The sequence below is a fragment of the Procambarus clarkii genome, chromosome 87 (genome assembly GCF_040958095.1).
Source record: "Procambarus clarkii isolate CNS0578487 chromosome 87, FALCON_Pclarkii_2.0, whole genome shotgun sequence".
Classification (NCBI taxonomy): Eukaryota; Metazoa; Arthropoda; class Malacostraca; order Decapoda; family Cambaridae; genus Procambarus; species Procambarus clarkii.
Genome location: NC_091236.1, coordinates 11,646,606 through 11,713,460, shown reverse-complemented (window position 1 = coordinate 11,713,460; position 66,855 = coordinate 11,646,606). Strand labels below are relative to the sequence as shown.

The 66,855-nt window shown below is 44.1% G+C and overlaps 1 protein-coding gene across 1 annotated transcript; it reads right to left on the bottom strand.

The window, feature by feature from the left end:
* Positions 1 to 10,230: 10,230 nt before the first annotated feature.
* On the bottom strand, positions 10,231 to 55,708 carry LOC138358901 (uncharacterized protein PF3D7_1120000-like). Its single transcript, XM_069317257.1, has 6 exons — positions 55,560 to 55,708; positions 48,726 to 48,735; positions 13,683 to 13,850; positions 13,515 to 13,577; positions 13,221 to 13,283; positions 10,231 to 10,272 (listed from the first exon to the last, which is right to left on the bottom strand). The coding sequence occupies exons 1-6, from the start codon at positions 55,706 to 55,708 to the stop codon at positions 10,231 to 10,233; spliced, it is 495 nt and encodes a 164-aa protein (XP_069173358.1).
* Between the last annotated feature and the right edge of the window lie 11,147 nt (positions 55,709 to 66,855).

The following is a 66,855-nucleotide window of genomic DNA, read 5'->3' as shown; positions in this document are numbered from 1 at the left end:
TCCATTTGTCAACCACTCTGACACTAAAAAAGTTCTTTCTAATATCTCTGTGGCTCATTTGGGCACTCAATTTCCACCTGTGTCCCCTAGTGCGCGTGCCCCTTGTGTTAAATAGCCTGTCTTTATCTACCCTATCAATTCCCTTGAGAATCTTGAATGTGGTGATCATGTCTCCCCCTAACTCTTCTGCCTTCCAGCGAAGTGAGGTTTAATTCCCGTAGTCTCTCCTCGTAGCTCATACCTCTCAGCCCGGGTACTAGTCTGGTGGCAAACCTTTGAACCTTTTCCAATTTGGTCTTATCCTTGACTAGATATGGACTCCATGCTGGGGCTGCATACTCCAGGATTGGCCTGACATATGTGGAATACAAAGTTCTGAATGATTCCTTACACAAGTTTCTGAATGCCGTTCTTATGTTGGGCAGCCTGGCATATGCCGCAAGCACAATTAAATGAGAAATTAAGTAATTAAGCACACATACACACACACACACACGCACACACGCACACACACACACACACACACACACACACACACACACACACACACACACACACACACACACACACACACACACACACACACAATCATGATTCTGTACACCGGTTGATGGACAGTTAAGAGGCGGGACCAAAGAGCCAAACCTCTTTGATCCTGTCCCACACAACACACACTCCCATTCACTCATAGACATACATACTTTCATACACACATACACACATAAATTCTGATGTACTCCCTTGAAATGAGGTAATTCTTTCAAGGCAGAGTTTTCGTTGCTGTGTTCTTAAGACAAACTTCTTGAGCATTTATTTATTTTATAAATTTATTTATATACAATATGCATTGGGTTGTGAGGTACCATAATACTTGTATTTATACATTCTTGCTTTAAGATGTATTCCCGTTTATCTTAATACAGTCATCATGCCTAAAGCAGGATTCTCAAGGATACGGATTCGCTAAGTTGAATTTCAGAAAAAGAAGTTTTGGATGTGCTGGTTTGGGAATAAGATTTGTGGAACAAATTACTGTGTAAGACAATTTATATGGATTGTTTCAAGCGTAGGTGAGACATATTTATGAACTGTTTTGGGTGGATGTAAATCAGAGCAGCGCCATATAGGGCAATATGTTCCAATGCAGTCTAAATTTTGCCCCGAGGGGCGAGTTTATTGGGCAGCGTCACTCATCCTGTGAGTGGACACACCGCCATATTGACAGTATTGGGCAGCGCCACTCATCCTGTGAGTGGACACACCGCCATATTGACAGTATTGGGCAGCGCCACTCATCCTGTGAGTGGACACACCGCCATAGTGACAGTATTGGGCAGCGCCACTCATCCTGTGAGTGGACACACCGCCATAGTGACAGTATTGGGCAGCGCCACTCATCCTGTGAGTGAACACACCACCATAGTGACAGTATTGGGCAGCTCCACTCATCCTGTGAGTGAACACACCACCATAGTGACAGTATTGGGCAGCGCCACTCATCCTGTGAGTGAACACACCGCCATAGTGACAGTATTGGGCAGCGCCACTCCCCTTGTGAGTGAACACACCGCCATAGTGACAGTATTGAGCAGCGCCACTCACCTTGTGAGTGGACACACCACCATAGTGACAGTATTGGGCAGCGCCACTCATCCTGTGAGTGAACACACCGCCATAGTGACAGTATTGAGCAGCACCACTCACCTTGTGAGTGGACACACCGCCATAGCAGCATGTACAACACTCCCCAATAGGAAGAAAACCCGCTGGGTTGTTCATCCTGTCGTATCCTCTGTCGTGTTCCACGAGACATTGTTCTCGGAGGGAAAGTTCTCCGTCTAACGGTCTGGAGACAGCTCAGACGATTAATAACTCTCGTCTGTGCTAAGCGAACTCGTAATTAACATCAGATGTTAATGCTTCTTTGTCTCTAAGGCAAGTTAAGTGCATTCCAGATAGAGAGGTACAGATGCATGCAATCCCTTTGATCACAATGCATATCCAATTCTCCATTGCATTAGAAGCCTTCTTTTGGCCGGATCGAGTCTGTGTTTTATTTCTCATTTTCATATTGTCATTTTTGGTAATATCGCTAACGGCGTGTGGTCGGCCCCTGTGGTCATTAACGAGAAGACATTGCAGCGTTTTATGCTAAGCTCACGAAGTCGTTATGAAGAATAATGCTCGTCTTGAAGATGCTATAGTCTTCTGCAGCTGAGGCAAGATGAACCACTATATCCTACACACACACACACACACACACACACACACACACACACACACACACACACACACACACACACACACACACACACACACACACACACACACAAACACACACACACACACAAACACACACACAAACACACACACACACACACACACGCACACACACACACACACGCACACACACACACACACACACACACACACACACACACACACACACACACACACACACACACACACACACACAGGAAAATGGAATTCACTTCAGGAACAGGTTGTGGAAGCAAATACTATTCATAACTTTAAAACCAGGTATGATAGGGAAATGGGACAGGAGTCATTGCTGTAAACAACCGATGCTCGAAAGGCGGGATCCAAGAGTCAATGCTCGATCCTGCAGACACAACTAGGTGAGTACACACACACACACACACACACACACACACACACACACACACACACACACACACACACACACACACACACACACACACAAGTTCACAGATGTTTCTGCAAAATATTGAACATGTTCAGCATTGTGGCAGTGGTGTTCAAGAGCAGTGGCTGGGTAAGACTTCTCGGCTTCCCTATTAAAGGGTGAATGGAAGTATATAATGGGGAGGGGGGTGGAATAATGGGTTAATGGGGTGGAAGTATATGGGGGGCGACTGGTGTATGTGTGGGTTAAAATCTAGCTCAATCTCCAGCTTTTAAACAAAATTATTTAGCATTTTGTTTTATAATTTAAATATATATATAAACTCCCCAGATTTTTCTTGTTGTTCCACGGAATGTTTTTCAGTATTAATAGTTCAGTATTTGGGGCTGAGTCCTTTGGAGATCTCCGTTTTTGTCTGTTTTTTGGGGGGACGATCACAGACGTCCTAAAGATAGATCAAAGATGGTGCCGTATAGACCAGAGACGTCCCAAAGAAGTCTCTATAGACCACAGACGTCCCAAAGAAGTCTCTATAGACCACAGACGTCCCAAAGAAGTCTCTATATACCACAGACGTCCCAAAGAAGTCTCTATAGACCACAGACGTCCCAAAGAAGTCTCTATAGACCTCAGACGTCCCAAAGAAGTCTCTATAGACCACAGACGTCCCAAAGAAGTCTCTATAGACCTCAGACGTCCCAAAGAAGTCTCTATAGACCTCAGACGTCCCAAAGAAGTCTCTATAGACCACAGACGTCCCAAAGAAGTCTCTATAAACCACCGCCGTCACTTAAGAAGTCTCCAGTCTCCATGGGCCACAGCCGTCACTTAAGAAGTCTCCATGGGCCACAGCCGTCACTTAAGAAGTCTCCATGGGCCACAGCCGTCACTTAAGAAGTCTCCATGGGCCACAGCCGTCACTTAAGAAGTCTCCATGGGCCACAGCCGTCACTTAAGAAGTCTCCATGGGCCACAGCCGTCACTTAAGAAGTCTCTATGAGCCAAAGTAGTTGGATAACATTAATGGAGGAACTAGAGTAATTAGACACCGTAACAGCGTGATCACCATCTTCAAGGCGGGACGAAATAGGTTATAATGAGGTCATTAGGAGTTTCTTCACATTTCGCGGATATATATCAAGCGCTGCGCAGTTTTATAGTTCGCGGGGATGCTTCATATATCATTATATTTTTTATCGCTAGGATATTTTACTTAGTCTTACTCGGGGAAAAAGAGTCGTATATGGGGGTCGTATATGGGGGTCGTATATGAAGTGGAGGAACATGGGGGGATGGGATAGTTAGAGGCTCGTTAATGGGTGATGGGAGGAAGTCTTGTACGGAGATGGTTTTATTACGGCCATTAAGATAGAGATTTGAGATGCTGAGAGGTGGTTTCAAGGAGCTGAAACTCGACCCTGCAAGCCCAATTAGGTGAGCACAATTTTTTGTAAATATTTAGGGATAGTGATTGATCATTTCTGATGAGTATAATATACTAGTTATGCCTACAGAATAAATAGGTAGAATTGTTATATTTTCAGGTATAAGTACCTCTACCCAGTACCACTGCCCAGTACCACTACCCAGTACCACTACCCAGTACCACTGCCCAGTACCACTGCCCAGTACCACTACTCAGTACCTCTGCCCAGTACCACTACCCAGTACCACTGCCCAGTACCACTACCCAGTACCACTACTCAGTACCACTGCCCAGTACCACTACCCAGTACCACTGCCCAGTACCACTGCCCAGTACCACTGCCCAGTACCACTGCCCAGTACCACTGCCCAGTACCACTACTCAGTACCACTGCCCAGTACCACTGCCCAGTACCACTACCCAGTACCACTGCCCAGTACCACTACCCAGTACCACTGCCCAGTACCACTGCCCAGTACCACTGCCCAGTACCACTACCCAGTACCACTGCCCAGTACCACTGCCCAGTACCACTGCCCAGTACCACTACTCAGTACCTCTGCCCAGTACCACTGCCCAGTACCACTGCCCAGTACCACTACCCAGTACCACTGCCCAGTACCACTGCCCAGTACCACTGCCCAGTATCACTACCCAGTATCCTACCATTACTCAGAGGAAAGTTATACAAGGCACAGAAGTGTCTGAAGGAATGCTGAGTATGATAGTATGTCTAGATAGAAAGTTCTCCTTTTGTGTCGCTTGCTCTCTCTCCCTCTCTCTCTCTCTCTTTCTCTCTCTCTCTCTCTAACACAGGTGGGTAAAAAATCAAACGATTTACACTGCAGGCTGAGAGTTTTCCCTTCCTATAGTTCAAGGTAAACCTTACCCTACTAAGTCCCACCCCTAGATCACGATCCGCCAAATGGTTTACAACCAATTCCACAATTACAGCTGGATGAGCAGAGGCGAACAGTTAAAGATTAGCGATCAGTTAATCCTTATATATATATATATATATATATATATATATATATATATATATATATACGTAAAAGTATCTAGTGGTTAGTATCTATTCAGAAGCGTCTTAATCTAACGGACCCCATGTCCAAGAAGGTATTCCATAGTTAGATAAAACGTTGATATTAAAACGCTTTTAAATTCATGAAAGCACTGGGATTTTGACGATGTAGATAACGTTAAAATTATCAGGGTAATCGTCATGCCATTTTGAACTCCTGTTTATTGTAATATTTTGTTTGTTTTTTTGTTAATTGTTAATACAATTGTTCAATTGTTATCGTTGTAAGGGGCGATACGAGTGCGTTTCATTAGCATTCACTTACATACGAGGAACAAGGGACAATCTCCGTTCAATGTGCTGTTGTAACAAGCGTGCAAACCAGAGTCTGCACCGTGACTGCAACCCGTCACAGTTGAGTGGATCCAACCCGCCAAGGTTGGCGTGACTTGGGCGTGGATTCTAATCCACCCAACCTTATGAACTTATGACCTTTTTTTGGGTGTGACCTTATTTGTGTTGTTTTGTGTTTATTGATTGCTTATTGTGACCTATTTTGTGTTTTATGACCTAATGACCTTTTTTTTTGGTTTTTGACTGTTTTTTAAGCCTAACCTGCTGTTATTGCTGCTTCGTTGGTTTGTTTGTTTGTTAGTGGGTCGCAGCTAACGAGGGAGGGCGTTATTATGGATTAATCACTTTGGGATTAGTTTTTGGATTATTTCAGATTAATCAATGCACACACGAACATGCATTCACACTTACATAAATCCCCATTAAAGACACACATACACACACACACACACACACACACACACACACACACACACACACACACACACACACACACACACACACACACACATAGGGGCCTCGTAGCCTGGTGGATAGCGCGCAGGATTCGTAATTCTGTGGCGCGGGTTCGATTCCCGCACGAGGCAGAAACAAATGGGCAAAGTTTCTTTCACCCTGAATGCCCCTGTTACCTAGCAGTAAATAGGTACCTGGGAGTTAGTCAGCTGTCACGGGCTGCTTCCTGGGGTGTGTGTGTGTGTGTGGTGTGGAAAAAAAAAAAAAAAAAGTAGTTAGTAAACAGTTGATTGACAGTTGAGAGGCGGGCCGAAAGAGCAAAGCTCAACCCCCGCAAAAACACAAATAGTAAACACACACACACACACACACACACACACACACACACACACACACACACACACACACACACACACACACACACACACACACACACAGGGGCCTGACAGCTGAGTGAACAGCGCTCCGGGCTCGTAATCCTGGGGTCTGGGGTTTCGATTTCCAGCGATGGCGGAAACAAATGGGCAGTTTCATTCACCCTAATGCCCCTGTTATCTAGCAGTAAACAGGTACCTGGGAGTTAGACAGCTGCTACAGCCTGCTTCCTATGTGGGTGTGTGTGGCGTATGTGCGAAAACAAAATTCAGTTGATTCAGTGACAGTTGAGAGATGGGCCGAAAGAGCCGGAGATCAATCCCCACAAGCACAACTAGGTGAATACACACACAAGCTAAGTGAGGTGGTGGTGGAGACTAAAACAAATTCAAATTCAAATTCAAATGTTTATTCAGGTAAAGTACATACATAGAAGGGGTTATTCAACTAAGTGAGTACAAAAATTGATAGATTTATAGATAGAGCTAGTACAAAACCGTCAGTAATTTCAAAGCGTTTTATACGACCAAAGAGTATTGGGAAGACGGGACACCACGAGCACATACCTCTTATCCTGTAACTACACTTAGGTAATTACTCTACCGCATGCGCCCACACCGTTATCTTGAGGTTATCTTGAGATGATTTCGGGGATTTTTAGTGTCCCCGCGGCCCGGTCCTCGACCAGGCCTCCACCCCCAGGAAGCAGCCCGTGACAGCTGACTAACACCCAGGTACCTATTTTACTGCTAGGTAACAGGGGCACAGGGTGAAAGAAACACTGCCCATTGTTTCTCGCCGGCGCCTGGGATCGAACCCAGGACCACAGGATCACAAGTCCAGCGTGCTGTCCGCTCGGCCGACCGGCTCCCTTTGTATGTACCGTGTATAGAGTTTCACAACGACGGACGAATGTGAAGGCAAAAAATTCTTAGCAAACCCACCCAAGTTCTTACAAGATGAAAGCGATTGGACAAGAAGGAGAAGGATGGGTGACTCCATCTTCCTAAACTGCCAGAAATCCTGGGGCCAGATTCACGAAGCAGTTACGTAAGCACTTACGAACGTGTACATCTTTCCTCAGTCATTGACGGCTTTGGTTACATTGATTAAACTGTTTACAAGGATGAAAACTTGGTAATCAACTGTTGTTATTGTTATAAACAGCCTCCTGGTGCTTCGGAGCTCATTATAACTGTTTAATAATTGTAAACAAAGCCGCTAAACATTGAGAAAAGATGTTCAGGTTCGTAAGTGTTTGCGTAACTTCTTCGTGAATCTAGCCTCTGGGATTCTACTCCCATCAGAGAGACTCCAATGCAAATGTATAAAGCAAGCTGTAAATGAACACAATAGAACATTGTTCTGCGTGAAAGAACATCTATCCATCAGAAGCAGGAGGAAGTCAAAAGGAAGAATGAAGAAATCAAAATAAACCAGTAATAGAAGTAATAGATACGCCTGTTTTCGATATGCAGGCGATGAGTCACAATAACGTGGCTGAAATAGTTTCGGTCCAGGACGGACCGAAACGTCGTCGTCCCTTCAACTTCTAGTGTGTGGTCTGGTCATCATCATTCTGTTGTATATGTTGGTGAGTTCACCGGTAACTTAGAATCACACACATATAATTTAGAATCATAGCGTCTAGGTCTGCAAGGGAGCCGGTCGGCCGAGCGGACAGCACGCTGGACTTGTGATCCTGTGGTCCTGGGTTCTATCCCAGGCGCCAGCGAGAAACAATGGGCAGAGTTTCTTTCATCCTATGCCCCCTGTTACCTAGCAGTAAAATAGGTACCTGGGTGTTAGTCAGCTGTCACGGGCTGCTTCCTGGGGGTGGAGGCCTGGCCGAGGACCAGGCCGCGGGGAAAAAAAAAACTGGTCAAGCTACAACAATGGAGTAAATGATGGCTACTTGAGTGCAATTCAAGAAAATGCAAGGTAATGAAAATAGGGAAAGGGACGAGACACCAAAATAGGTAAATAACAGAGAGAAGATAACTCGTTTCACACCAAAAATAAACGATTGAGGAACAGTGTATCGATCAGCCTTAAAACAAATTTCAGAAGCTTATATATATATATATATATATATATATATATAATGCGCATCTCTCTCTCTTTCTCACACTATTTATATGCAGTTATCTCACTATTTCTTCCTCTCTCATCCTATCTTATCTCATCCAATCTTTGTCTCAAGTCACAAGAAAATCTAAAGTCCCGAAATTAATGCCGACCACAACTGATTTATAGCATCATGCAAATTTGTGTTAATTATTTTTTAATCGGTACATCTTGCCGTTGGGTTATGGCAGCTGTCAAGATGCTTTCACGCCAAAACAGATCTTGGCGCTGTCAACAGCAAGGCCCGCGGAACCGGTTTGACGGATCAGCTCTGATCGTTATCTACCGCGTCCCCGCGTTATAAAAATTGAAATGTCGATAGTTGCGTTGTTATGGACAACCTGTCCTCTTAAAAAGAACGTCGCTTTTGGCCGTTTGCCAGTATGGCCGAATTTGGACGTAATTTGAAATTGAAAAAAATATGAAAATAAATTTGGGATTTTTTTTTTCAACAACAGTAAGTTAAGGGTCCTCTGATAGGTTAGGTGGGCAGGAAATTCTCATAAAGTTTCAAAACGTTATGAAAAACGTTAATTTAAAGTGTCCTCTTATAACCTCTGCGCGTACGCCGGACGACTCAAACAGAAAACGGAACAGAACGTCACTTTTGTGAGTGGATTTCATTTCAAATTACGTCCAAATTTGGCCATAGTGCGCATACGAGCCAAAAGTGACGTTATTTTTAAGAGGACGGGTTAATCCATATACGCCTTTGTTGGAGTATTTAATATCGTGTCACTTCCCTCTCTGTCGTCCAACTACTTGGGCTGGACGGTAGAGCGACGGTCTCGCTTCATGCAGGTCGGTGTTCAATCCCCGACCGTCCAAGTGGTTGGACACAATTCCTTTCTCTCGTCCCATGAAAAATCCTTATCCTAACCCTTTCCAAGTACTATATTGTCGTAATGGTATGGCGCCTTCCGCTGATAATTCTCTCTCTGTCCGTTCGAATTCGTAGTCCTGAGGTTCCGGGTTCGATCCCCGGCGGAGGCGGAAACAAATGGGCAGAGTCTCTTTCACCCTGATCCCCCTGTTACCTATACATGTCAATGAATACTATATGTATTATTTGTGTCTGCAGAATCGAGTTATCAGCTCTTGGACCCCGCCTTTCTAACCGATCTGGGGGGGGAGTCCCCCTCTATTATGTCTACTACATGTATTTCTAATACACACACAAACACATATTCCCAGGAAGCAGCGCCTAGCAGATGTCTAACTCCCAGGTGGCTATTTACTGCTAGGTGAAAAGAGCCATCAGGTGAAAAAAATTCTACCCATTTGTTTCTGCCTCGGCCGGGAATCGAAGCCATGGGTACTGCTTTCTAGCTTTGGCATTTTAAGATTTTGAAAGTTCTTGACATTTTAGTTCACTGTAGCTATATAGACATACAGGCTTAGTACTTTCTCCTCGTAATTACCTTACCTTAGTTCATTGTAGCACAAGGTACTGTGAACAGATGATGTAGCTTGCACGGCTAACTACTTCAGTGCATTCAACTAGCTCATTACTTCCTCTGTATAAGAGCATATCCTTGCAACCCGTTCTCGCACTTGCTTATAGTCAATATTGGCTTATTTAATAAGTGCATATGTGACATACTAATTGATTGTGAATATTTTAGTTTACATTTAAAAGCGTCATAGAAAACACTGACCTCACCTAACCTTCTTAGTATGTTAAGATAAACGTCTTATTGCTTCTTAATTATAATTATTACTTAACCTATACCGTTGATAGGTTAAGTAATAATTGTAAATAAGAAGCAATAAGATGCTTATCTTAACAAACTAAGAAGATTAGGTGAGGTCGGGGTTTTCTATGAAGCTTTTAAATGTAAACTAAAATATTCACAATCAATTAGTATGTCACATATGCACTTATTAAATAAGCCAATATTGACTATAAGCAAGTGCGAGAACGGGTTGTTCCTTGCATATCTTCAACTTGTGTTTGCAGCCGTGTCCTCTGGTCCTACTGCTACTCATGTGTTAAATCTTTTATCACCCTACTTGGTCTATTGGTCTGAAAGTTTTGCACAGTTTTAATCCTGGATTCTCTCTGACCTTGCCGGATTCTTAAGTTGATCATTGCTATCTTGAGATCTTGAGATGATTTCGGGGCTTTTTAGTGTCCCCGCGGCCCGGTCCTCGACCAGGCCTCCACCCCCAGGAAGCAGTCCGTGACAGCTGACTAACACCCAGGTACCTATTTTACTGCTAGGTAACAGGCTCAGTTCTCTCGCTTTGCGAACCAGCCGTGTTGCACATCTCTGGAATTGATCAACCGTCTCGGGTTTAACTGGAAGGGGAATTCATTTTTTTTCTGCATATTTTACAAAAAAATTCTCTGGTTTGGGTTTTATGTCTTTTCTTCAAGGTGTCCTTGTTCGAGTTCTTTTTTTTTCGTGAAAGCCCAATCGTTTTCTTTGTGTGCAATTCGATACTCGTGCAATATGTCCAGCTAAATCACTCTTCTGTCCTGCCAAATCACTCTTCTGTAGCTGGGGTTTTTCCACCTTTTTTCTCGCGCTCCTTCGTGTTTCTTTTTGTCCCTCTTCTGTGTAGCATTACACTTCTGGAATTGAATACCATCAGCCATGTGTCTTCTCGTTCTAACACCTTCTTTAGGTCTTGTAAGTAGGCGAAGTTCTTCTTCGGGACTTAAGTGTTACACAGAGAATTTTCAGCGTGTACATTTTCCACTATTGACCTCGGAATCGTGTGTAGCTGCTCGCTGTTTTTGAGTAGTTTTAATCCAACCTGTTCTCTTAACTTAACCTATACCTATAATAGGTTAAGTAATAATTGTAATTATGAACCAATAAGATGCTTATCTTAACATACTAAGAAGGTTAGGTAAGGTCGGTGTTTTCTGTGAAGCTTTTCAAGGTAAACTAAAATATTCACAATAAATTAGTATGTTACATATGCACGTATTTAATAAGTCAATATTGACTATAAGAAAGTGCCAGAACGGGTTGCTTAATCTGAGTGACAGCTACTTCGACGGGTAGACTGAAGTTTTGCTGGATAATTTAACGGATACCAGAGGAGTAGCACCACCCACACCCACACACACACACACACACACACACACACACACACACACACACACACACACACACACACACACACACACACACACACACACCATAGATGCCTATCTTCGTCTCTCAGCCTTATCTGTCCTCAGTCGATTGTCCTTTACATAACACCGACGTGGCATCATTTCCTACAAACCGAAATTCTCCTTATATAACGAAGCCATAGAGCTCAATTTCCCTCTTCTGTGGCCCTATTATTTTTTTTCATTCCATAGGTGCTGGTGGGTGAGAATCGAAGAAAACCAGCCCTAACTAACAGGTGCAGTAGAGTTTAGATTTCCATGCAGTGTTTGTTATTCCCGCCATAAAAGTGGTGACCCCTAGTGTCCAGTTTTTGTACCACAAGGCCAGACTCGCTAAAATCGGCAGAATCCATCCTAATGGTTCGAGCGAATGAGTTTGCATAATATTACTATTTATTTGTGCATTCCCTTATTGATATTGTAATATTAATGTTTGGTTCATATATATATATATATATATATATATATATATATATATATATATATATATATGAGCCAAACATCTCTCTCTCTCTCTCTCTCTCTCTCTTTCTCTCTCTCTCTCTCTCTCTCTCTCTCTCTCTCTCTCTCTCTCTCTCTCTCTCTCTCTCTCTCTCTCTCTCTCTCTCTCTCTCTCTCTCTCATCCATTGGGTGGTAGTGGACCCCATACCCATCCTGTGGGCGGTAGTGGACCCCATACCCCTCCTGTGGGTGGTAGTGGACCCCATACCCCTCCTGTGGGTGGTAGTGGATCCCATATCCATCCTGTGGGTGGTAGTGGACCCCATACCCATCCTGTGGGCGGTAGTGGACCCCATACCCATCCTGTGGGCGGTAGTGGACCCCATACCCATCCTGTGGGTGGTAGTGGACCCCATACCCATCCTGTGGGCGGTAGTGGACCCCATACCCATCCTGTGGGCGGTAGTGGACCCCATACCCATCCTGTGGGTGGTAGTGGACCCCATACCCCTCCTGTGGGCGGTAGTGGACCCCATACCCATCCTGTGGGTGGTAGTGGACCCCATACCCATCCTGTGGGCGGTAGTGGACCCCATACCCATCCCGTGGACTGTAGTTTTTTTTTTTTTTGCTTTTTAATTTTATTTTTGTTTCCTGTTTGGTTGTTTATTTTCGTTGTTTGTTGTTGTTTGTTGTTGTTGGCAGTGGTGGTGTTGGAGGCACCAACAGTCTTGTTGTTTACGAGTTTCTTATCTCTTTTGGGAGGTCTTCTTCACTATTCTTATCTCTTTCTCACTCATTCAGGCTAAGGATATATCTTTAGTGTTCTCCTGTCTCTTCTACTCTCTCTCTCTCTCTCTCTCTCTCTCTCTCTCTCTCTCTCTCTCTCTCTCTCTCTCTCTCTCTCTCTCTCTCTCTTCTTCCCTCGTTTGCTGCTGTTCCTCTTTATTATTTTCCCCTTTTCTCTCTTATTATCCTCCATCTCTTCTCCTTTCTCTAAACTGTATTCTATATGACATTATCATATAATCATCTAATCGGCTTATTTTTCTCTCCTGATTCTCTTTTTACCTGTATTATATCCTAATATACCTGTATTATATCCTCATATACCTGTATTATATCCTAATATACCTGTGTTATATCCTCATATACCTGTATTATATCCTCATATACCTGTATTATATCCTAATATACCTGTATTATATCCTAATATACCTGTATTATATCCTCATATACCTGTATTATATCCTCATATACCTGTGTTATATCCTCATATACCTGTATTATATCCTAATATACCTGTATTATATCCTCATATACCTGTACTATATCCTCATATACCTGTGTTATATCCTCATGTACCTGTATTATATCCTAATATACCTGTATTATATCCTCATATACATGTATTATATCCTCATATACCTGTATTATATCCTCATATACCTGTATTATATCCTCATATACCTGTATTATATCCTAATATACCTGTATTATATCCTAATATACCTGTATTATATCCTCATATACCTGTATTATATCCTCATATACCTGTGTTATATCCTCATATACCTGTATTATATCCTAATATACCTGTATTATATCCTCATATACCTGTACTATATCCTCATATACCTGTGTTATATCCTCATGTACCTGTATTATATCCTAATATACCTGTATTATATCCTCATATACATGTATTATATCCTCATATACCTGTATTATATCCTCATATACCTGTATTATATCCTCATATACCTGTATTATATCCTCATATACCTGTATTATATCCTCATATACCTGTATTATATCCTCATATACCTGTATTATATCCTCATATACCTGTATTATATCCTCATATACCTGTATTATATCCTAATATACCTGTATTATATCCTCATATACCTATATTATATCGTTATACACCTCAATAACTCTCACTCCTCCCCCAGTGTCAGTGGCTCTATCAGCCTATCAATAGCCCAAAGGATCTATTGGATTCGACCGCAGGTTCGAATCCTCGTCACGGCCCTTGTGGATTTGTTCATTTTAGCCCAAAGGATTTTTTTTCTAGGCCCTAGCGATAACACAACGAGGGGGGGGGGTGAGGGGGGGTGAGGGGGGAAGGGGTGTTTCGTTCGCTAAACGGTCGCTAAACGGTCGCTAAACGGTCGCTAAACGGCCGTTCAGTTCGCTAACAGCAAAATAAATAAGAGAGGCAGCTCCTCCGTCACCACTCAATTCATTGGTAAAAACGTGTTTTCTCGTGTGTGTGTGTGTGTGTGTGTGTGTGTGTGTGTGTGTGTGTGTGTGTGTGTGTGTGTGTGTGTGTGTGTGTGTGTGTGTGTGGTGGGGATGAAGTGGGGGGGGGGGAAGGTGGGGGGTTGGTGTATGGTTTTTCTGGTGTGGGGTTATAAGGAATAATGGGGTGGGAATGGGGAGTTTTGGAGTCTGAGGGAGGGTTTTTTTTAATATTGGTTCGTTTTGGTATATGTGTCTTATGATCTATCCTGTGGGAGGTGGTGGACCCCACTCCCATCCTGTGGGTAATAGTGGTAAAAAGGTGACAGAAGCACATTAATTAACTCAAAACTGATCCTCAAAATAAAATTTTGCTAAGAAAGTTTGTTTATATATATATATATATATATATATATATATATATATATATATATATATATATATATATATATATATATATATATATATATATATAACAGTTTGATACCGTTTGATAACAGTTTGATATCGCTTGATAACAGTTTGATATCGTTTGATAACAATTTGGTATTATAATACAGTTTAAACAATATTATTGTATAAATTCCCTCCATCTTAAACAGGGATGCATTGAAGTCACTAAGGATCATATTTGTCACTGGGTTTTCTAGATCCTCGGAGCAATTCTCTATATTTTGGTTATCTGTTCTGTCAGTTCCTTAAGCGTTGCATCTAGGTAGTATTTCTAGTTATTCTCGTGGAGGGATTACTCTACTGTCACATGAAACTTTTTTTTAATATCAGTTCTGACCAGCCATTGTTGGGCACGTACCCAACAGCAATAACTGGACAAAAATATTATGTGTGTAGCCACCACACACGTCTGACCTCGACCCTCGACCAGACATGGAGACATTTCCATTTATAGATATACATGTGTGTGTGTAATTCAACTTATGGTGAAAAGTTTGTAAGTTAACTTTATTTTCTTTATGACTTGCTATTAAAGTTCACCAAAATAGCCACAGTTTCCAGGACTTGAACTGGGAAGTGTTATCTTGAGGTTATCTTGAGATGATTTCGGGGCTTAGCGTTCCCGCGGCCCGGTCCTCGACCAGGCCTCCTTTTTGTTACACACACCCCCAGGAAGCAGCAGCCCGTAGCAGCTGTCTAACTCCCAGGTATACCTATTTACTGCAAGGGTGAACAGATGCATCAGGGTGAAAGAAACTCTGCCCATTCGTTCCTGAACCCGGAACTTCAGGACTACTACTTCAGGACTTCAGGAGCCCTGAAACTGTGTATGGAGTCTGCCTGTGTGTGTGCGCGTGTGTGTGTGTATGTGTGAAAGAGAGAGAGAGCGTTTATCAGGCCGTTAATTTATAAGTTGCGTTGTGGGAACAGACTTGGGAATTTCCTTGAGAAAAGAGGCATATTTTCTTAATTACATGGAAGCGTGCACAGGTATTTCCTCGAGGGTTATGGAGGGAGGAGAGAAGCGTGTTTTATGAGCGTGGGACTCTAGGGAAGATGCTGGAGATGACCTATTTCGTCTGGCAGGTAGACGGTAGATTTAAACGGTAGATTTAGTATGGTTTTAGGCGTCTAGAATTGCGAGGGACCATTTTGTGAATTTTTTCTTGAGTTCATATACATACATGCATTTGTACCTATGTAAACTAGCATGCATATTTCCGTTTACTACCCCCCCCCCCCTTTCTTCCCTATTCATATTTCCTCCCTTCTTCTATCCCCTCGTTCCCCCGTTCCATCTTTTCCCTGATTCCCTCTCCCTTTTCCTCAATTCCTATCCCACTCCTCTTCTTTCATATATCCTTTCCTCTCGATATTTTTAGAGAAAAGTTTATAAACTGTTGAATCCATTATTAATGTCGGTTTTATACAGGACCAACAGTGCATGAATGTAGTAGAATTTTACTCGTGATTTAAGCAAAGAGAGAGAGAGAGAGAGAGAGAGAGAGAGAGAGAGAGAGAGAGAGAGAGAGAGAGAGAGAGAGAGAGAGAGAGAGAGAGAGAGAGATTTTTAATTGACCAACAGTGCATGAATGTAGTAGAATTTTACTCGTGATTTAAGCAAAGAGAGAGAGAGAGAGAGAGAGAGAGAGAGAGAGAGAGAGAGAGAGAGAGAGAGAGAGAGAGAGAGAGAGATTTTTAATTGACCAACAGTGCATGAATGTAGTAGAATTTTACTCGTGATTTAAGCAAAGAGAGAGAGAGAGAGAGAGAGAGAGAGAGAGAGAGAGAGAGAGAGAGAGAGAGAGAGAGAGAGAGAGAGAGAGAGAGAAAGAGAGAGAAAGTGAGAGAAAGAGAGAAATACAAAGCATATACAATACAGGCAATTTTGTAGTCCAAGTTAATCTCCCCATGTCCAAAGTATTAAGACTTTCTGAGGTTAATTTCTGACTCCTTAAGCTCAGTATTACAGTTGATATTCCTTAGTCACTTTAACTTTATTGACTGTAATAAAGTTGGGCCAAATTCTTCAGGCAGACGTTATGGCTGAGCTGGGATGGAGATGGGAGGGGGGATGGGGACGGTAGCCAGGATAGGATATTGCCTGGGACAGGGGATAGGGAGAGTGCATCATGGTTTGGTGGGTTAGGGTAGGTTGTTTGAGGGGGGGGAGGGTTCAGGGGGGGGGGTTTGGAGGGTTAAAGGAGGTTTCTGGGGGTTGGGGGTGGGGATTTGAGGGTTATATAGGCTTAATAGTGATTTGTGGGAGTTATAGTTAATTGATGTGGTAGATTGGTAGATGAGAATTGATGTAGTAGATGAGTAGATGAGATGTGGTAGATGGATACAGATGATGAGTGTGTGCTATAGGTGAGTATATAGGGAAATGGGTGTAGGAAATAGAGTGGATGAGTTAGGACATATGGGTGAGGTGGGGCAGATGGGGGAGTGGGCTGGCCTAAGGAGGGGTGTGGGTCGTGGGTCGGGTGGGGGGGTTAACTGGGTGTCGACCAGAGTCATAACCTACCAGGGAAACAAGCTGTTAGTGGGCTCGCCCATAGAGCTTGCGGTCATTAGGTTTGAGCCTTAATGGCCAGACCCAGTCATTTTTAATTGACACATTTCCCTTCTGCCGACCTTAGCCTAAATACGTTCCCAGGGTCATTCAGTTACAGCCCCCGCTCCTGTGCCAGGTAAGTCCACTACGGGCTCACCATAGCCCGTGCTACTTGGAACATTTAATTCCCAGTAGCTGAATCTTAAACAACAACAACAACAACGTTCCCAGGGAGCCTTCTCACCTGCCATCCATCCATCCATCATTGCTACCCAATCATCCATAAATTCTGGCATATTATCCATGTAATATCCATACATAGTTTCCTAAATACATAAGCCAAACGAACTAGTCATTTCCTCACATAACCTACAGATAGAAAGCCGGGACACGGGAGCTGGAACTCGTCTCCACAAAAGTCTATAGTTAGGTAAAAGGTCAGTTATACACACATACACCATAGCTATAAAAACTTAAGGAAAGGTCACAGGAGAATATAAACATAAAAGGCACGACCAAGAACCGTAAATAACAAGGTGTTCACTTGACCGTTTGTTCGTTAGGGTCCAGTGTCACCACAATCCGTAACGAGAGAGAGAGAGAGAGGATTGGTATGACGAACGAGGATTGGAGGCTTTGGGAAAATGCCTGGCCCATATACGTCTGTTCTCATGTTCTATAATACTGTATCAGTTTAAGTTTTGCCCCGAGGGGCGAGTTTATTGGGCAGGGCCACTCATCCTGTGAGTGGACACACCGCCATAGTGACAGTATTGGGCAGCACCACTCATCTTGTGAGTGGACACACCGCCATAGTGACAGTATTGGGCAGCGCCACTCATCCTGTGAGTGGACACACCGCCATAGTGACAGTATTGGGCAGCATCACTCATCCTGTGAGTGGACACACCGCCATAGTGACAGTATTGGGCAGCGTCTCTCATCCTGTGAGTGGACACACCGCCATAGTGACAGTATTGGGCAACATCACTCATCCTGTGAGTGGACACACCGCCATAGTGACAGTATTGGGCAGCATCACTCATCCTGTGAGTGGACACACCGACATAGTGACAGTATTGGGCAGCATCACTCATCCTGTGAGTGGACACACCGCCATAGTGACAGTATTGGGCAGCGCCACTCATCCTGTGAGTGGACACACCGCCATAGTGACAGTATTGGGCAGCGCCACTCATCCTGTGAGTGGACACACCGCCATAGTGACAGTATTGGACAGCGTCACTCATCCTGTGAGTGGACACACCACCATAGTGACAGTATTGGGTAGCACCACTCATCTTGTGAGTGGATACACCGCCATAGTGACAGTATTGGGCAGGGCCACTCATCCTGTGAGTGGACACACCGCCATAGTGACAGTATTGGGCAGCGTCACTCATCCTGTGAGTGGACACACCACCATAGTGACAGTATTGGGTAGCACCACTCATCTTGTGAGTGGACACACCGCCATAGGGACAGTATTGGGCAGGGCCACTCATCCTGTGAGTGGACACACCGCCATAGTGACAGTATTGGGCAGCACCACTCATCCTGTGAGTGGACACACCGCCATAGTGACAGTATTGGGCAGCACCACTCATCTTGTGAGTGGACACTCCGCCATAGTGACAGTATTGGGCAGGGCCACTCATCCTGTGAGTGGACACACCGCCATAGTGACAGTATTGGGCAGCGTCACTCACCCTGTGAGTGGACACACCGCCATAGTGACAGTATTGGGCAGCGCCACTCATCCTGTGAGTGGACACACCGCCATAGTGACAGTATTGGGCAGCGTCACTCATCCTGTGAGTGGACACACCGCCATAGTGACAGTATTGGGCAGCGTCACTCATCCTGTGAGTGGACACACCGCCATAGTGACAGTATTGGGCAGCACCACTCATCCTGTGAGTGGACACACCGCCATAGTGACAGTATTGGACAGCGTCACTCATCCTGTGAGTGGACACACCACCATAGTGACAGTATTGGGCAGCACCACTCATCCTGTGAGTGGACACACCGCCATAGTGACAGTATTGGGCAGCGTCACTCATCCTGTGAGTGGACACACCGCCATAGTGACAGTATTGGGCAGCGTCACTCATCCTGTGAGTGGACACACCGCCATAGTGACAGTACTGGGCAGCGTCTCTCATCCTGTGAGTGGACACACTGCCATAGTGACAGTATTGGGCAGCATCACTCATCCTGTGAGTGGACACACCACCATAGTGACAGTATTGGGCAGCACCACTCATCCTGTGAGTGGACACACCGCCATAGTGACAGTATTGGGCAGCGTCACTCATCCTGTGAGTGGACACACCGCCATAGTGACAGTATTGGGCAGCGTCTCTCATCCTGTGAGTGGACACACCGCCATAGTGACAGTATTGGGCAGCATCACTCATCCTGTGAGTGGACACACCACCATAGTGCCAGTATTGGGCAGCACCACTCGTCCTGTGAGTGGACACACCGCCATAGTGACAGTATTGGACAGCGTCACTCATCCTGTGAGTGGACACACCACCATAGTGACAGTATTGGGCAGCACCACTCATCCTGTGAGTGGACACACCGCCATAGTGACAGTATTGGGCAGCGTCACTCATCCTGTGAGTGGACACACCGCCATAGTGACAGTATTGGGCAGCGTCACTCATCCTGTGAGTGGACACACCGCCATAGTGACAGTACTGGGCAGCGTCTCTCATCCTGTGAGTGGACACACTGCCATAGTGACAGTATTGGGCAGCATCACTCATCCTGTGAGTGGACACACCACCATAGTGACAGTATTGGGCAGCACCACTCATCCTGTGAGTGGACACACCGCCATAGTGACAGTATTGGGCAGCGTCACTCATCCTGTGAGTGGACACACCGCCATAGTGACAGTATTGGGCAGCGTCTCTCATCCTGTGAGTGGACACACCGCCATAGTGACAGTATTGGGCAGCATCACTCATCCTGTGAGTGGACACACCACCATAGTGCCAGTATTGGGCAGCACCACTCGTCCTGTGAGTGGACACACCGCCATAGTGACAGTATTGGGCAGCGTCACTCATCCTGTGAGTGGACACACCGCCATAGTGACAGTATTGGGCAGCCCCACTCATCCTGTGAGTGGACACACCGCCATAGTGACAGTATTGGGTAGCACCACTCATCTTGTGAGTGAACACACCACCATAGTGACAGTATTGGGCAGCGCCACTCATCCTGTGAGTGGACACACCGCCATAGTGACAGTATTGGGCAGCACCACTCATTCTGTGAGTGAACACACCGCCATAGTGACAGTATTGGGCAGCACCACTCATCCTGTGAGTGAACACACCACCATAGCAGCATGTACAAATCGTCGACCAGACTGTGCGACACAGTGGTTGCCAGGATCAGGTTGGGTTACCGTTACCTGTGGCAGGTGGCTACAGGTGACGGATCTCCCAAACCTGAGCACTCCAGTTGCAAACTCTGTGAGCGGGAACTGCGGCACGATCTCCCACACTGCATCTCTGAATGCCCAGTTATTAGACCTTACAGAACCCGTTGGCATGAGGTACCTGGAACTTTGCAATTACTTTATTCACTCTCGTCTTCTTGAAGCTATCCTAATAGTGTACTCAAAATTTGCCAGTACTGATCACATGCCTCTGTATGACTAACCATCCTGTGTGATGGCGATTTTCTAGCATCACCTAGCTAGCTTTTTGACACACTGTACTCCCTTTCATATAGTCTAGGGCAGCTGCGCGAATGCAGTTGTACCTAATGTATTAATACATACAATTTCACAGTCTCTTGAGACTGATAGATGACTACTACTTGTACCAGATGTTAACACTCACACACGCTTCCTGGGGTGTTGTCCTCCGTCTCTCCATATATATCCAACCTAACTAAGTTACCATGATCCCTGATATAACACTGTAGAGGCAGGGTCACCACGGAAGATTATTAATTAACTCTATTCTTGTAGAGATAAGATATATCTATAGCTTGTATAGATTTCTTTTCTATAAGAAGTAAAATGCGTCTCCGCAACGGGACCGTCTATGGGGAACTGTTGGAAGATACTAAACCTGGAAGGGCAGAGAGGTGCTTTGATGTAGAATATGTGGAGAATACGGAGGGGAATAACCACCGCTCGAGGCTGAAAACAATGGTAATGACGACATTTAGAGTGCTGCTTCAACTACTGAAGTGCCTGATTGTCCTCAGCATTGTATGTGGCATACTATACGTGTGTCATGAAAAGCGGGAGTTGTGGCAAGATAAGATATGCTAATATGATTGTAGGGACAGGGAACTGACCCTCTAGGAGGTAAATAATGTGCAAAATTCTTACTTCGTGAGGACAATGGGATGGATAACAGGCTCCCAAACTCCTCAGATTCCACCATGTGTAAGGAAGATATTTGGACGATGGGAAAGTTAACTTTGCGAAGCCCAGCAGGAGGAGTCGGAGACGACGTGAAGGGGTTGGGTGTGACCTACTTCAGGGGTTGGGTGTGGCCCACCTCAGGGGCTGGGTGTGACCCACTTCAGGGGCTGGGTGTGACCCACTTCAGGGGCTGGGCGTGACCCACTTCAGGGGCTGGGCGTGGCCCACTTCAGGGGCTGGGCGTGGCCCACCTCAGGGGCTGGGCGTGGCCCACCTCAGGGGCTGGGCGTGGCCCACCTCAGGGGCTGGGCGTGGCCCACCTCAGGGGCTGGGCGTGGCCCACCTCAGGGGCTGGGCGTGGCCCACCTCAGGGGCTGGGCGTGGCCCACCTCAGGGGCTGGGCGTGGCCCACCTCAGGGGCTGGGCGTGGCCCACCTCAGGGGCTGGGCGTGACCCACCTCAGGGGCTGGGCGTGGCCCACCTCAGGGGCTGGGCGTGGCCCACCTCAGGGACTGGGCGTGGCCCACCTCAGGGGCTGGGCGTGGCCCACCTCAGGGGCTGGGCGTGGCCCACCTCAGGGGCTGGGCGTGGGCCACCTCAGGGGCTGGGCGTGGCCCACCTCAGGGGCTGGGCGTGGCCCACCTCAGGGGCTGGGCGTGGCCCACCTCAGGGGCTGGGCGTGGCCCACCTCAGGGGCTGGGCGTGGCCCACCTCAGGGGCTGGGCGTGGCCCACCTCAGGGGCTGGGCGTGGCCCACCTCAGGAGCTGGGCGTGGCCCACCTCAGGGGCTGGGCGTGGCCCACCTCAGGGGCTGGGCGTGGCCCACCTCAGGGGCTGGGCGTGGCCCACCTCAGGGGCTGGGCGTGGCCCACCTCAGGGGCTGGGCGTGGCCCACCTCAGGGGCTGGGCGTGGCCCACCTCAGGGGCTGGGCGTGGCCCACCTCAGGGGCTGGGCGTGGCCCACCTCAGGGGCTGGGCGTGGCCCACCTCAGGGGCTGGGCGTGGCCCACCTCAGGGGCTGGGCGTGGCCCACCTCAGGGGCTGGGCGTGGCCCACCTCAGGGGCTGGGCGTGGCCCACCTCAGGGGCTGGGCGTGGCCCAAAAAGTGTGTGTGTGTGTACTCACCTAGTGGTGCTTGGAGGGGTTGAGCTCTGGCTCTTTGGTCCCGCCTCTCAACCGTCAATCAACAGGTGTACAGGTTCCTGAGCCTACTGGGCTCTATCATATCTACACTTGAAACTGTGTATGGAGTCAGCCTCCACCACATCACTTCCTTGTGCATGTTGGTATCTCAAAACATGACACTGTTGATATGCTTGCAAAGACAACCTGTAGAAAACCAGAAGAAGATATTGATATGCGAGTTTCATTAGCAGTAACAAAGAGAATACTTAAACAAATATCTAATGAAAATCTCACTGACCAAACAAATTCACAAAGACCTGAAAGTTGTAGCATTAAATATTATGATAAATATTGTGAAGAGACATGATAGTGTGATGCTCATGTGTGTTACAGGTGTTGTTACAGGTGTTGTTACAGGTGTTGTTACAGGTGTTGAGTGTGTTACAGGTGTTGACGAGGGGGGGGGCAGCAGTCAGTGTAGTTAATACACTATGCAACACATATCATGTGACTGATGATGTTAGGTTACAGAGGCTCGTACATATACAGCCTCTGTAACTGGATATTCGTTTGGCTAAGCCGGTTCTAACAATGATATTAGAGGATGAGAGTTTGTTAGCATTTACACCAATAGATGGCACCACCATCTTGGTCAGATGCTAACTTAGCACCGACTGGAGGATGATAATGACCCCTTATCCAACTAACTTATCCATTAGTTTGTACCCTTAGTATTCTGTTTAGTTACCTGTGAACTTTAGCATCTCCTTAATTATATTCTCAGCCGATTATCTCTTAATATTCCCAGAGCGTTTTAATCACCCCTTTAAATGGTTAATCTAACCCTGTACCAAACCCCTTTTCCGGGGCCTTCTTTTAACTCCCTGGTCCTTCACCACTTGAGTGCCTACCAGCTCATTATGGCCGCTCAGCCATCCCTTAACCCTCCATTACCCCTCTTACCCACATACCCACCCCTTGAGCCTTAAGGGTAATACCCCCTTGCACAAGTACCCCTCAGCACTCTCTCTCTTTCCCTCAGAGTTAATGAGACGGAAACCTGGGTAGTGGGGATGGAAAAGAAGGGGAAGGGGGGTGATGGGAAAGGGAAGGGGGTGGGAGGGTTTCTGAAGGGCCTTTGGAAGGCGCTGATGTGAGATGTGATTCGATTTATGAGGGATTACTGACGCTGTTGTTGAGTTCTTCTGTTAGTGTGGTCGTTGTGTCGTTACTCGTTATAACGGTCTGTTGTTATACCCGTTAGGTCCTGCTGGTCTGTCGTTGAGTTTTATTGATTAATGGTTTGTTTTTGCGGTCAATTTGTCGTTCACTTAATTTTTTTTTCTTTCTCTCTCTCTCTCTCTCTCTCTCTCTCTCTCTCTCTCTCTCTCTCTCTCTCTCTCTCTCTCTCTCTCTCTCTCTCTCTCTCTCTCTCTCTGATTTCCCTCTCTATCTTCCTGTCTCTCCTCATTTCATTTGCTCTTACCATTATGCCTACTTCTGCCCTGTCTCTTCCTTCCATTGACTACTTCCTTCTTTCTCTTAAGGGATGGGTATAGGGTGCATAATAAAGAAAGAAAATGAAATCTCTTGCACCTCCAGCGTATTTCTTCTCATCTCTACCTGTTCTTGTCATCATTCATATTCTGTTTCTATCCTTTCTTTTCACGCAATCTCTCTCTCTCTCTTCCCCTTTCACCTCTCACCTCTGTTATCTTTTCTTAATTTGTTCTCTTTGTCCTCTCTTGTTCTTTCTATCCTGTCTTACCTTTCAATCCTCATCAGATCTCCCACTTTTCACTCAGTTTATCACCTCTCTCTCTCTTCCTTCCTTTCCCCTTTCCACACCCTTTCTGACCATCCAAGTGGTTGGGCATTAATCCTTTCCACCGCCCCGTCCCATTCCAAATCTTTATCCTGATCCCTTTCAAGGGCTATATAGTCGTAGTGGCTTGGCGCTTTCTCCTGATACTTCCGTTCCGTTCCCCTCTCATCTCCCCTTTTCTCTTTGCTCTCCCTTCTCCACCTCTCTCTTCCATCCCGTTACAGGTCTAACTCACCTTTCTTATTTCTCATGTTCTGTTCCAGATCCAGTTTGTTACCTGTGGCCAGATTCACGAAGCTGTTACCCAAGTACTTACGAACCTGTACATCTTTTTTCAGTCTTTGGCGGCTTTGTTTACAATTATTAAACAGTTAATGAGCTCGGAAGCACCAGGAGGCTGTTTATAACAATAACAACAGTTGATTGGGCAAGTTTTCATGCTTGTAAACTGTTTAATAAATGTAACCAAAGCCGTCAAAGATTGAGGAAAGATGTACACGTTCGTAAGTACTTGCGTAATGGTTTCGTCAATCTGGCCCCTGGTGTTCTGTGTATGTTGTGATGAGCGTAAACAGGCCTTTTCAACGTGTCATTTGCATTAACTATTTTCAATATCAGGAATCTAAACACCAGTTAATTTGGCAGTTAAGAGGCGGGACCAAAGAGCTGAAGCTCAATCCCCATCCCCCCAAGCACAACTAGGTGAGTACAACTAGGTGAGTACATATCTCTATCGAAAGTTTACAGCCAATTCTCCTATTTAGATAGTACTTATAATGACGTAATGGGCAATTAGAAAGTCGAATTTTGGTACAACTGAATTTGAACAAACCGGAAATGGTTTGATCTCTCTCTAGCTATCCTAGGCCTAATTCCCACCAGCTGAGGCCTAATATAGTGCACATGTTGACCAGATTACACACTAGAAAGTGAAGGGACGACGACGTTTCGGTCCGTCCTGGACCATTTACAAGTCACAATCGACTTGAGAATGGTCCAGGACGGACCGAAACGTCGTCGTCCCTTCACCTTCTAGTGTGTGGTCTGGTCAACATATTTCAGCCACGTTATTGTGACTCCTCGCCTGCATAGTACACATATCTACTTATGCCAAAGGCTAGGAACATTTAAGTTTGGCTAAAGTAGCCAAATTCTACTACCTAGTTGTCGCTATTAAGTACTATGACGCACATAGTTACAAGAGAAGTACTTATCTAAACAACATGATAAGCTGCCACTTTCTCTCTCTCTCATCCTTACTCTCCTCCTTAATTAAGCAGCTTCCTTCTTCATCTGGGAATAGGGGAAGAGGATCGACCAGAGAAATAGGGAGAGAAACGACCAGATTGGCGACGCTAATTGTTCACTATAATGAAATGACCAATTACGACCTTAGGATACAACGGCTGTCTCATTCCCAGATTTACTGCCCAGATAACGATGGATGACGTATGGTTGTGGAGAGGTAGGTAAGATGATGGGGAGGGAGGGAGGGAGGATGGAAGGAATGGAGGGAGGGGAATAAAATTGAGATGGAGAGAGGGAAGAATATTTAGTAGGAGGGAGGGAGGGAATTATGAGCAGAAAGCGCCAAGCCATTACGATTATATAGCACTAGGAAAGGTTAGGATAAAAATTTGGGAAGGGACGGGGTGGAAAGGAATGGTGCCCAACCACTTGGATGGTCGGGGATTGAGCGCCGACCTGCATGAAGCGAGACCGTCGCTCTACCGTCCAGCCCAAGTGCTTGGGCATAGAGAGAGAGAGAGAGACCCGCCCTCTGGCAGAATAAAGGGCTTCGCAATTCAACTCCGTAAGATGACCAAAAGGTTCTCGTTATTCTCCTCGTCTCACAGGAGACAATAAGAGATAAGACGTAACATATGTAGAAGTAATTTCTTGTAAACAGGCTGATAAAAGTCTTTCTCGCTAAGCCTTCGCTAACTAAGGCTCATAAAATATAGAATGGGTGGCCCCATTTTAAGACAGGTCGCGAAATCTCGTAATTGGAGCTGGCCGACGACAGGGTGTCTGCTGTATTACAGCGCCTCCAGGGAGGCTTAGACAGGGTAATGACGGAAGACAAGCCACCGTCTTGGGGGAGACAGATTGTATGAGGAATTAGAGCAATAGAAAGGTGAATATAAGAATAGGGGAATGCAAAGTGTTAAGGACACACTGGGATCATTGGGGGTATACAGAGAGCTCAGTATGCTTCCTGCATACACCGGATACATAATGTATACAGTATACAGAACTGTCTGTATACACAAAGTTGGAATTTGAGGATTGACAACCAATAGCGTAAGGGTGTTGTACAAACCCAGGTATACCCAGCTTCTTTGTGCATATACACTGATTTGATTTGATTGATATTGTGCACCCCATACTCATCCTGTGAGCGGTAGCGCAAAAAAGATTACAGAGGGGCACAAAAGGTCTTTATCAAACCTCAACGGAGATTATTACATAAACAATTTCATCTATCCTTCACACCTTATAATTTCAATGTCAGCTAGTTACAATGTTCTATTTCAAGAGCTATGTAATTACAGAAAATCATTGTTCATTAATGGTAGGTCTTGTCGTTAATACATAATTGTTTGAGCTATGGGGATATTACAGTCATAAGGGAGCTGATGTTTGTAATAAATTAGTTTTCACTATACACTACTTGTTTCTTAATCTCATATGTCGTTTATCTACTGGGAGCAAAATATGAATACAGTGCAAGGATTTCAGGTATTGTATCCTTAGTAAAAAGATGGTTTGCCATATCATACAACGTGAGTTTAGATTTATCTCTCAATGGCTCAATTTTACTACAATCCAAGATATAGTGTTGGAGTGTGTGTCCCTGTCTTTGTCTACACACTTTACACTTTATTTCATCTAGATCCCTATACAAGCCGAACTGCCAGAGATACTTGTAGCCAAGTCTTATACGAGCTGTGACAACATCTGTTAGTCTACTGACTTTGTTACTTGCCCCATACACATGTTTTACTCCACACATTTCATTGTGATGAACAATGGACCTGCTAGTTCCAGTTTGCACTGTTCTGCTTTCTTCAAATCCACCCAGGAGTTCTCGTCTAATGACACTTTTAAGGGACCTATTTGATAACTCAAGATTTCGTTCAACACTGTCTTTATTTACTGCAGCCTTAGCAAGGGCGTCAACTTTGTCATGTTCCTGCAGGCCAATGTGAGAAGGAATCCACAACATTTTTATATTTACCCTCTTGCTAAGTATTCTTATATATCTACGTCTAGCTTCCAAGACAAGCACGTTATTACTTGATTGCAAACTGTTTATTGCTCGTAGTGAGGAAAGGGAGTCGGAAATAATTAAGCTGTCTACTTCATTGTCAATAATTTCGAGTGAGTGGACACACCGCCATAGTGGCAGTATTGGGCAGCGCCACTCATCCTGTGAGTGGACACACCGCCATAGTGACAGTATTGGGCAGCGCCACTCATCCTGTGAGTGGACACACCGCCATAGTGACAGTATTGGGCAGCGCCACTCATCCTGTGAGTGGACACACCGCCATAGTGACAGTATTGGGCAGCGCCACCCATCCTGTGAGTGGACACACCGCCATAGTGACAGTATTGGGCAGCGCCACTCATCCTGTGAGTGGACACACCGCCATAGTGACAGTATTGAGCAGCGCCACTCATCCTGTGAGTGGACACACCGCCATAGTGACAGTATTGGGCAGCGCCACTCATCCTGTGAGTGGACACACCGCCATAGTGACAGTATTGGGCAGCACCACTCATCCTGTGAGTGGACACACCGCCATAGTGGCAGTATTGGGCAGCGCCACTCATCCTGTGAGTGGACACACCGCCATAGTGACAGTATTGGGCAGCGCCACTCATCCTGTGATTGGACACACCGCCATAGTGACAGTATTGGGCAACACCACTCATCCTGTGAGTGGACACACTGCCATTACAGCATGTACAGCACACACACACACCCCAATAGGAAGAAAACCCGCTGGGTGGTTCATCCTGTCACTTGTACCCAGACACAGCTGTCTGAACGAGGTACGTCTGTAGGGAATATAAGTAGATGATACTGTAGGTACATTCTAGGTACGTGGTACTCTATCACCTAACTTCAGAACCACTTACCAAATGTATTTCTGTAGGTACAAGGTATTGTAGGACCGTGTTTATGTAAATGCGAGATCCTAGAAGATAATTTACATAGTAGGTAATGAACAGACCGCCATAGGGACAGTATTGGGCAGCGTTCCTCATTCCATGAGTGAACAAAAGGTCGCTAAGTTGTTCATCCCGTGAGTGAACATAAACACAGGTAGAACAAAACAAGGACAATAAAACAAATAACAAAAAGAACTAGAGCGAAACAAAGCAAAAGACCAGAGAGATAACAAAGAAGAAACTATCAGGGAAAAGCGCCAAGCCTTACGACTATATATAGCTCTTACAAGGGAGTCAGGATAAGGATTTGGGATTGGACGGTGGGGAAAGGATTGGTTCCCCAATCACTTATGGACGGTCGGGGATTGAACGCCGACCTGCATGAAGCGAGACCGTCGCTCAACCGTCCTGCCCAAGTGGTTAGAGAGAGAAAAGAATCAAGGAAGGTGAGAGAGAAGTAGAGAGAGAGAGGTAGAGAGAGGTAGAGAGAGAGAGTGAGAGAGAGAGAGAGAGACCTACAGTACGGCTTAAGACACACACAAGGAAGCCAGTGTGTGTCTTCAAGAGTGTATAGGTCTTGAGTTTAATGACGGGGGTCGAACACCGTGGCGTTTTAAGCAAGTTTGGGAGGGACGGGTTGAATTACCTGGGAGCAGTGAGGCGTAGAGCAGCACAAAGGTGACAGTCTCGGGCGGCGGAGAGGGGGTTGTGTGGGGGATGGAAGGGTGGGAGAGGAGGAGAGAGGGGCAGATGGAAGAGGGGGATAACGGGAGGGAGGATGGGATGGTGGGGAGTGAGGGGTGGGGGGAGAGAAGAAGGGGTGAACAGGGCGAATGATGTGAAGAGAAGAATAATTGGGAGATGGGAAAGGGGGAGAAGAAGAGGGAGGGGGTGAAGGAAGGGTAGAGGGAGGGAGGAGTCAAAGAGGGAAGGAATGGTTATGGAAAAGATGGAAAATAAACAAGTGGGAAACATTTAGCTGGAAGGGACGTTGACGAATTGTAGATGTGAATGGCTGAAAAGTAAGTGATTGGAAAGTGGATTCAACTGGGTTGAAGGTGGAAGAGGATTAGGAAGAAGGGACTGGGAGAACTTAGAAGATTGGAATGGGAAGGAGAGAGAGACGGTGACAGTGTGTCGTTGGGCCATTAATGAGGATTTGGTGTAGTTTTATGATGGGTCCGGTTTATGAGGCTAGATAAGAACCAAACAACATTCTCTCTCTCTCTCTCTCTCTCTCTCTCTCTCTCTCTCTCTCTCTCTCTCTCTCTCTCTCTCTCTCTCTCTCTCTCTCTCTCTCTCTCTCTCTCTCTCTCTCTCTCTCCTAGTTCTCCCTGCAACACGACCTATCATTCGGTTAACAGCCATATGCACAATTATTGCTGGGTGAACAGGTGCCTGAATAGTCAAGGATTGTCGCCCAGACAATCCTCCTTGGCCTGGATTCGATCCCAGACCAAATGGCTCGCGAGGCGGATACATAACCACTGCGCCACCATTTTCAGCAGGTGCCAAGTAGTTTGCCTCGTTCGGTAAGCAGCTTGAATTACAGGTAATACTTTAAAAAAAGGATACATCGACGAACACTGCTCGGCCATGTTTGGGAATCGAACCCTGGTCGAATTTTGCTCCGAAGGGGCGAGTTTATTGAGCCTTTATTGGGTTTATTAGGTCCACTCATCTTGTGAGTGGACACACTGCCATAGCAGCATGTACAACACTCCCCAATAGGAAGAAAACCCGCTGGGTTGTTCATCCTGTCACTTGTACCCAGACACAGCTGGGACTTGCTTAACTGTAGCAGTTACTCATTGTATTTTAACCACTAATGTATCAATATTGTCAAAAGGGAACAAAAAAAATCACATGCACTGTTTAAAATGTGGTTGGAAACTGTAAATATATATATATATATATATATATATATATATATATATATATACAACTTTAGAACACTTTCCCACCAGGAGACTCGAACCCTAGCCAGAACAGAAGCCTTCCAGCAACTGGCATAACAGGTACGCCTTAACCCTCTTCACCACCTGCTCAGACCCTTAAAAGAGATGGTAATTTCGGAGTATTTAAATACACCAAAGATCAACACCTCCCAAGAGCACTAGAGCAAGTGAGGGGTCATTTAGACGTTAATTTCATCAAGTCCCTGTTAATATGGGAAGACACAGTGTCTATGCTTAAGGCACAACTCTCCTAAACACGAGAGTGAAGTATACAACTTTAGAACACTTTCCCACCAGGAGACTCGAACCCTAGCCAGCACAGAAGCCTTCCAGCAACTGGCATAACAGGTACGCCTTAACCCTCTTCACCACCTGCTCAGACCCTTAAAAGAGATGGTAATTTCGGAGTATTTAAATACACCAAAGATCAACACCTCCCAAGAGCACTAGAGCAAGTGAGGGGTCATTTAGACGTTAATTTCATCAAGTCCCTGTTAATATGGGAAGACACAGTGTCTATGCTTAAGGCACAACTCTCCTAAACACGAGAGTGAAGTATACAACTTTAGAACACTTTCCCACCAGGAGACTCGAACCCTAGCCAGCACAGAAGCCTTCCAGCAACTGGCATAACAGGTACGCCTTAACCCTCTTCACCACCTGCTCAGACCCTTAAAAGAGATGGTAATTTCGGAGTATTTAAATACACCAAAGATCAACACCTCCCAAGAGCACTAGAGCAAGTGAGGGGTCATTTAGACGTTAATTTCATCAAGTCCCTGTTAATATGGGAAGACACAGTGTCTATGCTTAAGGCACAACTCTCCTAAACACGAGAGTGAAGTATACAACTTTAGAACACTTTCCCACCAGGAGACTCGAACCCTAGCCAGCACAGAAGCCTTCCAGCAACTGGCATAACAGGTACGCCTTAACCCTCTTCACCACCTGCTCAGACCCTTAAAAGAGATGGTAATTTCGGAGTATTTAAATACACCAAAGATCAACACCTCCCAAGAGCACTAGAGCAAGTGAGGGGTCATTTAGACGTTAATTTCATCAAGTCCCTGTTAATATGGGAAGACACAGTGTCTATGCTTAAGGCACAACTCTCCTAAACACGAGAGTGAAGTATACAACTTTAGAACACTTTCCCACCAGGAGACTCGAACCCTAGCCAGCACAGAAGCCTTCCAGCAACTGGCATAACAGGTACGCCTTAACCCTCTTCACCACCTGCTCAGACCCTTAAAAGAGATGGTAATTTCGGAGTATTTAAATACACCAAAGATCAACACCTCCCAAGAGCACTAGAGCAAGTGAGGGGTCATTTAGACGTTAATTTCATCAAGTCCCTGTTAATATGGGAAGACACAGTGTCTATGCTTAAGGCACAACTCTCCTAAACACGAGAGTGAAGTATACAACTTTAGAACACTTTCCCACCAGGAGACTCGAACCCTAGCCAGCACAGAAGCCTTCCAGCAACTGGCATAACAGGTACGCCTTAACCCTCTTCACCACCTGCTCAGACCCTTAAAAGAGATGGTAATTTCGGAGTATTTAAATACACCAAAGATCAACACCTCCCAAGAGCACTAGAGCAAGTGAGGGGTCATTTAGACGTTAATTTCATCAAGTCCCTGTTAATATGGGAAGACACAGTGTCTATGCTTAAGGCACAACTCTCCTAAACACGAGAGTGAAGTATACAACTTTAGAACACTTTCCCACCAGGAGACTCGAACCCTAGCCAGCACAGAAGCCTTCCAGCAACTGGCATAACAGGTACGCCTTAACCCTCTTCACCACCTGCTCAGACCCTTAAAAGAGATGGTAATTTCGGAGTATTTAAATACACCAAAGATCAACACCTCCCAAGAGCACTAGAGCAAGTGAGGGGTCATTTAGACGTTAATTTCATCAAGTCCCTGTTAATATGGGAAGACACAGTGTCTATGCTTAAGGCACAACTCTCCTAAACACGAGAGTGAAGTATACAACTTTAGAACACTTTCCCACCAGGAGACTCGAACCCTAGCCAGCACAGAAGCCTTCCAGCAACTGGCATAACAGGTACGCCTTAACCCTCTTCACCACCTGCTCAGACCCTTAAAAGAGATGGTAATTTCGGAGTATTTAAATACACCAAAGATCAACACCTCCCAAGAGCACTAGAGCAAGTGAGGGGTCATTTAGACGTTAATTTCATCAAGTCCCTGTTAATATGGGAAGACACAGTGTCTATGCTTAAGGCACAACTCTCCTAAACACGAGAGTGAAGTATACAACTTTAGAACACTTTCCCACCAGGAGACTCGAACCCTAGCCAGCACAGAAGCCTTCCAGCAACTGGCATAACAGGTACGCCTTAACCCTCTTCACCACCTGCTCAGACCCTTAAAAGAGATGGTAATTTCGGAGTATTTAAATACACCAAAGATCAACACCTCCCAAGAGCACTAGAGCAAGTGAGGGGTCATTTAGACGTTAATTTCATCAAGTCCCTGTTAATATGGGAAGACACAGTGTCTATGCTTAAGGCACAACTCTCCTAAACACGAGAGTGAAGTATACAACTTTAGAACACTTTCCCACCAGGAGACTCGAACCCTAGCCAGCACAGAAGCCTTCCAGCAACTGGCATAACAGGTACGCCTTAACCCTCTTCACCACCTGCTCAGACCCTTAAAAGAGATGGTAATTTCGGAGTATTTAAATACACCAAAGATCAACACCTCCCAAGAGCACTAGAGCAAGTGAGGGGTCATTTAGACGTTAATTTCATCAAGTCCCTGTTAATATGGGAAGACACAGTGTCTATGCTTAAGGCACAACTCTCCTAAACACGAGAGTGAAGTATACAACTTTAGAACACTTTCCCACCAGGAGACTCGAACCCTAGCCAGCACAGAAGCCTTCCAGCAACTGGCATAACAGGTACGCCTTAACCCTCTTCACCACCTGCTCAGACCCTTAAAAGAGATGGTAATTTCGGAGTATTTAAATACACCAAAGATCAACACCTCCCAAGAGCACTAGAGCAAGTGAGGGGTCATTTAGACGTTAATTTCATCAAGTCCCTGTTAATATGGGAAGACACAGTGTCTATGCTTAAGGCACAACTCTCCTAAACACGAGAGTGAAGTATACAACTTTAGAACACTTTCCCACCAGGAGACTCTGAAGACACTGTGTCTTCCCATATTAACAGGGACTTGATGAAATTAACGTCTAAATGACCCCTCACTTGCTCTAGTGCTCTTGGGAGGTGTTGATCTTTGGTGTATTTAAATACTCCGAAATTACCATCTCTTTTAAGGGTCTGAGCAGGTGGTGAAGAGGGTTAAGGCGTACCTGTTATGCCAGTTGCTGGAAGGCTTCTGTGCTGGCTAGGGTTCGAGTCTCCTGGTGGGAAAGTGTTCTAAAGTTGTATACTTCACTCTCGTGTTTAGGAGAGTTGTGCCTTAAGCATAGACACTGTGTCTTCCCATATTAACAGGGACTTGATGAAATTAACGTCTAAATGACCCCTCACTTGCTCTAGTGCTCTTGGGAGGTGTTGATCTTTGGTGTATTTAAATACTCCGAAATTACCATCTCTTTTAAGGGTCTGAGCAGGTGGTGAAGAGGGTTAAGGCGTACCTGTTATGCCAGTTGCTGGAAGGCTTCTGTGCTGGCTAGGGTTCGAGTCTCCTGGTGGGAAAGTGTTCTAAAGTTGTATACTTCACTCTCGTGTTTAGGAGAGTTGTGCCTTAAGCATAGACACTGTGTCTTCCCATATTAACAGGGACTTGATGAAATTAACGTCTAAATGACCCCTCACTTGCTCTAGTGCTCTTGGGAGGTGTTGATCTTTGGTGTATTTAAATACTCCGAAATTACCATCTCTTTTAAGGGTCTGAGCAGGTGGTGAAGAGGGTTAAGGCGTACCTGTTATGCCAGTTGCTGGAAGGCTTCTGTGCTGGCTAGGGTTCGAGTCTCCTGGTGGGAAAGTGTTCTAAAGTTGTATACTTCACTCTCGTGTTTAGGAGAGTTGTGCCTTAAGCATAGACACTGTGTCTTCCCATATTAACAGGGACTTGATGAAATTAACGTCTAAATGACCCCTCACTTGCTCTAGTGCTCTTGGGAGGTGTTGATCTTTGGTGTATTTAAATACTCCGAAATTACCATCTCTTTTAAGGGTCTGAGCAGGTGGTGAAGAGGGTTAAGGCGTACCTGTTTTGCCAGTTGCTGGAAGGCTTCTGTGCTGGCTAGGGTTCGAGTCTCCTGGTGGGAAAGTGTTCTAAAGTTGTATACTTCACTCTCGTGTTTAGGAGAGTTGTGCCTTAAGCATAGACACTGTGTCTTCCCATATTAACAGGGACTTGATGAAATTAACGTCTAAATGACCCCTCACTTGCTCTAGTGCTCTTGGGAGGTGTTGATCTTTGGTGTATTTAAATACTCCGAAATTACCATCTCTTTTAAGGGTCTGAGCAGGTGGTGAAGAGGGTTAAGGCGTACCTGTTATGCCAGTTGCTGGAAGGCTTCTGTGCTGGCTAGGGTTCGAGTCTCCTGGTGGGAAAGTGTTCTAAAGTTGTATACTTCACTCTCGTGTTTAGGAGAGTTGTGCCTTAAGCATAGACACTGTGTCTTCCCATATTAACAGGGACTTGATGAAATTAACGTCTAAATGACCCCTCACTTGCTCTAGTGCTCTTGGGAGGTGTTGATCTTTGGTGTATTTAAATACTCCGAAATTACCATCTCTTTTAAGGGTCTGAGCAGGTGGTGAAGAGGGTTAAGGCGTACCTGTTATGCCAGTTGCTGGAAGGCTTCTGTGCTGGCTAGGGTTCGAGTCTCCTGGTGGGAAAGTGTTCTAAAGTTGTATACTTCACTCTCGTGTTTAGGAGAGTTGTGCCTTAAGCATAGACACTGTGTCTTCCCATATTAACAGGGACTTGATGAAATTAACGTCTAAATGACCCCTCACTTGCTCTAGTGCTCTTGGGAGGTGTTGATCTTTGGTGTATTTAAATACTCCGAAATTACCATCTCTTTTAAGGGTCTGAGCAGGTGGTGAAGAGGGTTAAGGCGTACCTGTTATGCCAGTTGCTGGAAGGCTTCTGTGCTGGCTAGGGTTCGAGTCTCCTGGTGGGAAAGTGTTCTAAAGTTGTATACTTCACTCTCGTGTTTAGGAGAGTTGTGCCTTATATATATATATATATATATATATATATATATATATATATATATATATATATATATATATATTTCCTACAACAGCGTAATCCACTGGGGTTAAGCGAGTGCCAACTTCCATCCTCAGAAATAAACAAAAATTGCCACAAATTCTCATATAGAAGCGTCAGAACTTTCCCACCAAACATCACAATGACTTCATTATACACCTGCAATGATCTATTTGTTGCCCCTCAGTGGCTATGCACGCACCAAGTTGATTGTTGTTTGAAATTTATTCTGGCGTAAGTTAGCGAAGAGGGGATGGTGTGTGTGTGTGTGTGTGTGTGTGTGTGTGTGTGTGTGTGTGTGTGTGTGGGTGTGTGTGTGTGTGTGTGTGTGTGAGGTTAGGGGTGTTTGTGTCTGCAGACTGGTTGCTTGAGTGTGGACTAGAGAACGCAAAATTGGTAGAATGAGTGTGTTCTAGAGAACGCAAAATTGGTAGAATAAGTGTGTTCTAGAGAACGCAAAATTGGTAGAATGAGTGTGTTCTACAGAACGCAAAATTGGTAGAATGAGTGTGGTCAAGAGAACGCTAACTAGCAGACTGAGTGTGAGGCCAATATGTCATACTTTTTCTTAATTAAACATCACAGGCGTGGGTCTGTATATTGTGTGTGTGTGGACATTTATATTCACACTACGACTCTGTCCACAGAAGTTGATTTTGGCCAAGCAAGAATATATATCTGAATTCCAGCCTAAGTCAAGAAGATTCAGTTTGGACATTAATAACCTTAGTATTGGCCTTGCTACTAGGTACGACATATATATATATTTAATGAGTTAATATATATTAAACGAGCAGTTATGAATCAAATTTGTTACCACAACATTTGCTTCAATCTGCTTAATTTTTTTAGGAACCCATATTAATGGAATTTATTTCCACATGATTCCCAATCATCTGTGTTTCCAGTTTCCATGTGTTCCCTTCCCCCTGTCCCGTGAAGAACATTTCTATCAACTTCATCAAATATCTCTATTTACATATAAGTCTATTCATCAAGTCTGACAACCGGTTTTTGTTTCTACGAGGTCTATTAGGTTAAGCCCAGATCATCACTACTCATATTCCTCGTATTTCCAGTCCTAATTACCACCAGAACCATCTCCAAATCAACCATAAATCATCATTGCTACCTACCACTGCCAGCATCAAATTATCCTTGCCACACCCCCCACCGCCCCCCATAACATCATTAAACCATCATCAAAATCATCATTTGATTGAACAAACACGTAATATAATTAGAGTCGAGCCCCATTTGACTGATCAGTGACCATGCAACAATAACAAAACTCACTCCATTGCAACACATGCTTCATACACCCAATTTGAATAATTGAAAAATTTGATAGAATAAACCGATTTATTTTTAATTTATTTTATACCAAGTGATGGAATAAAATAAGATTTTTTTGTTTGTTTGGAGGGGGAAAGGAGGGAGGGAGAGGAGTGGTGATAAGGGATAGAGAGGGTAAGGGAGGAGATAGCAAGGGTTGATGAAATGGGGAGACAGGAAGAACAGGGTAAAAGGTTGAATAGAGAGGGTAAAGTTTAACGGTAGAGGCAAGAATGGAAAATGGGGGAAGGGGGGGGGTGTTGAAGTAGAAAAGTAATGGGATAGGAGTAGATGAAGTAGACGAGAAAAAAGTAGAAGAGACAACTTCTAGACACTTTTTCGTTATTTTTCACTTCTCTTATATTTCATATGATCAGTGGTGATGTCTCAATCACCACCACTATTATCAAAACTACCACCACTATTGATGCTATTACCACCACCATTACCACCATCATTTTCACAACTACCATCACCCATTACAACCATTTTCACTTCTACCACTGTAATTATCACCACCATTCTCTACTGCTACCACTAGTAGTACCACAACTACCACCACCACTACCACCACAACTACCACCAACTCAGCTAAAGCCTGCCCCTAGAAAACCGTCCATTTGATCATCTTATTATCTGCTTCTGTTAGAAATATACTTTACTTAACGCCTCGTTGAAATAACGTTAATAAAATATTGGCCCTGAAGTCAATTGTGAATCAGAACACTCATCAGACCATTCATCAGACCATTCATCAGACCACTCATCAGACCATTCATCTCCCCCCCACCCACCACCAAACAGCCCCCCCCTCATCTTCCCCACCAAACAACTCCTCATCTCCCCAACATTTCTCATCATTTACCCTTGGCTGCTCCCTTTCTCTCCCTTTACACATCCGACGTCGGCCCAGTTTCCGAAATTCTAAAAAGAGTGAGTTGGTCTCCTTCCTCGGCTCCCTATTCTTCTCCTCTTCCTCTCCTACTCTTCCTCTCCTCTTCCTTCGTACTATTTTATTTTCCTTCTATACCCCTTCCTATTTCTCCAATTTCAAAATGTTTCTCATTTTAGTAAATTGACTTTTTTTTTCCTGTGGAATCTTTTTTTCACGAATTTTAGCTTTTATCATTTGATGGTATCTCTTCCATTCGTTGTCTTATCTTTCCCTTTGTCTCATCTTATATTGCCTTTCCATCTTCCATTCCACCATCCACCCCCTCCACCTCTCCTTTTTTCCCAATCCCTCCGCTGTCCCACAATCCCGAATTATTTCCCGTTTCTTTTACCTACCTCCCTCAACATCCCCCCCCCCTCCCACAACCCACCCCTTCTCTCTTCCCTTCCACCACCTCGTATCCACCCCCCCCTCCCCCCCTTTCCGTCCCGTTCCACCTCTTCCTTTCTCTTGTGACTCTTACATCCTCTGGAAAAAATGTTCTTTCCTGCGTTTATTTGGGATTTTATTGATGCGAGTGTTGGTGCCAAAAGGTTTTGACTGGAAGAGACTAGCCCCCACTCTGCCATTTTCATTGTTAGTGAGAAAACGCGAGCCCTTTCTGCTCTCTCTCTCTCTCTCTCTCTCTCTCTCTCTCTCTCTCTCTCTCTCTCTCTCTCTCTGTCTCTCTGTCTCTCTGTCTCTCTGTCTCTGTCTCTCTCTCTCTCTGTCTCTCTCTCTCTCTCTCTCTCTCTCTCTCTCTCTCTCTCTCTCTCTCTCTCTCTCTCTCTCTCTCTCTCTCTCTCTCTCTCTCTCTCTCTCTCTCCTCTCTCTCTGTCTCTCTGTCTCTCTCTCTTTCTCTCTCTCTCTCTCTCTCTCTCTCTCTCTCTCTCTCTCTCTCTCTCTCTCTCTCTCTCTCTCTCTCTCTCTGTCTCTGTCTCTCTCTCTCTCTCTCTCTCTCTCTCTCTCTCTCTCTCTCTCTCTCTCTCTCTCTCTGTCTCTCTCTCTCTCTGTCTCTCTCTCTCTCTCTCTCTCTCTCTCTCTCTCTCTCTCTCTCTCTCTCTCTCTCTCTCTCTCTCTCTCTCTCTCTCTCTCTCTGTCTCTCTGTCTCTCTCTCTTTCTCTCTCTCTCTCTCTCTCTCTCTCTCTCTCTCTCTCTCTCTCTCTCTCTGTCTCCCTCTCTCTCTGTCTCTCTGTCTCTCTCTCTTTCTCTCTCTCTCTCTCTCTGTCTCTCTCTCTCTGTCTCTCTGTCTCTCTCTCTCTCTCTCTCTCTCTCTCTCTCTCTCTCTCTCTCTCTCTCTCTCTCTCTCTCTCTCTCTCTCTCTCTCTCTCTCTCTCTCTCTCTCTCTCTCACTCTCTCTCTCTCTCTCTCTCTCTCTCTCTCTCTCTCTCTCTCTCTCTCTCTCTCTCTCTCTCTCTCTCTGCCTCTTTTGCTCCATCTGCTTTACTTTCTCTAGATATTCTTGTTCTATCTTCTTAGCTTACCCTTCTTTTACTTATTCTTCTTGCATTCACCCTTTCCCGTCTCCTTCCGTTCCACCCCTCCCTCCTTTTCTGTCCTCCCATCCCCACCACCTGCACAACCATCCATCACCACCACTACCACAATTATCACTACCACCATCACCACCATCCTCTCCTGCTTATGCATCCTTACCACGAAGCCCCATCAACTCACGTTTGTCCTAATCAACCTCAATTTCTGCTCTAAGTTGACTAGGTAATCCCACAACAACGTGATCCTAACTTAGCAGGAAGAAATACTCGGGGCTTGAAGTTAGTGCAAACTTCGTAACTTAGAAATTACTTGCCTCGTGTGGAAACTTGGTTCACTGCTAATTACTCTAATTGTACCTGAGATTCACCTAGGGAGGAAGAGAGAGAGAGAGAGAGAGAGAGAGAGAGAGAGAGAGAGAGAGAGAGAGAGAGAGAGAGAGAGAGAGAGACAGAGAGAGAGAGAGAGACAGAGAGAGAGAGACAGAAATTAAGCTAAATACAAGTTACAAAATCCTAATTTTCAGTGAAATTGACATCATTGACATCTGAATAAAATTTGACTGTTTTCTGATCACGACGAGAAACGTGCTGAACCTAACTATCAAAGACAGCCGACATCCCTAGTACACACACACACGTCTCGTCAGCAGTGGTTGAAAAACTTGACAAGAATCACAATCAGCAATCATTCATTGCTAGACTGAATCGCATTCCCAACACGTTTGTTCAACATGATTCGCAGAAAATCGCCAACTGACGATTGGAAACCTCTTCTAGAAAGTTCGATTTCTGCTTCATTCGTTACAAATATGATTGTAACTAAGCACGAATAAAAGCTTATTACTAACGAAAAACTAACAATAAACTCATTCAATAAATCAGCTTCGAGGGTCAAGCTACAAATAAGGTGATGTAAGATAATATCTCTTTGTATTAATGTAACGTATTAGTACGACGTCAAAGCACCGTAATATTGCCGTATTTTACGCATCGGCCTCTATACGTTAACCTAATTCCTAGAGTTCCTACGTTTCTGGGGCCAGATTCACGAAGCAGTTACGCAAGCACTTACGAACCTGTACATCTTTTCTCAATCTTAGCCGGCTTTGTTTACAATTATTAAACAGTTAATAAGCTCCGAAGCACCAGGAGGCTGTTTATAACAATAACAACAGTTGATTGGGCAAGTTTTCATGCTTGTAAACTGTTTAATAAATGTAACCAAAGCCGTCAAAGATTGAGGAAAGATGTACACGTTCGTAAGTACTTGCGTAACTGCTTCGTGAATCTGGCCCCTTGATTAGTCAAAACAGTCGTATTCTTTACGGAGTGGCATATGACCTCCAGAGTGTCTCAGAGGTTTTTCGATTAGCTACTCCGTTAAAAATATAACCTTTTAACCTAACCAGAACCCCCCCTCCCCCCTCCCCCCTAAGCAACAATCCCAACTTATCGATTCGTGAGATTTTCTTAAGTTGGATTTCTAAACATTGGTTATTACGTAAAAAAGGCGACCTATTAGTTGAGAGAGAGGAGGGGATTGGAGCTTAGCTAATCCGCAGGGCAACAGACATGTGTCACGTTCATACTAGATTGTAAAGTACTAATTAGTTTTTAACTTATTTAAGACCTTGTGTGTTAGTCAGCTGTTACGGGCTGCTTCCTGGGGGGGTGGAGGTCTGGTCGAGGACCGGGCCGCGGGGACACTAAAGCCCCGAAATCATCTCCAGATAACCTCAAGATAACCTCCTGGGAAGCGAACGCTTGTAAATTGTTATTGTTTGTGAGAAAGAGAGAGAGAGAGAGAGAGAGAGAGAGAGAGAGAGAGAGAGAGAGAGAGAGAGAGAGAGAGAGAGAGAGAGAGAGAGAGAGAGAGAGAGAGTGTTCCAGCACAACATTGATAACAGCCTCTTCGTCTTCCCCCATAGAAAGTCGCGGACAGCAGTTTTGATGTATGGGACCAGATACCTCTGCCGAGAGTAGAGGAATCGGGGGAGAGGAACAGATGGAGAATAGGAGTCAGAAAGGAGGAAATAGAAGGAACGAAAGATCGAGTGAGTGCTGGTGGATTCCACACTCATCCTGTGAGTGGTAATGGACCCTCATATCCATCCTATGAGGGGTAATGGACCCTCATATCCATCCTATGAGGGGTAATGGACCCTCATATCCATCCTGTGAGTGGTAATGGACCCTCATATCCATCCTATGAGGGGTAATGGACCCTCATATCCATCCTGTGAGTGGTGCGGACTCCCATATTCATCCTGTGGATTTTATGGAACTCTGAAAACCAACTTCCTGTCAGGTTATTCACGCTTTACCCATCCAGTGAGTAGCAGGAACTCAGCACCTATTGTGTGATGGGTAGTATAGACCCCCTTTCACTTATCCTATATGTTGTAGTGAACCCTATACCAATCCTGTGAGTGACAGTAGGATCCAAATCCTTTCTGTGAGTAGTACTGGATCCTATACCAGTTCTGTAAAGGGTAGTGGACCACATTCTCCTGTGATCAGTAGTGGGTAGTGGAAGGAGGGGGACAGTAACCTTTGGTATGGTGAATACCATATTCACCATTGCTGAATATGGTGAATTCATCATATTCATTGGGTTTACGGCAACCCAATGCCGTAATTGGGTTGTCGTTAATTGCCAACCCAATTGAAAACTTGTAATTGAATTGGCAAATGTCCCAATTACAAGGAATTATCACCACTACCTCCAGCAACTTGTCCCCCATTTTCTGTTTACACAAAGTGTAAGACGTTAGAGGCTAGGCTCCTTTATTTACTCAATGAATGCTTCTTGGACTCTTAATAGATAGTTCGTAGCTCGTTACGATCACGTGAATTGTTTCTGACAGCTATACAACGGTTGCCGAGGCTTTACCAGCGATTACACCAGTGTGTAGAAGCCCTATCCTGAAAATAGCATTGAGGGATAAATCCTTTTGGGAGATTTGTGTGTCTGGTGGATTATTTACTCCGCTGAGTAAACAGGTTGAAAGAGGGATTTACTGTAAGCCTGACTTGTCAAGCTAGAGGCGAGTGTAAGCCTGACTTGTCAAGCTAGAGGCGAGTGTAAGCCTGACTTGTCAAGCTAGAGGCGAGTGTAAGCCTGACTTGTCAAGCTAGAGGCGAGTGTAAGCCTGACTTGTCAAGCTAGAGGCGAGTGTAAGCCTGACTTGTCAAGCTAGAGGCGAGTGTAAGCCTGACTTGTCAAGCTAGAGGCGAGTGTAAGCCTGACTTGTCAAGCTAGAGGCGAGTGTAAGCCTGACTTGTCAAGCTAGAGGCGAGTGTAAGCCTGACTTGTCAAGCTAGAGGCGAGTGTAAGCCTGACTTGTCAAGCTAGAGGCGAGTGTAAGCCAGACTTGTCAAGCTAGAGGCGAGTGTAAGCCTGACTTGTCAAGCTAGAGGCGAGTGTAAGCCTGACTTGTCAAGCTAGAGGCGAGTGTAAGCCTGACTTGTCAAGCTAGAGGCTTGACAAGTCTTTTTTTTTTTAAATCCTGTGGTTTTAGAGTTGCAGGTGGGATTTTGAGTGCTTGGAAAATAGTAAAAGTTCCAATGACTTTATGAGGAGTGCTAGGTTATCTCAGCTTTAAACCACTTCCTTCTTATAGTCAAAATGATATTGATTTCCTGTATGATCGATTGCTGTGGATTCTAGACCCTGTTTGGTATTACACCTGAACCGCTTTGGTAAACGACCTGATAGCTTTCGAAACCCCCTAGACAGGTATGGTCTACCCAGGACTTTTATTAAGTGGAAAATTAAGAGAAACGCAGCCGGAAGAGAGGGAGAAGAGAGAGTGTGTGTGTGTGTGTGTGTGTGTGTGTGTGTGTGTGTGGAAATCCCAGATGAGGTTTAGTCAGTGGGAAAAGCACAAATAGCGCAGTAACTAAGATCAGCAAGAGGTTAAGGGTGGTGGTAGGCAAGCAGGTTGAACAAGAAATATATGTATGTATGTATGTATGTATGTATGTATGTATGTATGTATGTATGTATGTATGTATGTATGTGTGTGTGTGTGTGATTTCATTGATTTCATCGGTCCAGCGATTTTTTTTCAACAAATATCCTGGTATAGATCTTTAATTATGTATTTTACTCCATATTCTCTCATTCGTTCTCTCTCTCTCTCTCTCTCTCTCTCTCTCTCTCTCTCTCTCTCTCTCTCTCTCTCTCTCTCTCTCTCTCTCTCTCTCTCTCTCTCTCTCTCTCTCATAAAAGAAACTTCAGTCTAGTTTTCGTATCCTGTTACAGAAAGTTATTACCGTTGTTTTCAAACAGTTAAAGACGTAGCCGGTGACAGGTATAAGGGAGATGTCTCGCTTAATGTTCTAATTAGCCTCTGCAGAACCCTTTGTGTTATGTTCTTCTGTTCATGCACTCCACCTTCAGAACAAACTTGTTCACGCAACTTTTACCAGATTAAGAAAGTTTTACACTTTCCCTTTCATGCTGATTGTTGTGCTGTTACTGCTGCTGCTGCTGCTGTTACTGCTGCTGTTGGTACTGCTGCTGTTACTGCCGCTGTTGGTACTGCTGCTGTTACTGCTGCTGTTGGTACTGCTGCTGCTGCTGCTGTTGGTACTGCTGCTGCTGCTGTTGGTACTGCTGCTGCTGCTGCTGTTGGTACTGCTGCTGCTGTTGTTGGTACTGCTGCTGCTGTTGGTACTGCTGCTGCTGCTGTTGGTACTGCTGCTGCTGCTGCTGTTGGTACTGCTGCTGCTGCTGTTGGTACTGCTGCTGCTGCTGTTGGTACTGCTGCTGCTGTTGGTACTGCTGCTGCTGCTGTTGGTACTGCTGCTGCTGCTGCTGGTAATGCTGCTGCTGCTGCTGTTGGTACTGCTGCTGCTGCTGCTGTTGGTACTGCTGCTGCTGCTGTTACTCCTGCTGTTGGTACTGCTGCTGCTGCTGTTACTGCTGCTGTTGGTACTGCTGCTGCTGCTGTTGGTACTGCTGCTGCTGCTGCTGTTGGTACTGCTGCTGCTGCTGTTGGTACTGCTGCTGCTGCTGTTGGTACTGCTGCTGCTGTTGGTACTGCTGCTGCTGCTGTTGGTACTGCTGCTGCTGCTGCTGGTAATGCTGCTGCTGCTGCTGTTGGTACTGCTGCTGCTGCTGCTGTTGGTACTGCTGCTGCTGCTGTTACTGCTGCTGTTGGTACTGCTGCTGCTGCTGTTACTGCTGCTGTTGGTACTGCTGCTGCTGCTGTTACTGCTGCTGTTGGTACTGCTGCTGCTGCTGTTACTGCTGCTGTTGGTACTGCTGCTGCTGCTGTTACTGCTGCTGTTGGTACTGCTGCTGCTGCTGTTGGTACTGCTGTTGGTACTGCTGCTGCTGCTGCTGTTGGTACTGCTGCTGCTGCTGTTGGTACTGCTGCTGCTGCTGTTGGTACTGCTGCTGCTGCTGTTGGTACTGCTGCTGCTGCTGTTGGGACTGCTGCTGCTGTTGGTACTGCTGCTGCTGCTGTTGATACTGCTGCTGCTGCTGTTGGTACTGCTGCTGCTGCTGCTGCTGTTGGTACTGCTGCTGCTGCTGGTACTGCTGCTGCTGCTGCTGTTGGTACTGCTGCTGCTGCTGCTGGTACTGCTGCTGCTGCTGCTGCTGGTACTGCTGCTGCTGCTGTTGGTACTGCTCCTGCTGTTGGTACTGCTGCTGCTGCTGGTACTGCTGCTGCTGCTGCTGCTGGTACTGCTGCTGGTACTGCTGCTGCTGCTGCTGTTGGTACTGCTGCTGTTGGTACTGCTGCTGCTGCTGCTGGTACTGCTGCTGCTGCTGTTGGTACTGCTGCTGCTGCTGCTGGTACTGCTGCTGCTGCTGTTGGTACTGCTGCTGCTGCTGCTGGTACTGCTGCTGCTGCTGCTGGTACTGCTGCTGCTGCTGTTGGTACTGCTGCTGCTGCTGCTGGTACTGCTGCTGCTGCTGCTGTTGGTACTGCTGCTGTTGGTACTGCTGCTGCTGCTGCTGGTGCTGCTGCTGCTGCTGTTGGTACTGCTGCTGCTGCTGCTGGTACTGCTGCTGCTGCTGTTGGTACTGCTGCTGCTGCTGCTGGTACTGCTGCTGCTGCTGTTGGTACTGCTGCTGCTGCTGCTGGTACTGCTGCTGCTGCTGGTACTGCTGCTGCTGCTGTTGGTACTGCTGCTGCTGCTGCTGGTACTGCTGCTGCTGCTGTTGGTACTGCTGCTGTTGGTACTGCTGCTGCTGCTGCTGGTACTGCTGCTGCTGCTGTTGGTACTGCTGCTGCTGCTGCTGGTACTGCTGCTGCTGCTGTTGGTACTGCTGCTGCTGCTGCTGGTACTGCTGCTACTGCTGTTGGTACTGCTGCTGCTGCTGCTGGTACTGCTGCTGCTGCTGTTGGTACTGCTGCTGCTGCTGCTGGTACTGCTGCTGCTGCTGCTGGTACTGCTGCTGCTGCTGCTGCTGCTGGTACTGCTGCTGCTGCTGTTGGTACTGCTGCTGCTGCTGCTGATACTGCTGCTACTGCTACTATTGCTGGTACCACTGCTGCTACTTCTCTTCCTCCTATGTTTTCCTTTTGTTTCTTCTACGTCTCTCGTTATCAGCGTGACTCTCCACAGCCCTCTCATCATAGCCCTCTCATCATAGCCCTCTCATCATAGCCCTCTCATCATAGCCCTCTCATCACAGCCCTCTCATCACAGCCCTCTCATCATAGCCCTCTCATCATAGCCCTCTCATCACAGCCCTCTCATCATAGCCCTCTCATCATAGCCCTCTCATCATAGCCCTCTCATCATAGCCCTCTCATCATAGCCCTCTCATCACAGCCCTCTCATCACAGCCCTCTCATCACAGCCCTCTCATCACAGCCCTCTCATCTCAGCCCTCTCATCATAGCCCTCTCATCATAGCCCTCTCATCATAGCCCTCTCATCATAGCCCTCTCATCATAGCCCTCTCATCATAGCCCTCTCATCATAGCCCTCTCATCATAGCCCTCTCATCATAGCCCTCTCATCATAGCCCTCTCATCATAGCCCTCTCATCATAGCCCTCTCATCATAGCTGCCTTTGATACAACAATCTGGAAATAAATACAAAATACAAAAAAAATACATTAGAGTAGGTAAAAGCTTGAAATACAGAAATAGTATTATTAAACCCAATTATTATTATTATTATTTTAATTATTGCAATTACAGGAAAGAAGGAAATGTACAAATTATTAAAGACAACCGTAAAAGGGCAATTGGAGAAGAGAGTTTAAGAGAAAGAGGAGAATAATTAGGAAGAGAGGAAGAGGAGGTGGAATAGTGATATGTATTTAGGCTTGGATTCCGCAAGTGACTCAGCATGGAACTCCCTTAAGGAGGATCTCTAAGACAGTGACAAAGTATTGGAATCCGTCATCCTGACTCACTGGCCGTGCTTGTTGAAGCTGTGAGAGAGAGAGAGAGAGAGAGAGAGAGAGAGAGAGAGAGAGAGAGAGAGAGAGAGAGAGAGAGAGAGAGAGACAGAGAGAGAGAGAGAGAGAGAGAGAGAGAGAGAGAGAGAGACAGAGAGAGAGAGGGATGGGATGGAAGTGTTTTAATAAGGGTGGGTTGGTTCTAAGATATATTGGAGGGAGGTTTTGATTGGGGGGAGAAAGATGGAAGGGGGGAGGGGAAGGAATATTAGGAGGTGGGAGGGAGAGATAGCAAGGTAGTGAGAGTGTGATGGAGGGAGGGTTGTATTGGGAGTACTGGAGGAAGAGGGAGTGGGAGAAAATGAAGCATGTGAAGGAGATGAGAGAGAGAGAGAGAGAGAGAGAGAGAGCGATGGAAAGTGAGTTTGTAACATGTCGAATAAGACTGAAAGTGAGAGAAAGAGAGTAAGGTTAGGAGAGAGAGAGAGAGAGAGAGAGAGAGAGAGAGAGAGAGAGAGAGAGAGAGAGAGAGAGAGAGAGAGAGAGAGAGAGAGAGAGAAGTTCTTACTTACACTTCTAGTGTGCTTGATGAGGTCGAGATTCAGCTCCTGGGGCCTCGCATTTTAGTTATTATTCCACATTAACGATTCCCCAAACTTGTAGGTATACTGTTTGATCCACATCAAACAGATTAGTATCATCAGATCACCACATTCTACAGTACCCATCAGATCACCACATTCTACAGTACCCATCAGAACACCACGTCCAGTAGAACCAATCAGATGTAACGATTTCCACTTCCTAATTCCATCTGCAATGATTGTTCTAAATCAATTATGAATAAAGTTAAATCAATTAATCTATAAACCGATTAAACTCATGACTCCTCGATTTCATCGTTTGTCACAATATCTTCAAAATTTATTAAATTATTGATCTTGATTCAAAACAATTCTAGCGCAATCTTATCCAATATCACCAATATCCTTCGTCCATTATTCAGACTCCATTTACCCTTTACCCCTTAGTATCACCATTTTTTCCTTAATGTCCTTTAACCCACTTTCCCTTACCTTAAATGTATAGATGGTGTATAAAGGTAATGTTTACGTAGAGGTTCCGGGGCCTTTTTGAGAGAGCGGAAGTCTCTATAGAGTGGGATTGGGTGGTTATAGAGTGGGATTGGGTGGTTATAGAGTGGGATTGGGTGGTTATAGATAGGAGTTGCCTCGTATGGGCCAATAGGCTTTCTGCAGTTACCTTTGTTCTTATGTTCTTATGTTCTTAAGTCTGATGGTATTCACCTTGTCATGTCTGTGGTTGAATTTTTGTATTTCGTAGCGATATTGGGTTTGAATTTCCTCTGTGTGTGTGTGTGTGTGTGTGTGTGTGTGTGTGTGTGTGTGTGTGTGTGTGTGCGTGTGTGTGTGTGTGTGTGTGTGTGTGTGTGTGTGTGTGTGCGTGTGTGTGTGTGTGTGTGTGTATTCACCGCTTTGTACTCGCCTATTTGTGCCTGCAGGATGGAGCTCTATCTCTTGGACTCCACCATTTCGAGCCATTGATTGTCAATTGCAATGACTCCAGGCTTATTACCTTATCATACCTGGTCTTAAAGTTATACATGGAATTATAGGCCTCTGCAATCTGCTCTTTAGGTCATATCATTTACTCACTACACCTCACGCTAAAAGAAAAGTTTTCTAACATCTCTATGACACATCAGATTCTCAAACTTCCATCCGTGACCCCTTGTTCTATTGATATTGTAATTTCCTCTATTTTCACCTTGTCAAACCCGTGTTTGTGTGAGGGATTTTGTGTGTGTCTGTTTCTGTCTTAATCTTTACTGATTGCTTGTGTCTGTGTCCCTGTAGCTTTGTTGTTATTGCTCTATATGTAAGATGATGATTTTATTCATTTCTTTGCCTTTGAGCACTTATGCTGATGCTTCTGTGTCTTTGACTTTGGCTTCAGGTGTGGATGGAAAACTAAAAAAGACAGATTGAGAGAGAGAGAGAGAGAGAGAGAGAGAGAGAGAGAGAGAGAGAGAGAGAGAGAGAGAGAGAGAGAGAGAGAGAGATGAAAGTTTCGTTGCAGAAATGTCCATATTTAACCTATTCAATTCCACTGCGTTTCTTCCCTCCCCCATCCCCCCTCCCCTCCCTCCCCTCCCCCCTCCCCCCCTTTTTTTGTTTTTACAAGCGAGAAGTTATATCTCCAGTGCAGTCATCCATCAACTCGATGTTTCTCAGAATTGAGAAAAGTTGGGAGTATTATCGTCTAACTGATGAAAGTCCCAGGTTCGATTCCCCGCAGAGGACGGTAAACGCGTTGAAAGCATCGGAGAATTGTATTTGAATTGAATAAATTTGCTGTTGAGAGAGAGAGAGAGAGTGTATTGAGCATTGGCTTGGCATTAGAACTGTAGGAGATTGGAATAATATGCAAAGTAGAGCAATTTAAAGTAAAGCTTCAGAAATATGAGTTAAAAATAATTGAGTGTAAACAGGACTTTCCTCACATGGAGGAGGAGGGGGGGGGGGGGAGGGGGGGGGCTGTTGGTTTGTATATAATCATGTATAACCTGTATAACTTGTATAACTTGATTGTTTCTTTCTTGCAATCGGGGTTCAAGACTCGACAAATGCGAAATAAGCTGTAAAAACTTGATTTGTGTAATAAGAGTATTATTAAAACAATGGATTCGAATTGTACTATATATATATATATATATATATATATATATATATATATATATATATATATATATATATATATATATATATATATATATATATATATATATATATATATATGTCGTACCTAATAGCCAGAACGCACTTCTCAGCCTACTATTCAAGGCCCGATTTGCCTATTAAGCCAAGTTTTCATGAATTAATGTTTTTTCGTCTACCTAACCTAACCTAACCTAGCTTTTTTTGGCTACCTAACCTAACCTTACCTATAAATATAGGTTAGGTTAGGTTAGGTTCGGCCATATATCTACGTTAATTTTAACTCCAATAAAAAAAAATTGACCTCATACATAGAGAAAAGGGTTGCTTTATCATTTCATAAGAAAAAAATTATAGTAAATATATTAATTCAGGAAAACTTGGCTTATTAGGCAAATCGGGCCTTGAATAGTAGGCTGAGAAGTGAGTTCTGGCTACTAGGTATATATTTCACCTTGTCACTCCTGTGTTTGACTGTAGAGGAAGTAGGAAGGGAGGAGCACCTATTGTATCAGAAGATTGAGCGGAAGTAATTAGGTTTGTTATTAGAAAGACAAGAAATAGAGCAAATCAGACAGATGGAAACAGAAATAGCCAAAGAAGAGGGTACGTGAAGGAGAGACTAAGATAAAAGGAAGCAGGAAGAACTACACTTAGTATAAGTGCTCGTAAGGTCTTGCAAGTAATCTTCCGGAATTGGACAGAGAGCGACGTAGAGAACCAATGTGTAGCTCCCTCGGTATGGTAAGGGGAATAGGCCTATTGTGAGGGAGGTGAAGATAGGAACATGGAAATGGATTGGAGGTAATATGAGAGACATTCAATATCTATAAACATTTGGAAAAACAAATTTTTTTAAGAGTATATATATATATATATATATATATATATATATATATATATATATATATATATATATATAAATATATATATATAAATATATATATATATATATATATATGACAATGTCAGACCACGGAGGAAAAATGAAACAGGAAATTTCCTTAAGTACTTTCGTATATTAAATACATCTTCAGAAGGTCATTTTACAGATCGAGTGATGGGTATAAATAGGCAGGAAGGAGTGGTGAAGTAAGGTGAGGTACAATACTTGGACAACGCAGAAGGCCCATTGGCCCATCAGATGCACCCAATTGGCACATCCGATGTAGCACAATGGCCCATCCGATACAGCAGACATACAAGCATAATATATAGGTAATTATAACATAAAGAAGTAAATATATACAATAAATTAGTGAGACAAATGTTTTTCAATGATTCTACTTAAATCGCCCTTTAGCTGATCTATTAGAAATGGATCTAAGTTATATAGACCACTGCTAATATTCAAATTACTTTCTTTGGTGATCTGTATCAAAGCAGATTCAATTATGTTTCTGTTATAGGTGCTTTTACAATTTGTTATTGAAGAAGCACTCTCCCAATCAATTTGGTGAGCTTTTTCTGACAAATATGACAAATTTGTCAGAAAAAGCTCACCAAATTGATTGGGAGAGTGCTTCTTCAATAACAAATTGTAAAAGCACCTATAACAGAAACATAATTGAATCTGCTTTGATACAGATCACCAAAGAAAGTAATTTGAATATTAGCAGTGGTCTATATAACTTAGATCCATTTCTAATAGATCAGCTAAAGGGCGATTTAAGTAGAATCATTGAAAAACATTTGTCTCACTAATTTATTGTATATATTTACTTCTTTATGTTATAATTACCTATATATTATGCTTGTATGTCTGCTGTATCGGATGGGCCATTGTGCTACATCGGATGTGCCAATTGGGTGCATCTGATGGGCCAATGGGCCTTCTGCGTTGTCCAAGTATTGTACCTCACCTTACTTCACCACTCCTTCCTGCCTATTTATACCCATCACTCGATCTGTAAAATGACCTTCTGAAGATGTATTTAATATACGAAAGTACTTAAGGAAATTTCCTGTTTCATTTTTCCTCCGTGGTCTGACATTGTCACATTCTTAATCACGTGTTTATTTTCGTGATATACACATATATATATATATATATATATATATATATATATATATATATATATATATATATATATATATATATATATATATATATATATATATATATATAATGTCGTACCTAGTAGCCAGAATGCACTTCTCAGCCTACTATGCAAGGCCCAATTTGCTTAATAAGCCAAGTTTTCCTGAATTAATATGTTTTCTCTAATTTTTTTCTTATGAAATGATAAAGCTACCCATTTCATTATGTATGAGGTCAATTTTATTTTATTGGAGGTAAAATTAACGTAGATATATGGCCGAACCTAACCAACCCTACCTAACCTAACCTAACCTATCTTTATAGATTAGGTTAGGTTAGGTAGCCGAAAAAGTTAGGTTAGGTTAGGTTAGGTAGGTTAGGTAGTCGAAAAAGCATTATTTCATGAAAACTTGGCTTATTAGGCAAATTGGGCCTTGCATAGTAGGCTGAGAAGTGTGTTCTCGCTACTAGGTACGACATATATATATATAATATATAGGAGAAGATAATATTAGTGTTCAGTGAGAAACCACAAGGTCTCCTCTGAATACTTTTTATTTTCTTCTCCGAGGCTATGGGTCCCCACATTGGCACCAGAGGTGGTACCCTCACAAACTTTTATATATATATATATATATATATATATATATATATATATATATATATATATATATATATATATATATATATATATATATATATATATATGAATAGGGGTGGTAGGAGAAGAAAATATCAAGTGTTCAGTGTGGATTCACAAAGTCTTCTCTGAGTACTCTTTATTTTCTTCTCCGAGGCCATGGGTCCCTACAATTGCACCAGAGGTGTTTTATATATATATATATATATATATATATATATATATATATATATATATATATATATATATATATATATATATATACTCGTGTGTAGAGAGAGAGACAAAGAGAGAGAGACAGAAAGAAAGAGACAGAAAGAGAGAGAAAAAGAGAGAGAGAGAGAGATAATCATATTAACTCATATTATAATCCATGTGACCGAGAAAGGAAACTTGAATACATTAAGACATAAAGAAGAACCACAAACAAGTTTCAGACAATATCAATGCCCTTACTTGGCCTCTAATTCAACTCCACCTATACCTGGGCTCGGCCGTGGATCCTCCCTCCCCCCTCCCTCTCTCTGATTCGGGATGATTCAGCCCTGATTAGATAGAGCTTGATTGATTCCATGCGATTAAGTCCCCCTCCGATTGCTTACAGATACTTCAATCCGACTACACTAGGGCAGTGATACCCTTCCTTACGAGGAAGATTAGAGAACTGATTGGGCTACTGCCTTTTCCATCTATGGTGGAAAATACCTAATTTTTCATTGGATTTTGAGGTTGTTAGATTGTTATGACTTCTGATTGTTATGACTTCTGATTGGTTGTCGGTAATGCTGCTTCTATGGAGATTGGGGGACATAAGTACAGTATACAACAGTGGACTGATAACTTCTGATTGGATTGGGATTAGAATCGGCAGTTGTGCTTGCTAGGGGGGAGGGGGGGAGGGTTGAACTTCAGCTGTTTGGTGCCGCCTCGCGACTCTCAATCAACTGGTGTATATAGGTTCCTGAACCTATTGGGCTCTTATCATTTCTCTTAACTACTCTTGTCTCCAATTTGTTCAAGAATCGAGTTTGTACAGTTTCATTTACAGCTTATTGGGAATATTTTTTTTTTACTTTCCACCAGTTCTGAGCTGATTGGGGAGGTTTGATCTTGTTTTAACTAGTTCTAAATGTGTGTCAACAGCGTTTGTCTGTCTCTGCTTTTTCCCCTTGCTGTCTGCTGCCAACTGCTACCTGCTTGTGAGTCTGTCAGATTCTACCTACCTGTCTGTCTGTCTGTCAGCTTCTACCTACCTGTCTGTCTGTCTGTCAGCTTCTACCTACCTGTCTGTCTGTCAGTTTCTACCTACCAGCCTGTCTGTCTGCGAGCTTCTACCTACCTGCTTGTCTGTCAACTTCTACCTGCCTGTCTGTTAGCTTCTACCTACCTGCCTGTCTGTCAACTTCTACCTGCCTGTCTGTTAGCTTCTACTTACCTGCCTGTCTGTTAGCTTCTACCTACCTGCCTGTCTGTCAACTTCTACCTGCCTGTCTGTTAGCTTCTACCTACCTGCCTGTCTGTCAACTTCTACCTGCCTGTCTGTTAGCTTCTACCTACCTACTTACCTACCTGTCTGTTAGCTTCTACCTACCTGCCTGTCTGTCAACTTCTACCTGCCTGTCTGTTAGCTTCTACCTACCTGCCTGTCTGTTAGCTTCTACCTACCTACCTACCTACCTACCTGTCTGTTAGCTTCTACCTACCTGCCTGTCTGTCAACTTCTACCTGCCTGTCTGTTAGCTTCTACCTACCTGCCTGTCTGTTAGCTTCTACCTACCTGCTTGTCTGTCTGTTAGCTTCTACCTACCTGCCTGTCTGTCAACTTCTACCTACCTGCCTGTCTGTCAACTTCTACCTACCTGCCTGTCTGTCAACTTCTACCTGCCTGTCTGTCAACTTCTACCTGCCTGTCTGTTAGCTTCTACCTACCTGCCTGTCTGCTGCCAGCTCCTGCTTGCCTGTTTGTCTTTCCCTCTGCTTGTCCATTTACCTGTCTCCCTCTATACTTTCTCTTAACCTTCATTCAACATTTCTTCCTTTCTCTCTCTCTCTCTCTCATCCTCCCTTTCCCTTCTAGGGCTGCAAAAATTAAAAAAATTACTCCACGAAATAGCGAAATAGGAATGTAATCAAGTAAACCAACCAATAACAACACTAAAGATCCTGTCAATATTGCACCACGTGTGTAAGCCCCAACTTAATATTACGGGCTCACCATAGCCCGTGCTACTTGGAACTTGTTCCTAGTAGCTGAATCTATAACAACAAATTAATGGATTCCTAAACTTTTCACCCACAGTAACGGAAAAAATATTGATTTTTTTTAACAATTTTGTGAACATTATACCAAAAAGGGTTTAATGTTCTGTTTAATGTTTAATGTTTAATATTTAATGTTTAATGTTAATGGTAATAATAATAAAATGTAAAAGGGTTTAAAGGGCTCTCTCAATAAAAAACTGCTACGAAACGTCTTGAAATAAAAAAATAACTTTCGCATCTAGACTTGTGCTTCCTTAAGCGACGGACAACACCATCTTCAACTTTTGTTATGAAGATAAATGGATGTATTATGGTTGTATTATGGTTGTATTAGAAGTTTAGTTGAGGAAGAGCTCCGAAGAATGCATAATTGTTCCCTTAAAGCATTATTGATCCTTTTAGAAGCTGGCGATTTTGGTGTGAACGCCAGGGGGGGGGGAGGAGGGGGGAAGGTGTTTAGGGCAAGGTAGTGAGGTAGGGGGTAAAGAAATATTGAGGTAAAGGGTTGAGGAAAGGCAGTGGTCAGCCTATTGAGGTAAGCCACAGGGAGGTCTATACCACGAAGGAAAATAATCCCTGTTTTGAAGGTGATTGGCATGGCGAAGGCAAGTCACTAAGACAGATTGCCTTTTTTTTTTCTCTGCTTCTTTCATTTTTTCCTCTGCTTCTTTCATTTTTTCCTCTGCTTCTTTCATTTTTTTCATCTGCTTCTTTCATTTTCTTCTGCGTTTCTTCTCTCCAGTTCTTACTTTTTTTCCTCTGCTTCTTTAATTTTTTCCTCTGCTTCTTTCATTTTTTCCTCTGCTTCTTTCATTTTTTCCTCTGCTTCTTTCATTTTTTCCTCTGCTTCTTTCATTTTTTCCTTTGCTTCTTTCATGTTTTCCTCTGCTTCTTTCATTTTTTCCACTGCTTCTTTCACTTTCTTCTGCGTTTCTTCTCTCCAGTTCTTACTTTTTTTCCTCTGCTTCTTTCATTTTTTTCTCTGCTTCTTTAATTTTTTCTTCTGCTTCTTTCACTTTCTTCTGCGTTTCTTCTCTCCAGTTCCTACTTTTTCCTCTGCTTCTTTCATTTTTTCCTCTGCTTCTTTCATTTTTTTCATCTGCTTCTTTCACTTCTGCGTTTCTCCTCTCTAGTTCCTAATTATCTGCCTGTAACTTTACACAAGAGCCGTGAAATTTCTTCTCGTAATGTTAGCAAGTCTCTAGAACTAGGTTCAGTGGTTCAGTGGTAACACACTCGCCCGACAATTCGCGAGCGATTTGGTATGGGTTCGAGTCCTGGCCAGCGCCAATCTTTAACTGTTCGCTCCTTTTCACCCAACAGTAATTGGGAAACTGGTTGTAAATAGACTGGTGGGCCGAGTACCAGCTTCTCCCATTAAAGCAGCATCTGCTTAAGCAGTGGAGAGTCTCTCTCTCACAAATACAGTACCTATTGGCGTTAATACAGTACCTATTGGCGTTGATACAGTACCTATTGACGTCGATACAGTACCTATAGGCGTTGATACAGTACCTATTGACGTCGATACAGTACCTATTGGCGTTGATACAGTACCTATTAACATTGATACAGTACCTGTTGGCGTTGATACAGTACCTGTCGGTGTTGATACAGTACCTATTGACGAAACTGAAATCCTCTCCTGCTTATAATAGCAAGGTACCTTTTGACGCAAAGGAAAGTCTATTCCGATAGCACCGCGCCTGTTGACGCCATTGAAAGTCTCTCCCGCCAACACTCTCTCTACTTCACAACTACGCAACCATACGCCAACCGCACGGATCAACAACGCAGCGTAGATGCGTAGAGAATCATCACGCAAAGATACGCCATCGTAACTCCCTTCAGTAAAGTAAGAAATCACGACGAACGGGGAAAAAAAATAATGCAGGAATACCTGAGAATCCGGATATGAAATCTGTGATGATCCGGATTGTGAGAACGAGATAGGAATATTTGTGAAGGAGAGTGGGAAGGGGGGGTGGGGGATGGAGTTATGATATGAAATTGACGTTTGGAATTCTATGTGATGAGGTGCGCTGGTGTGAAAATATTGAGGGTGAAACCTGAAATGTGAATTTCACCGAAGATGAGATGAATGAGGTGGTGTGTATATTATTATCTTATTGAAAAGATTCAGGCACTCTCGCTCTGTCTGTCTGTCTGTCTGTCTGTCTGTCTGTCTGTCTGTCTGTCTGTCTGTGTGTCTCTCTCTCTCTCTCTCTCTCTCTCTCTCTCTCTCTCTCTCTCTCTCTCTCTCTCTCTCTCTCTCTCTCTCTCCCCCCCCCCCCCTCTCCGTCTGCTGTTTCGCCCTCCCATCCCAAACCACCTATTCTCTCCCCTTACACGCTCTAGGGCTCGCTGGGGCTTCGAACCAAGCCCCCTGGAAGGTAGAAAAGAGGTGAGAGGCTTTCTTGAGCCAATCATCCAGGCAGCATCGGGAACCCTCTTGTGCATTGCAATATATTGGTATTCATAGCTCCTTGGGTATTAGGCTTGAATCTCGGGAAGTCAGGCCCCTAGGTGGATAGGTTGGGATGGGAGAGGGATGGAGGGATGATTCTGCAATATTCCCTCATCTCCCAAAGAAATGGGGAATGAGGGAATATCAAAAAGAGAAGTGGTGTAAGGGATAGGAAGAGAGGGAGACGAATAGACCGGGAAATGGGATGCAGGAGCATGGGATGGAGGAGAAAAGGGGAATAGAAGAATAGGTATTGAAGAAGGAACTAGACAAACAGACGGAGTAGAGAAATCGCAAAATCAAGGGAGAATTGGGTATGGAAAAGACGAATGGAGAAGAGGCAGGTTGAAGGATCAGTAAATAGAGAGCGTAAGAAGGAAAAGTAAGAAGAAATAGTAAAGCATGTAAGATTATTATTATTAACATCTTTATTGACAAAATGTAATTACAATTTTGCCTAATCTGAGGATTTTGATAGTCTTATTAAAGTGAGGATAATGCTGGTATTCACTGTCACGCAGGACAGAGGGTCATACATAAGACAATAGGTCTAAACTAGGTGGAGGGGTAGGAGCCATCTTGGGACCTACATAGGTGGTAGACAGGTTAGACCAGTGACCCCGATCAGGGGGAGGGAGGTCAGTGTTGAGCTGAGGCGAAGCATGTATGTCTTAGCAGGTGTGTGTGAATTACACACCTACACACACACACGCAGTAAGGACGCGGAGAATGTGATCAGAGCTGCGAGAGATGTGTATATATATATTTTAAGCAGTGGTTAGATTTTGTCTAGATTATTGAAGGGGTGAGATGTTAGGGTAGATATTCTGTATAAGTTTGGACTTATACTTTAGTATGAAAAAAGGGAAAAAGGGGGGATTGGGAAGAAGAATAGGGGTAATAGTAGTAATAGGGAAGGGAGCGAGAAATATGAAATAGAAAGAAGCAGGTGGCAAGGAAGAAATATACGAGCACCGTAAAGTAAATTGATTGTTTCAAGCGAAGGTTAGACACACCGCAAATCGCACCAACAACCACACCAACAACCACAACCAAAGTGTTGGATCAGTAACCTCATTTTCCTATTCCCTTTCTCTTTTCCTTTGACGTAATCGGATGTGAGTGCAAGTCAATACAGGGCCTTGGTAACTAACTCCCCGGGCTCCCATCACCAAGAGAGAGAGAGAGAGAGATAGAGACAGAATCTTTTCAATACGAGAGGGAGAGAGGGAGACTGAATGTTTAAATACGAGAGAGAGAGAGAGAGAGAGAGAGAGAGAGAGAGAGAGAGAGAGAGAGAGAGAGAGAGAGACTGAATCTTTTCAATACGTGAAGGAGAGTGACTGAATCTTTTCAATGCGAGAGAGAGAGAGTGAGAGAGTGAGAGAGAGAGAGAGAGAGAGAGAGAGAGAGAGAGAGAGAGAGAGAGAGAGAGAGAGAGAGAGAGAGAGAGAGGAAGAGAGAGCATTAGAGCTTACTCACCCCCTCACTGTGAGTGAATCTATACTCAGCTTGCTGTGTGCACGGAATGAGTTCCAATTTTCGAAGAGAGTTGAAAAACTGAGACTCGCCACTCCCCTCAGTGGCAAAAATATTTATATATATATTTTTTTTGTATCAACGGTATGTAATTTGTTGGAATTATTTACGGGGGAACAAAATTTATAGTCATCTTTTCGTGATTGTTGAGTCTCCCTCGCCTGAATCTTTTCTTTTAATCATAATAATTTGTAATGCTTATATAAATTTCTTATTTTTATTATTATATTGTTTCTACTCAGGCGCGGACTAGGTTCGAATCCTTGAGGTATCGATTGAATATATTAGGTTAGGTAGCCGAAAAAGTTAGGTTAGGTTAGGTAGGTTAGGTAGTCGAAAAAACATTAATTCATGAAAACTTGGCTTACTAGGCAAATCGGGCCTTGCATAGTAGGCTGAGAAGTGCGTTCTGGCTACTAGGTACGACATATATATATATATATATATATATATATATATATATATATATATATATATATATATATATATATATATATATATATATATAGACATATATAGACATATATATATATGTCGTACCTAGTAGCCAGAACGCACTTCTCAGCCTACTATACAAGGCCCGATTTGCCTAATAAGCCAAGTTTTCATGATATAATTGTTTTTCGACTACCTAACCTACCTAACCTAACCTAACCTAACTTTTTCGGTTACCTAACCAAACCTAACCTATAAAGATAGGTTAGGTTAGGTTAGGTAGGGTTGGTTAGGTTCAGCCATATATCTAGGTTAATTTTAACTCCAATAAAAAAAAATTGACCTCATACATAATGAAATGGGTAGCTTTATCAGTTCATAAGAAAAAAATTAGAGAAAATATAATAATTCATGAAAACTTGGCTTATTAGGCAAATCGGGCCTTGCATAATAGGCTGAGAAGTGCGTTCTGGCTACTTGGTACGACATATATATATATATATATATATATATATATATATATATATATATATATATATATATATATATATATATATATATATATATATATATATAATGAGCAAAGCTTGATTGGTCCCCAAGCATGGAATCACTTCAACACTAGGACACCCCGCCGGGGTTCGAACCAAGGTCGCCGTGTGTCTCACCCATCAACAACGTTGGTTCTGTGACCAACGATGGTAACGAGGCAGTACGTCAGTTTTTGGCCGTAGGGAGAATATACGTCAAAAATGCGACGTTCTATTGGCAGTACAGGTTATGTAACATTAGTACTAGGAGAAGGTAGATGAAAAATTTTATTGGTAAAGGATTTGTTTATTTATTGTGTAGTAATATATATAATTTAGTGAGGAAATTAGGCACATCTTTGTTTTATTTGTAAATTAAGTTAAGAATGAGAATTTCTTTACTTCATTAGTGAGTTTTTTTTTTTGTTTTATTTGTATGGCGTGTTTGATTAGATTTTGGAGTAATTGGGTATATTAATGATTTTTTTTTCTGGAGTTTTATTCGTGGATTTTAATAAATTCAGGATATGATGGTTCTAAAACAAGTTAGCATTGTTAACTGTTTCTTATTTTTTGCTTTTGTAATTTATACAAAAGTAACAGCTGCTGTTGTTTAGGAGTCTTTTTTATATTACCCATCTCTTGCTGTTACTACTAATGGTATTATCATCTGCCCCGCCACCACTATTGCCTCAACCACCATTACCATTACCACCATTCCAGCTACCACCATCATCGCCTCCCCCCTCCCCCACCCACAGCCAATATTACCATTCCCACAACCACCACCAAAATCACCACCACCACGAAAAACCACCACAACCACCACCACCACCACAACCACCACGAAAAACCACCACAACCACCACCACTATCACCACCATCACCATCACCACAACCACCACCACCACCACCCCCCCCACCACCACCCCCCTACCACCACCACCACCACCACCACAACCCCCACCACCACCACCACCACCACCACCACCACCACAACCCCCACCACCACCACCACAACCACCACCACAACCACCCCCCCCCACCCCCCCACCACCCCCCCCCCCCCCACCACCACCCCCTCTTACCACCACCACCACCACAACCCCCACCACCACCACCACCACAACCCCCACCACTACCACCACCACCACCACCACAACCCCCACCACCACTACCACCACAACCCCCACCACCACCACCACCACCACAACCACCACCACCACCACCACCACCACCACCACCCCCCCCACCACCACCACCCCCCCACCACCACCACCACCACCACCACAACCCCCCCACCACCACAACCACCAACTCCACCACCACTACAACCACCACTATTATCAACCCCACCACCACCACCACCACCTCCCCCCCACCCCACCACCACCACCCCCCCCCCACCACCACCACCACCACAACCACCACCACCACCACCACCCACCACCACCCCCCCCCACCACCACCACCACCACCCGCCACCCCCCCCCCCCCCCACCACCACCACCACCACAACCCCCACCACCCCACCCCCCCCCCCACCACCACCCCCCACCACCACCACCACCACCACCACCACCACCACCACCACCACCACCGCCCACCACCACCACCCACCACCACCCCCCCCCCACCACCACCACCACCCACCACCACCCCCCCCTACCACCACCACCACCACAACCCCCCCCCACCACCACCACCACCCCCCACCACCACCACCACCACCACCACCACCACCACCACCACCACAACCCCCCCCCCACCACCACCACCACCCCCCACCACCACCACCACCACCACCACAACCACCACCACCACCACCACCACCACCACCACCACGGGTCCACGTGATAAATGAGACACAAGACAATCTTGATAAAATAGTTCAGAAAGAAAAAGCTTAATGATGTTACGAAAAAAAACTAACTTTACTCCACGACCACTATCCATCAATCATCTTCACAACCATTTACGAAACATCTACATCTTTCCTCAATTATGGCGCCATTCATTTCATTTATACAACTGTTTACGAACTACGAAACTTAACAACCCAAAGTTATTGTTATTAACAACCTTGTTGTGTTTCGGAGCTCATAAGCTGTTTAATAAATGTAAAGAAGCCGCCATGATTGGTGGAAGATGTACAGGTTTCGTCAGTGATTGGAAGAAGGGTTGATTGAATCCTTCTCCGGGATTGGAATCGAATTTTAAATATCTTTTAAAGTAAGTAAAGTATGCACTATTTCCTTGTATTTCTAACCCTTCCTCTCCACCAGTGGGGTCCTGATTGTGTTCGCTAATGGTCCCCCAACGTACAAAATAAGGGGAACGGATGATGAATGTAATAGGTATAATAGAGAACATTAGGTCAGGAGTCGTTACAGTAAACAATCGATGATTATAAAGGCGGAGTCCAAGAGCTAACACCTCGATCCGGCAGGCACAGACACATAAATACACAAAACGCGCCCACACACACACACACACATACACCACACATAAACACACACACACTTAGAGCCCAGTAGGCTCAGGAACCTGTACACCAGTTGATTGGCAGTTGAGAGGCGGGACCAAAGAGTCAAAGCTCAACCCCCGCAAGCACAAATAGGTGAGTGTACACACACACACACACACGCACACACACACACACACACACACACACACACACACACACACACACACACACACACACACACTTGGTTGACAAATGGAATGCATTAGGAAGTGATGTGGTGGAGGCTGACTCCATACACAGTTTCAAGTGTAGATATGATAGAGCCCAATAGGCTCAGGAACCTGTACACCTGTTGATTGACGGTTGAGAGGCGGGACCAAAGAGCCAGAGCTCAACCCCCGCAAGCACAACTAGGTGAGAACTAAGTGAGTACACACACACACACACACACACACACACACACACACACACACACACACACACACACACACACACACACACACACACACACACACACACACGGGAAATGCAATAGCCACAATTAATATAATTTTAAACACATTACAAATAATACCTCAGTAATACCAGTAATTAACAATCTAACGAATTAACTATCAATGTGCAACATTGCACCGAATCATCTTCTGTGGTTGAGTGTTCAATAAACCCTTGAACTATATGTTTAACACTTCTCTAACCCTGTCCATAGAGGACAGAAGAAAATGTATATATGCTGGTTAGCATTGTAAATGTGTAGCCACGTCTGTGGTAGAAAATAATAATAAAAAAAAAAAATATACGAACCCCAAGTTAACAACACGTTCGAAACTAAACTTAACAATTTATCGAGCCCTAATAATATTAGCGTGTTAATAACATGCTGGATTAATCTAAAAAGTTATATTTAATGACATATTTAATCACTTGTTCTCTCGTGACATAATACCTGAACAGCAGACTTTAATTAATATTTACACATGTTTGTGTAAACAGATAATTTACACATGTTTGAGTAAACAGGTAATTTAGACATATTTGTGTAAACAGGTAATTTACACATATTTGTGTAAATAGATAATTTACACATGTTTGTGTAAACAGGTAATTTACACATGTTTGAGTAAACAGGTAATTACACATGTTTGGGTAAACAGATAATTACACATGTTTCTGTAAACAGATAATTACACATGTTTGTGTAAACAGATAATTACACATATTTGTGTAAACAGATAATTTACAGATATTTGTGTAAATAGGTAATTTACACATTAGTGTAAACAGATAATTTACACATGTTTGTGTAAACAGGTAATTTACACATATTTGTGTAAACAGGTAGTTTACACATGTTTGTGTAAACAGGTAATATACACGTATGTGTAAACAAGTAATTACACATGTTTTAACAGCTGAAGCACACTCGTTGCTTGTCTGTGTGCTGTAATGCTCCCTAATTACAGAACAAGAGGCATTTCAGAGTGTCCTTGAACTTGCTTTGTTTAAAGGAAACTTAGACTACGATGGCTCCAATTTAACCCTTTACGATTAAGTCATTACAAAAAACAAAAACAAATAGTAGGCAGACACAGACATGTAGGCGGACAAGCAGAGACAGGAGAGCAAGCAGACAGGATTGACTTTCCTCTCTGCCTATCTGCCTATCAAAAGATTGCAATAGTTTCATTATAACTTGATATATGTTGTGTCATGACAATATCAGTTACCTCTCAACACCATGCAAGATTTCAGCAGCATATCTGTATCTCATTATCACTTCATTGTAATACACAACAGGTGTTTATCAATAATATATCGAGGCATTAATATAAACCGCACATTAATAGTTGCCTTGATCAGGAGATTATAAATAAGATAACTTTCTAATGGGATATCAATATTATATTATTACTTTCTGATTGATTAGTGCATCAACGTTATTGATTAGACGCATTAAGGTCAGGGAATGGAATTATTAAGCTAGGGTAAATGAAAGTATTAAGCTAGGGTGAATGAAAATATTAAGCTTGGGTGAATGAAAATATTAAGCTTGGGTGAATGAAAATATTAAGCTAGGGTGAATGAAAATATTAAGCTTGGGTGAATGAAAGTATTAAGCTAGGGTGAATGAAAGTATTAAGCTAGGGTGAATGAAAGTATTAAGCTTGGGTGAATGAAAGTATTAAGCTAGGGTGAATGAAAGTATTAAGCTTAGTGAATAGAAGTTTGAAGCTCTGTGAATTGAAGTATTCATCTCAATGAATGGAAAACCATTAGACCTAGTGAATGGAAGTATTGAACTCAGTCGTCTTGTGTAAGTTACTGAGGAATTGGTTGAACAAGCTGAGCTTGTTCGGTAGGTCGTTTCCGTTGACTGGGCAACCCGTTCTCGCACTTTCTTACAGCCAATACTGACTTATTAAATACGTGCATATGTGACATACTAAACATACTAGTTTATCTTGAAAAGCTTCATAGAAAAACACCGACCTTACCTAACCTTCTTGGTATGTTAAGATAAGCATCTTATTGCTTCGTAATTACAATTATTACTTAACCTATACCTATAATAGGTTAGTAATAATTGCAATAATACCTATAATAACCTATACCTAATAGGTAAGTATATTATTACGAAGCAGTAAGATGCTTATCTTAACATACTAAGAAGGTTAGGTAAGGTCGGTGTTTTTCTATGAAGCTTTTCAAGATAAACTAGTATGTTTAGTATGTCACATATGCACGTATTTAATAAGTCAATATTGACTATACGAAAGTGCGAGAACGGGTTGGACTGGAAGGCAAAAGCTTAGCGTTTACCTCATTGAAGCTCCCATAGGGCAACTACGGGCCTTCCACAACAGTTGCCTAACTCCCTTTATACACATTTCCTGCTAGTTGAAAAGAGCCATTCGGTTGTAAGCCTATTGCGACGACTGTTGCGCCACGGAGACCCTCCCCTCTCTGTCATTAATGCGCATGCATTTTCCACGTTTTCGAGCGCTGCGTAATTATTCAGGTGCTTTAGGGGTTATCTTGAGGTTATCTTGAGATGATTTCGGGGATTTAGTGTCCCCGCGGCCCGGTCCTCGACCAGGCCTCCACCCCCAGGAAGCAGCCCGTGACAGCTGACTAACTCCCAGGTACCTATTTACTGCTAGGTAACAGGGGCATTCAGGGTGAAAGAAACTTTGCCCATTTGTTTCTGCAAATAATAAAAGCAATAAAATAATATATCGGGGTAATAAAAGCAATGCAATATTGTCGATCCATTGAACTCATTAGCGGACGACCCACGATAGTTCAGGCTGGTTGTTAAGTTCAAGTGGTTCTAGTTACTCTGAGCCACTTAAAATTGTATTTTCTAGTTGTATCTTGAGTACAATTAGATGAGTACCACTTGTTGGTTGAGTGTCTCACTCTTGAGGCCCTTCGAAGGTTAGGTGAGAAGGTTAGGTGAGGTCGGTGTTTTCTATGAAGCTTTTCAAGGTAAGCTCAAATATTCACAATCAATTAGTATGTCACATATGCACTTATTAAATAAGTCAATATTGACTGTAAGCGAGTGCGGGAACGGGTTGCAAAGGAGGTACACACTAGTTGCATCTGAAGTTGAATGGATCAATTTGGGCATCTTAGGCACTTGATAATTGTATCCCCTCATATTCTCCTCCCCATTTTCTCTTCTAATCTTCCTATCCATCCTCATTCTCTTCCTCTAATTCCTTTTCTGATTCTTATTTGTCTTCTCCCCTTTCGCCTAATCCCCTCCCTCTATCTTCCTCCTCTATGGATGGTTAGGAGCCGGTCGGCCGAGTGGACAGCACGCTGGACTTGTGATCCTGTGGTCCTGGGTTCGATCCCAGGCGCCGGCGAGAAACAATGGGCAGAGTTTCTTTCACCCTATGCCCCTGTTACCTAGCAGTAAAATAGGTACCTGGGTGTTAGTCAGCTGTCACAGGCTGCTTCCTGGGGGTGGAGGCCTGGTCGAGGACCGGGCCGCGGGGACACTAAAAAAGCCCCGAAATCATCTCAAGATAACCTCAAGATGGTTTAAATTCTCATCATCTTTCTTCTCTCCCACCTCTTCTTCTCCATCTTCCTCTTCTCCCATATTCTCTCCCGCATGAGAGAAACAACCGCATTAGAATTTATTTCATAAATTTAGGAGCACAGGAAGGTGTGTGTTTGCCAGGCGGAAGGGGGTCGAGTGGCTTGTGTGTGCGTTGGTACATAGGCTGGGTAGACAAAACTGGATAATTATAGGCCTAGACTTTCTCCCCTGTGAGGTATTGTTTACCTCTGTCAAGCTTGGCCCCCCCCCCTCTCTCTCTCTCTCTCTCTCTACTTCTGTCAAGTGGGGGAGGGAAACGGGCTCTTCTGGACCTCTTTTCCAACCATGGCTCATTTATTTCCTTAAGGGCTCCTCTGCTCTCTCTCTCTCTCTCTCTCTCTCTCTCTCTCTCTCTCTCTCTCTCTCTCTCTCTCTCTCTCTCTCTCTCTCTCTCTCTCTCTCTCTCTCCATAGCTCTATTACTCCTCATGGGCTCTTCTCATTTAGAGCTTCTCTCCTCTCTTCAGTTCTCCTCTCCTCTTAACCCCAGCCCC

Coding starts and splice junctions, on each gene's coding strand:
- LOC138358901 (XM_069317257.1), bottom strand. CDS start 55,708: ATGAAAGAAGCAGAGGAAAACATGAAAGAAGCAAAGGAAAAAATGAAA. Junction 13,284..13,514: donor TATATGAGGATATAATACAG/GTATATTAGGAT, acceptor GATATAATACAG/GTATATGAGGATATAACACA. Junction 10,273..13,220: donor TATATGAGGATATAATACAG/GTATATTAGGAT, acceptor TGAATATTTTAG/TTTACATTTAAAAGCTTCAT.